Source organism: Podarcis bocagei (genome assembly GCF_964188305.1).
Source record: "Podarcis bocagei genome assembly, chromosome: 15".
NCBI classification, from domain to species: Eukaryota; Metazoa; Chordata; class Lepidosauria; order Squamata; family Lacertidae; genus Podarcis; species Podarcis bocagei.
The window spans coordinates 18,920,722-18,990,946 of record NC_138141.1 but is presented as its reverse complement, the minus strand read 5'-3'; the positions used below and the strand labels follow the sequence as shown (position 1 = coordinate 18,990,946).

Genomic DNA, 70,225 nt, shown 5'->3' with positions numbered 1-70,225 from the left:
CCACATGTCTGAAGCAGCACAGGAAGACAGTCCTGAAACCAAGCTGACCAAATGTTTCTCTGCAAGGAGGGAGGAGGTGAAAAAAACCTTCCTTCAGGCTTACTAGCTGCTTTGCTTCTCAGTATTCTCTGGTTGGCCTTTGTTATTTCCTCCTACCAATAGGGAACCCACGTAAGGACTCTATACAAACTCTTGGATACCCCATAAGGGGAAAAGGGCAGATTTTGTTTACAACAAAAGCTACCTCTATCCCCTGGCACAGCGCCTGCTTCTCTGTGACATGAAAAAACCCCACACACCATGAACACCCTGCTTAGAGGAGCTTCAGGGAGCGTCCCCTAAGAAGAATTTACTAACCAGCGGCAGAGTTTGGGCTATCAGATTTCAGTGGTACCCTGTGCCAGGAGCGGAGGAAAAGGGGTGTGGTGGGGGCAGACCGCCCTGGGTGTCTTCGCTGAGGGAGGTGACATTTAGTGCGTTGCCTGCCTGCGACTCCCAAGCCTACCCCAAGCCATCGGGGGAAAGGGGGGAGCTACGCCGCTTTGCATTCCCCCCCTTCATTTTGGCAGCTAGGGGATGCTTGGGGAGTCGTGAGTGTGCGGTGTGCTGAATGTCCTCCATGGGCGGCTTGCTCCACCCCCGGCTGCAGGGCACGCACACTGCTCTGTGCACCCGAGCAGCTATTCTGCACCTGGGAGTGCACCCTCTGCACAGACACCCCACTTGGGAGCCATGTGCAATGCAAATATTCAGGCCCCACTACCTCCTGAGGGCCTTGTCCCTGCCTCTCTCCACCTGGCCCAGGGTAGGGCCTGATAGGCTTCATAAGGACTGCTGCCGGTGCTGCTGCCCAGCAAGGACTGGGGTATTTAGGGGGAAGGTTTTGTTTTGTTATTGATATTAATTTTTTGTATCTTTATTTTCATGTGGAAATTGTTCGGTTTGGTTAGGTAGTTTTTGATGTGTTTTATTTATTTTTATGACTACTTTGCTATGTTTGTAACTATGTAAATCTTTTCATATTGTAAGCCGCCTTGAGCGTTGTTTTAACTGTGGAAAGGCGAAATACAAATAAAATGATGATGATTATGATTCTTGCCACCAGTCATGCTCCCCTAAATCCATCTCTGTAATAACATCTGGTTATCAGCTCTAGGAAGCAGAGGTGCCACCTTGTTAGGGCGATTCGGGGGCAATTATTATTATTATTATTATTATTATTATTATTATTATTATTATTTACACCCTGCCCATCTGGCTGGGTTTCCCCAGCCACTCTGGGCAGCTCCCAACAGAATATTAATAATAATGATAATAAAATGATAAAACATCAAACATTAAAAACTTCCCTGAACAGGGATGCCTTCAGATGTCTTCTAAAAGTCAAAGAGTTGTTTATTTCCTTGACATCTGATGGGAGGGCGTTACATAGGGTGGGTGCCACTACCGAGAAGGCCCTCTGCAATGTCGTACGCATGATGTCAGGACATCGGGAGGAGCTGGGGGTGGAGGCAAACATGGTGGCCACGCAGCTTCAACGGCCAGCAGCTCCTCCTTTTCCTTCTGTTGGCACTGCCACTAGCGAGAGGCTGCTTTGACACCTCTCCCTCCACAGCAGCAGGAGGAGGGGAAGGAAGTGGCTACTGGAGCCACGATACAGTTGTCTCCATGTTTTGCCTCCGTGCCTTCTGGCCTGGGCCTTACCACAAAATTATAGCTGGGGGGGTCAAAAGGGCTGGCACCCCTGCTAGGAAGTATCCCAGCAAAGCAAAGAGGCTTATTTTTATTTGGTGTTTTGTGGGAGTCTGCACTTCTCACCTTAACTCTAGCTCACCCAACAGCGCAGAAGTGCAGCATAAAGAAAGGCATACTTCTAAGGAACAAGTTACCGTATTTTTCGCCCTATAGGACGCACTATTTCCCCTCCCAAAATGAAGGGGAAATGTGTGTGCGTCTTATGGGGCGAATGCAGGCTTTCGCTGAAGCCTGGAGAGCAAGAGGGGTCGGTGCGCACCGCCCCCTCTTGCTCTCCAGGCTTCAGGAGAGCCCCGTCGCCAGCCCCGCAAACTCGGGGGACAGCGGGAGAGGCGCAGCGCGCCTCTCCCACTGTCCCCTGACTTGGCTAGAAGGCTGGCGGGGGGGGGGGGGAGAGAAGCCTGCTCCTCCCCGTCGCCAGCCCCGCAAACTCGGGGGACAGCGGGAGAGGCGCAGCGCTGTCCCCCAACTTGGCTAGAAGGCTGGTGGAGGGCTTTCCCCTCCTCCAGCCCCGCAAGCTCCCAGAGCAATGCCAAAGCTGCACGCAGCTTCCACATGGCTCTGGGTCCCGTTCTGGGGGCTGGGGGAGGGGGAAGCTCCGCTTCCCCCTCCTCCAGCCCCGCAAGCTCCCTGAGCGATGCCAAAGCTACACGCAGCTTTGGCATCGCTCTGGGTCCTGTTCTGGGGGCTGGGGGAGGGGGAAGCTTCGCTTTCCCCGCCCTCAGCCCCACAAGCTCCCAGAGCGATGCTAAAGCTGCCAAAGCCCGAGCTTCCCCAGCCCCGTGCCTGGGGGGGGGGAATAATTTCCCCCCCTTTATTTCCCCCCCCAAAAAATCTAGGTGCGTCCTATGGGCCGGTGCGTCCTATAGGGCGAAAAATACGGTAGGTCTGGGATTTCCCAGACATATCTGGGATTGTCCGTTGGAAATAGCATCCAGGGAGAATTTCTGAAAATCAGTAAAAAATGTCCAGGAAAACCCAGGGGTATGGTGACCCACGTCAGAAGTTCCCATGTCCAGATTTTCCAATTTTTTAAATAGGGTAACACTAAGGACAGGTGAATGGGACGCAGGTGGTGCTGTGGGTTAAACCACAGAGCCTAGGGCTTGCTGATCAGAAGGTCGGCGGTTCAAATCCCTGCGATGGGGTGAGCGCCGCAACCCTAGAGTCATCTGCGACTGGACCTAACGGTCAGGGGTCCCTGTACCTTAAGAACAGGTGAGCCCCCAAAATGTATCAAAACCACTCCTTTTGCAATGGCAACTTAGTAAGGAAATGCCTTGCTCCTACACAACAGGCTGCCCCAGATTGACAGCCCAGCAGAACTCTGACCAGTAGGGTAGCCAGACCTCCACAGCAAGCAGGTGTCAGCAAAAATGATGACGAAGAAATGGGAAGAGCTGGTGACCATGGCAACAGCAAGGCCAGCTGAAAGCACAAGGAGGGCCACTCGAGCTGACACAATGACATTGAAAATCATAGTTCGCTACCACAAACTAGAGAAGTTGATCCAATCCTTCAGGGCTCTTACTGGGCTCTTATGGTGGCACCATGCAGTTGTTCTGGGAAGCAGGCCCTGTCCCAGATCCTGGGTGTGGGGGAGATTGGGCAACACCCATCACTTGCTGGTTAAGGGCAGGAGCTGTTTGTTTGCTGCCCATCCATGGCAATGGTGCGTGCTGAATGCACCTAGCTCCCTGCCCTGTGTGGGTGAAGCAGCAAGTCCTGTAAAAGCCCTGGGAACCTAGCACTTGCCCCAATATGCCAAATGGTGGCGCAGGACACATTGGCAAGAAGCTATAAAGGGGAAGCACAGATCCCCCACAGAACACCAGAAGGAGCCAAGTGACCATTGACCCACACAGCACAGTGCAGATATCAAGAAACAGGACACCAACTTGGGGTGGGGCCGTAGCTTGGTGGCAGAAGGCCTACTTTGCACGCAGAAAGTCTCATGCTTGATCCTTGGCATCTCCATTTGAAAGGATGGAAGGCAGCATGTGATGAGGAAGAGAGCAATAAGGATGGCATGGGGGAGGACAACGTAAATCCCCTCTTTGTCAGACATCTATTGCGAGTGCAAAACACTGATTTGAGCATTTCCTTCTGGACGGTACAAAAGCTATTAGAGGAAACATGCAAAACTGCATTATTTTAAACACAAAAATCTTTGTATTTATGTATTGCCTTTAAGGAAGCCTGAGGAGGAAAGGAAACCCGTATCAGTAAATACAGCTAATTAGCAGTGATACTGATGTGGACTGGAATAGCTCTGTTTTCATCTGTTGAATGTGGGAGGGTATGCAATGTTTGGCTGCTGATCCGCTGATTTACTTTATCTGTCCTGATTTGATTGTATGGATCTAGAAATGTTCCTTACGGCTTTAAGTTGTTGATTGTCCTCCGCCCTGGGATCATTTGCAGCGAAGAGAGTATTTGGCAGAGCTCCTCAGCCAAGCATGTGGGGGCTGTCAGATCTGCCTTGGGACAACACAGTCCGCGTGGGAGAAAAACATTGCCTAAATTTTTGGAAGAGCACATCTCTCTCCCTTTCCGACGCTCTCCCTCATGAATCCACTTTGTTTAAAAGAACCATATGCTGTTAAGCCATTTTGGAGCTGTGTGAAAAGCTTTTGTATTTACTGTATTATTCTTATTAGTAAGCTGGTGTACGGGATGTGGGTAGCGCTGTGGGTTAAACCACAGAGCCTAGGACTTGCTGATCAGAAGGTTGGCGGTTCAAATCCCCGCAATGGGGTGAGCTCCCATTGCTCAGTCCCTGCTCCTGCCAACCTAGCAGTTCAAAAGCACTTCAAAGTGGAAGTAGATAAATAGGTACCGCTCCAGCGGGAAGGTAAATGGCGTTTCTGTGCGCTGCTCTGGTTCGCCAGAAGCAGCTTAGTCATGCTGGCCACATGACTGGAAGCTGTACGCCGGCTCCCTCGGCCAGTAAAGCGAGATGAGCACCGCAACCCCAGAGTCGGTCACGACTGGACCTAATAGTCAGGGGTCCCTTTACCTTTACCATTAAGCTGGTGTACATGGTTTGCCCACTCCTCAATTAATCCCCACAGCAACCCTTTGAGGTAGGTTAGGCTGAGAGTGAGTGACTTGCTCAAGGTCACCCAGGGAGCTTCATGGCAGAGTGGGGATTCGAACCCAGGTCTCCCAGTCCTAGTCTGACACTCCTTAACGGCTACACCACACTGGCTCTCTATTTATGACCACATTTGATCGTTGTTAATAGAAAGCAGAAGCGGAACTTGCAAAGCTGCCTTGCATAGAGTCGATGGAGCCATCTAACTCAGTATCACCAACTATACAGCAGTCTTCATCAGCCTGGTGCCCTCCAGACTCTCTTGGTTGCTGGATTGATGGAGTTGTAGTCCAAAACACCAGGAGGGCACCAAGGCTGGTTGAGACTGACTAGCTAACAGTGCTCCATGGTTTCAACAGGAATCTTCCCCAGCCCTTCCCAGAGATGCTCCTGGGATCCATGGCAAGCAATGCCATTGCTCTACCAGTGAGTTGCAGCCCTTCCCAACAGTACCTGACAGATCACAGGCTGTCTGCAGCCTTAGGGATAAGCTAGTCCTAGGGATATGCAGAGGTTCTCTTTTCTAAGCCACCAGGACTGCATCTGTGAGCATCTGTTAAGCTGGAGTGATTTCCCACCCCCGCCCCCCTTCCTAATGAAATAGTTAGCATCTGTATTGAATTTGAAACTGTTCCTGATGGGTGCAGTTGTTTCAACGGTTTTTATGCACGCAATTGTTTTGTGCATCTTTTAATTGTATTGTGAAATCGCTTCCAGCCCTCCAGTCTCCTAAAAGTTGCAAAATGGATTCCCAAGTGGCAGTTTGTAAACTCTTTCTCCTGGTTCCGATTTTCTCATTTGCAGCAGACACACAAGACAGTTCCATAAGCCAAGAACAGTGTGTGTGTGTTTGGCATGCGGGCAGGGAGAGTACTTTTGTTTTTCAAACCCTGCCAGAGTCAATCTTTTCTCCAGATGCTCTCATGGCCCATGCATCTGTGGGGTTTAAGAAACACCCTGCACCCCACCCCTGGCCAGTGGATTAGGGCAAAGCATTAAACATTTACAATTTGATTAGAGATCGATCAATCTTTTTCCAAACTGCAAAGCTGTGTCTTAGAATCATAGAATGCTGGAACTGTAGTGTTGGAAGGGAACCTTGAAGTCATCTAGTCTGACCCCCTGCAACTAAGGAATCTCAACTAAAGCATCCATGGCAGTTGGTGACCCAACCTCTGCTTAAAAAACATCCAAGGAAGCAGAGTTCACCACCTCTCATGGGAGTCTGTTCCACTGCCAAACAGCTCTTGCCATCAGAAAGTTATTTCTGATGTTTAGTTGGAATCTCCCTTCTTGTAAGGTGAAGCCACGAGTTCGAGTCCTACCCTCCAGAGCAGGAGAAAACAAGCTTGTTCCCTCTTCCATGTGACAGCCCTTGAGATACCTGAAGATGACTATCATATCTCTTCTTGGTCTCAGGGGGAGTGTTACCTCAACCAGCACAGACTGAATCCCTCTTCCCTGTTCTGCCTTCTGACTGACCAACAGCAGCTCTGTCTTGTATGGATTACCGTAAGTTTCCATTTGCTCACTCACATCTAGTCCATCACTGATGACAAACACCAGTTTAGAACCAAGGCAGCTTCTGTGGATTCAGGTGGGGAGGAGAAACAGAGCTGGGTGTCATCAGCATATTGATGACACCCAACCCTGAAGCTCTGGACAACCTCTCCCAGTAGTTTCATGCAGTTGATAAATAGCATAGGGAACAGAACAGAACCCTGAGAGACCCCACAGCCAATGTCCATGGTGTCAAACAGGAGCCCCCCCCCTTTCTGGGTTCACTCCTCCAGGAAGGAACAGAACCACTGTAGCAGAATGCCTCCAAGTCCCATCCCACCAGCGTGGTCCAGAAGGATACCATGGTTGATGGTACTGAAAGCTGCTAATAGAAATGTGTGTTGTTCCCAACAGCCAAGATTGGCATCTTCCATCCCTGCACCAAACTTTTGCAGAGAATTAAAAAGGGGGGGGGGAGGACAGATAAAATCTACTAGCAATTCCAAAAATCATGAATGTCTTTAATTTTCAAAGCAATCTACTATGCTGCTTTGCGTCTTTGACAAATATTTTCATGCCTACCAACACCAAAAGCCCTCCACAACATCCAGACACAAACCACCCCACACTCAAAAGCGCAAAGCCCTTTTACAAATCCATTCTCCAGGGCAGTTAGAAATCTGTGATCAAAAGTTTCATGTTGAGGAAATTGTTGGAATTTTTAGTGGAGGAAGACACTGTGCATAAAGTACGCACAAGCATACTAAACATTCACACATGTGCACATATAAATGCAAACATCCCTCCTCTGCCCAATGGATGTTTTAAAGAGCTGAATGTTCAGCATTCTCTTCTGCAGAGTGAGGCAAAGAACCCCAAAGTAGACTTACCTGGAGAGAGAAGACGAGAGCTGCGATTCCAAGCGGCAGACAGCAACACAGCAGGTTGAAGATAGAAAGGGCAAGGTACGAATTAACATTTCTCTGGGATGCTTCCATCTTCAGAGGTGATCTTGTCTTGAAGAGTTCTCTCTGCTGCTGGGCTTTGACCAAAAAGACTGACGCCAGCAAAAGCTTGACTTCAGTCTTATCCCACGCTGGGGGAGTAGCCACTGGGAATGAACACCCGCCTGATGCTCCCAAGCTCAGAGACCAGTGCAGGACTTAGAAACAGCTCTTTAAAAAGCAAGGAAATCAAAATTGCACAATGAACGCAGTTATATCTGGGGAGGAAGAGAGCAGGGAGGGGTGACTGGGAGGGTCTGGCAGTAAGCTGAGGCCAACCCATGGGCTGGGAAAGCAGAACCCTTCTGAACTGGCATCCCAGAGAGTTTCGCTTGGTTTAATTTACATCAGGTTCCCCCAAAATCCTGGGGAATTTATCCTTCTGAGTATTTGGTCAACAATTCCTCCAACCTGGGGAATTGTGGTTATCCTACCAGCCAGCCCTCAGGTCTGTGGCTGCCGTTGCTGAATGCCAGGTCAGCTCCGAATAAGACCTCCAAAATCCATGTTCTCACCCCCATCTGTGCCCAGCTGGGTACTCAGGGCAGCATCAGGGCAGACTGGAGGATCAGGGACGGGGAGTTGCTGTAGTCTACAGAGATTCCGTCTCTCTCTCCAGGTTCTCTTTCCAGTTGTGGGGGGAATCTAGAGTATGTATTCCTGACACTGGGCAATCAGAACAGATGAGAGATTCCTCTGGTTTACTGCCCACCTCACTGCCCAGCAGTCTCCCTGGCTGAAATGACAGAGCTGGTCTCAGAGGCAGTGTTAAGGACTCCCAAGCTGCTGGTTTGGGGGACTTCAGCATGCATACCGAGGCGACTGTCTCTGGGGTGGCTCAGGACTTCATGGCTGCCATGACAACCATGCAGCTGTCCCAACGTGTCATTGGCCCAACTTATGTGGCAGGCCACACTCTGGACCTTGTTTTCTCAACTGGGCAGGAAGAGGGTGGTTTGGGTGGCATGTATATCTTTGGTATGGGAAAACCAAAGTACATAAGGGATTCTGAACCATGCTGTAAGAAAATCAATTTATACTATATGGGAAAAATCTAAAAATCTTTAGAAGGTGGTTATCATCATTAGAAGCAATATCAGTTAAAAAAAAAAAAGGAAGGTGAATGGGCAACTTACAAAGAGCTATTAACCGAAATAGGAAACCAATTGAAGGTGAAAAAAATTGAGGATATAAGACATTTATTAACAGATTAGTTACAATACCACCTACTAAATGGTTTAGGTTGGTCAAAGGAGTGGGTTTCAGTAAAGAACTGTCAAGGTTTGAAAAGGATTTGTGGGGAAATAATGAGAAACTATTGTTTTAAAAAATGTACAAACTGTTGTTGGAATGGGAAAGCTGTTCCACCCTCTGGTGGGGCGGTGTTGTGGTCAGGCCATGTGGCCTCCACACACAGCGGGGGCTGGCAAAACTCCGCGTCATGGCCCCCAGCTGGCCAATCCGGTCGACCAGGGGGCATGGATTATCCATTTTAAACAGCTGCGCGGCCAAGGGGATCTCCCTTCTTGTACCGGCTTCCACAGATCTACTAGGCTTCAACAGATCTACCGACCATCTGTTTTGTTTTGCTATACTTGGGGTCTACTGACTGTGAGAGCAGTTGCTTGTCTCATTTGGCTTTCATTGTGATCTTCTTCGGGGTCCTTTACCCACAATCTGTGTACACAACAGTTGGACTGTACACTTGTCCAGTTATTCACACGTAAGGTTCAATGAGTGTACAGTCTGGTACATAATACAGTCATACCTTGGGTTACAGACGCTTCATGTTGCGTGTTTTCGGGTTACGGACGCGCCAAAACCCCGAAGTACCGGAACGGGTTACTTCCGGGTTTCGGTGCTTGCGCATGTGCAGAAGCACTAAATTGCACTTTGCGCATGCGCAGAAGCACTGAATCGCAACCCGTGCATGTGCAGATGCGGTGCTGCGGGTTGCGGGCGCTGTGGGTTGCAAACATGCCTCCCACACGGACCACGTTCACAACCCGAGTGTCCACAATAGTTGAGCTATGCAAAGCAACAAGTGCACACTCAAAGAAACAGTTGCACATGTGTAGAGACAGCTTGTACCAATCTTCAGTGCAATGTGTGAACATGCACTGTGGAGTAGGACTTGCTGTGGGAGAGGGTCTTGTTCGAAGAGCTGGCACTGGGATGTGGATGAAAGCCTCCCACAGGCTAGCTGTGACCCACATTTGTTCCACTCCTGCCCTTCTAGTGCATGGTTGCATTCCTGATTTGGGGGACCTGTAATGTACATCTGATCTTCAGTGTCAGCATTATGACTTCCAGTGTCTTTAAGAGGCTCGTCTTCCGGTCACAACCAAACACTGCTGTGGTCTTTTTCACGGCCGCATCACAGCTGCTCATGCAAGATAGTGCTGCTCCTTTTCTCTGGAACAGGAAAGATTGTTTTACCCCATTGGTAAGGGGCCCACTTGGCCTCTGAGACTGCCAAGTGGGTTGCTTACCAATGGGGCTTGGAAATCCGCTTTTCATCACAGGAACCCTTTTCTATTTTATTTCCAACGTGTGGGGCTTTCCTTCCTATGTTGTTGTTGTTTAGTCGTTTAGTCGTTTAGTCGTTTAGTCGTGTCTGACTCTTCGTGACCCCATGGACCAGAGCACGCCAGGCACTCCTGTCTTCCACTGCCTCCCGCAGTTTGCTCAAACTCATGCTGGTAGCTTCGAGAACACTATCCAACCATCTTGTCCTCTGTCATCCCCTTTTCCTTGTGCCCTCCATCTTTCCCAACATCAGGGTCTTTTCCAGGGAGTCTTCTCTTCCCATGAGGTGGCCAAAGTATTGGAGCCTCAGCTTCAGGATCTGTCCTTCCAGTGAGCACTCAGGGCTGATTTCCTTAAGAATGGATAGGTTTGATCTTCTTGCAGTCCATGGGACTTCCTTCCTATACTCCTGTCTAATTCTCTAGACTGCATTGTCTCCCTTCACCTTCCCACACGGCATACAGTGGTATCTTGGGTTAAGAACTTAATTCGTTCTGGAGGTCTGTTCTTAACCTGAAACTGTTCTTAACCTGAAGCACCACTTTAGCTAATGGGGCCTCCTGCTGCCGCTGCACCGCCACTGCACAATTTCTGTTCTCATCCTGAAGCAAAGTTCTTAACCCGAGGTAATATTTCTGGGTTAGCGGAGTCTGCAACCTGAAGAGTATGTAACCCGAGGTACCACTGTATTTCCTTAGTTGCTCCTTGCTGGGGGTTACCCCCGGAATTAAGCACATTCTTCTCTGGCTGATCAGACCCAGACCATTCTTCTTCCTAGCTTCCCTGTCGTGTTCATCTCAAAACATCTATTCCCTTCTACTCGCAAGTTTCCTAGGGCCTCTCTCCCAACACTCCTGCATCTTGCCTTTTAGGTAGAGACTTGGCTTTTTATTGCTTGACAGCTGCTGCCGTCCAGCTTCCTCTGCCCTAGCTCACTAGTGATTTAATTTGTTTTCTGCTGGGAGAGGAATGTCAGGGGAGGCAGATGGAGCCACCTGTTTTCCTTCTGTCTCCTTGGGCCTTTTCGAAAGATGATTTATTGCTTGTTCTCCGTCACCACCAGCTGGCAATGAAACGCAATTGCAGCACCAGCCTCTCAAGTGTGTACAGGTGCTGAAGTTTCTTGGGGATAGTGTGTCTTTAATTAAAAGCTTCTTCCTTCCAGGTTCTGCTCCTTTTACTGCCTCCTAGCAGCTTGGCTAAGGCCAGGCACACCTTCGATGTCCTCAGGGCTCTCTGCTTCTACCTAGACAGAACAGTGGTATTCAGGAAATCAGAAGCTCTGCTTGTTTTGTTTGGGGGTGTCGCACTGGGATGGAAAGTATCCACCTCTGCTGTTTCCAAGTGGCTTAAGGAGACTATTGCCTAGGCCAGACATGGCCAAACTTGGCCCTCCAGATGTTTTGGGCAAACAGCCCTGTGAACCTCAGATGAACAGTGGTATAGAAACATCATCATCATCATCATCATTATTATTATTATTAAATTTCCCTTTGGTTTTTCTTTTCTTTTTCTTAAAAACACAAACTCAAATCTAAAACACTAATTGAATCCTGAAACCCAGCACACCAGGGAGATTATCATTCTCTTATTGTTACCCACATTTTACTATCATTACCTGCAGTGTTTTTCTTCTAAGAAAAAAAGGTGCCGGTACAAGACAAGCTCTGTTTATGACCAAAGGAAACCCCTCTGATTGGGTACCTTACACAAGCATGAAGGAGCTGCAGGATTTTTTTTGGGGGGGTAGTGATGGTGTCTAGAAAAAAACACTCCAAATAATAAGGATTTATGAAATTATGCATTGCATGAGCAAAGTAGAGAGAATGCTGAAAGCGGGTGTAATAAAGCAACCAAACACAAACCTTTGTAATCCTAGGCTACCCTGTTCCAGGAATAAGCAATTCCAGTTGCTGGCTTTCTCTGAAAGCTGAGGCTGGAAATAGACAAGAGGCAACCAAGGTTATCCTCTCTACAGGGTGCCCCCTTGACCAGGGTGCTCCCTTGGAAAGAAGCAGGGACAGAAGTGAAGTGTCAGCGATCGGGATGGGACTATGATTAGCATCTTTACGAAGAGAGAAGGTAGGCACTGGTGGAGGGCCCAGCTAGATGTGATGCTAAATGTGTGCTTGCATGTGATAGTGGTTGGTCTGCAAACACACACACTCTCTCACACACACACTTGCCAGTGCAGATACAGTGGTAGCTTGGGTTATAGAAGCTTCAGGTTACAGACTCTGCTAACCCAGAAATAGTACCTCGAGTTAAGAACTTTGCTTCAGGATGAGAACAGCAGCAGGAGGCCCCATTAGCTAAAGTGGTACCTCAGGTTAAGAACGGTTTCCGGTTAAGAACAGACCTCCAGAACGAATTACAGTGGTGCCTCGCAAGACGAAAATAATTCGTTCCGCGAGTCTTTTCGTCTTGCGATGTTTTTCGTCTTGCGAAGCACGGTCCGTCGCAACTGCGCCTCTTCAAGCAGCTTTAAAAAAAAAGAGCAAGACGTTTTCGTCTTGCAAAGCAAGCCCATAGGGAAATTCGTCTAGCGAAGCAACGCAAAACCGAAAAACCCTTTCGTCTAGCGACTTTTTCGTCTTGCGAGGCATTCGTCTTGCGGGGCACCACTGTAAGTTCTTAACCTGAGGTACCACTTTATCAGGGTGGAGGGTTTGTGCATGCCCATTTGATATTGTTTTAGGGGGTCACCACTCATTTATGAAGACTGTGCAAACACAACAGTTCTGACTGGAGAAAATTACTGCAGATATTGAAGGACACAGCGCCCCAGTCATGGGGATATAGGATATGAAATACACCAACCTTCATTTTGAGCTGCAGAGACATAAAAGCTTTGGTTGTATTTTAAGTTTTCAGACTGAACAGTGTTTCAAACTTTTGAACAGTAGTTAAGTCACTTATGCATTCACTGTGTTCCTGTTTTGCAAAACCATCCACTGCTCCCACCACCAATGGTCACCAGGCAGGAGTCCTGCTGTAGGAAGGGAAGGAAGAGAAGGGCTGAAGGCTGAACCACTCTGTCAGTGCAGCTAAGAAACTGGCAATGTTTGGCTCCTTCTGTCCTTGAACTTTTCTGAGTCCATCGGAATAACTTATTTTAATCATGCACCTGTACCTGATTATTTCCATCTCTCTCCCAGTGCCTTTCCCTTGCGTCTCATCTTTTTAGATCGTAAGCCCTAAGGGCAGGCACTTTCTTATGATAATCCACATGGCCAAGTTTTGTGCCCACAGTGAGGAATGAGTCCTTGCTGTAGCAAGTGGAATCTACAGTCACATCAGGGACTCACACAGAAACACAGTGTGGACTTAACTGAGGCAAGTAATTCTCATGCACATCCAATTAGGGCTGCCATATGTCCGGAATTTCCTAGACACATACGGCATTCACCCGTCAAAAATAGTGTCCAGGTTGAATTTCCAAAAACCAGGTAAAATATCCAGAAAAACCCAGGCGTATGAAGGAAGTGGTGCATTTTTGGACAAATTTCCTTAAAAAATAGCTCAAAAAGTACAACTTTGGCAAAAGAAAAAAAAGGTCAACTTTGCTTCCCTCTCCACCCCCCCCCCCAAAAAAAAGCTGAACAACTTTTATTTCCGGATTTTCACGTTTTGAAACAACGGAGCGGGACAGTGCAGACTGTGGTCGAAGCGCTCCTGGTTTGCAGCCTTGGAACTGCTTGTCTCGCAGTGGGCGGAGACTTCGCTTTTCACCGCGAAAAGGGGTAAGAAGAGCGGTCAATCTCTCGATTTGTCCCTTCTCGCTTGCCGTCGCCTTTTAGGTATCTTAGAAATGACTTGTGCTTTCCCTTCTGCGCGAGTATTCGGCTTTTAGTGGGTTTGATACGCCGCAGAAGCACGTTCGCATTTAATGCTGACCGTTATATATTAGCAATAATTAAGGGATACCCAATCACAGTCCCGAGAGTATTGCGCTTGCGCAGTTGAGCCGTCGAGGGCACAATTCTGGGCACCGAGGAAGGTTCAGAGCCGCTCATGCGCAGTGAGACCAACAGTCTGTCACGCCCAAGGTCCGGATCGGCGCCTGCGCACTCGAGAGGCCCGCGGGCCTGAATTGCAGCGACCGCGCGGGCGGCTCTCCTCCCTTTGGCTGGGCCGGACGCGCGCGCCTGCGCAGTTCAGCAGCCGGCTGCGAGCTGAGGAGATGGGAGCGGCGGCGGCCGAGGCGGACCGGACCCTCTTCGTGGGGAACCTCGACCCCAAAGTCACCGAGGAGCTGCTCTTCGAGCTCTTCCACCAGGTAACGGGGCGGGCAGGCCACCTTGACTCGGCCTCGGAGAGGGGCCGGGGCTCAGAGCGGCCTACTTCGCAGGGGGCGCCGGCCTTGTTGTATGTGTGGGGAGGGGGGGCGTTTCCCTTTGCCTGCGTTTTAATGCGCCGGCCCTCTGCACATGCCCAGGAGCTATAGAAGAGCGCGGGCTGCCCTGAAAGAAGACTGGCATCTCTTTGGTGTCGCTGCGAGCGAAATCGGATCTGGGAAGGGAGACGGGGAGGCATTGGCTTTGTTTGGGTTTCGCCTGCCTCGCTTTCCTTTACCTTTGAACGGGTTTCCGTTTCGCTTGGCTTCGTTCAGAAGCCCTTGCAAGGCGAAAAGCCCCTCGGGGTGCTCCCCTTCCCTCCGTTTCCCTCTTAAAACAAGGCAAGGTGCGAATTCTTCTAAAGGTAAAACGCTGGCGGCAAACAGGTCTGATCGTTAGCTGTTTTCCTGCCCGAAAAATGGGAACTTCGGGGTGGATGGGTGAGATCGGCAAGATTTAAAAATAAGTATCAGAATATTAAAACAACAAAAACAAGCAGCTTGCAGAATTGACAACAAAAGCACCAAAATGAACAGAAATGCGGTTTTGATCTGGGCGCCCTGGGTTGTCAGAAGAGGGCAACTTCAGTGGTAATCCAGGAGGTGCATAAACAGGAAAGGTAGACTGGGGATGGTTTAGCTCTATATTTCATTTTTTTTTCATAAATTTTTTATTGGTTTTACAGAATTTTTATAAGACAAACAAACACTTAAAAAACAAACATACACGCATAATTCCATAACATATTTTCATAAACCTCTTTTCTTGGACTTCCCCATACCTCCCCTTTCTGCATCCCAATATCGAAACTTTTATGGCAACTTCCAATTATTACTTTCCAATCTCTATCCTCTTAATCCTCTCTGTGATCTGATCTTATATCCCTGTATCCCTTTGTTTCTAAAACCACAACACTTTAACATTCATTAAGTTTATAATAGTCTTTAAGGTAACTTTTAAATTTTTTCCATTCTTCTTCCACCGTCTCTTTTCGTTGATCACGGATTCTGCCTGTCATCTCGGCCAGTGTCATATAGTCCATCACTTTCATCTGCCATTCTTCCAGAGTAGGTAGATCTTGTGTCTTCCAATACTTTGCGATGAGTATTCTTGCTGCTGTTGTAGCATACATAAAGAAAGTTCTATCCTTCTTTGGCACCAGTTGGCCGACCATGCCCAAGAGAAAGGCCTCTGGATTTTTAGGAAAAGTACACTTAAGTACCTTTTTCATTTCATTGTAGATCATTTCCCAGAAAGCCTTAATCTTCGGGCACGTCCACCAAAGGTGATAGAAGGTACCTTCAGTCTCTTTACATTTCCAACACTTGTTATCGGGCAAATGATAAATTTTTGCCAGCTTGACTGGGGTCATGTACCACCTGTACACCATTTTCAAAATGTTTTCCTTTAAGGCATTACATGCCGTAAATTTGATACCGGTGTTCCATAACCATTCCCAGTCATCTGACATGATGTTGTGACCGACATCCTGTGCCCACTTAATCATAGCTGATTTGACTGTTTCATCCTGTGTGTTCCATTTCAGCAACAAGTTGTACATTCTAGATAAGTTCTTAGTACTGGGTTCTAACAATTCAGTTTCTAATTTTGATTTTTCCACCTGGAAACCAATTTTCCTGTCCTGTTTAAAAAACTCCATTATTTGGTGATATTGAAACCAATTTTGTACTTTATGTTTCAATTTCTCATGACTTTGTAATTTAAAGTTATCTCCATCCTGTTCCAAAATTTCCCAATACTTCGGCCATCCGACCTCCATATTGAGTTTCTTCACTGCCTTGGCCTCCACTGGTGACACCCATCTAGGGGTTTTACTTTCCAACAAATCTTTATATCTTATCCAAACATTGAACAATGCTTTTCTAACAATGTGATTTTTGAAGGTGCTATTGACTTTGTCATAACATAAATATGCATGCCAACCAAAAGCATTGTTGAAACCTTCCAGATCCAAAATGTCCGTGTTCTCGAGGAGCATCCATTCTTTCAGCCAGCAAAAAGCTGCTGCCTCATAATACAATTTTAAGTCCGGCAGGGCAAACCCCCCTCTTTCTTTAGCGTCTGTCAATATTTTAAATTTAATTCTGGGCTTTTTGCCCTGCCAGACAAATTTCGATATATCTTTCTGCCACCTCTTGAAACATTCCATCTTATCGAGAATCTGCAAGGTCTGAAACAAAAATAGCATTCTAGGCAATACATTCATTTTAATCACTGCGATTCGGCCTAGCATTGACAATTTCAAATTTGACCATATTTCTAAATCTTTTTTAATTTCTAACCAACATTTTTCATAGTTATCCTTATACAAATTCACATTTTTTGATGTCAAGTAAACCCCTAGGTATTTCACCTTCTTAACCACTGTCAACCCTGTCTCCTCATGAAATTTCTCCTTTTCCATATCTGTTAAATTTTTCGCTAAAACTTTGGTTTTTTGCTTATTCAGTTTAAATCCAGCTACCTGGCCAAACTGTAGTATTGTTTCTAAAACCTTTTTCGTACTAGTGTTTGGCTCTTGCAAAGTCAATACTAGGTCATCTGCAAATGCTCTTAACTTATAATGTTTAGCTCCGACCTGCACACCTTTAATCTGTTGGTCATCCCTTATCATATTCAGCAATACCTCCAGAACTGAGATAAAAAGTAGTGGGGAAATTGGGCACCCCTGTCGAGTTCCTTTTTCTATCTTAAGTTCCTCAGTCACTACATTGTTCACAATCAGTTTAGCTCTTTGTTCAGAATATATTGCAGCCATACCATTCTCAAAACCTTGACCTACCCCCATCCCATGAAGATTCTTTATCATAAAACTCCAAGAGATATTGTCAAAGGCTTTCTCTGCATCCACAAAAATCAATACTGCTTTGGTGTTTATATTCACCTCTAGCTTTTCCAAAATGTCTATTACATTCCTTACATTGTCTGCCAGGTGTCTTTTGGGGAGAAAGCCTGCTTGGTCCTTATGTATCTTCTCCATCAAAACTCTTTTAAATCTTTTTGCCAAAATGTCTGCAAAAATTTTGTAATCCACATTGAGTAGTGATATTGGGCGGTAGTTTTTAAGTTGAGTCTTTTCAGTCTCTGACTTTGGTATGAGTGAAATATATGCTTCTTTCCACGACTCCGGAGCCCTTTTTCCCTCAAGAATCTCGTTGCAGACTTCCTTTAGTGGTTGAATCAACCATTCCTTCAGTGATTTGTAGTATCTAGAAGTCAAACCATCTGGTCCTGGAGATTTGCCCAGTTGCATATTCTGAATGGCAGCCTCTATCTCTTGTTCTGATATTCTCTGGTTCAGATCCATCTTACTTTGCTGAGAGATTTTTTGTAATCCATATTTATCAAGGAATTTATCTATGTCTTCTTCATTTTGTGGACCTTGAGTATAAAGCTTTTTAAAATAGCTCAAAAAGCAATTTCTAATTTCATTAGGTCTTGAAATATTCTTTCCATCCACTTCTAGGCTTGTAACTGTATTTAGTTTCTGCCTTTTCTTCAATTGCCATGCCAGAAGTTTCCCACATTTATTTGCTGATTCAAATGTCTTTTGTTTCATTTGCTTTATCTTCCATTCCATCTCTTGATTCGTCAGTTCCATATATTGTGTTTGGTGTAACTTAATCTCTCTTAAAATCTCCTGGGAGTTTGGTTTCATTCTTAGTTTTTTCTCTCCTTCCTTTATCTTTTCCAAAATCTTTTCTTTTTTCTCATTTTGTTTTTTCCTCTTTATTGAATTTTGTTGAATCAAGAAACCTCTCATCACCGCTTTGCTTGCGTCCCAGATCACTCTTTTCTCCACATCGGCCCCCAAATTTATTTCAAAGTAGTCTTTTAATGTTTTTTGGGCCTTCATGTGGATCTCCTTATCTCGAAAGAGGGTGTCATTCATTCTCCATCTAAATTGACCAGCTACAGTAAGCTTCATCTCCATCCTCACGGCGTTATGGTCGGAGCAAGTTTTTGGGCAGATTTCCACCTTCTTAATCTTTGGAGCCATACCACTAGTAATCCAGATTTGGTCAATTCTGGTCCAGGTCATCATCGCTTGAGAGAAAAAGGTTCCCTCTCTCTCCAGAGGGTTCCTTGTTCTCCATATATCTATCAGGTCCATATTTGGTTTAGCTCTATATTTCAAGGGAAGCATAATGTTTCAGGAACTGGAAATTCGTCCTATAGCACCACCGTGGATGTACCAGTCCTGAAAACTGATTTAGTTTTGGGGATGTCTCATCCCCTGAGCAAAATGCCAAGGGTGGTGGTCTTGAGGGGGAGAAAGAAATGGGGAATGTGTTGTAATAATGGGTTGCCTCTGTCATGTTTGCCCAGGCTGTCTAAGGGTACTTAAGGTTACAACCAGGAGGCAAAATGTGTAGATTGTGAGCAACTCTGCCTTGAAACAGTCATAGAGCTGACCTGAGGAGAAGCTATCCTAGACCTAATTCTAAGAGGTAGTGGATCCCTTGTTTCAAGATGCAAGTTAATAATGGATCTGTAGAAAGACATTGTGAGGCTGACTTGAAAGGAATGCTTCAATGCTCCTTGCTTACGTAAAATCAGCATGGCTGAAAGGTGAATGAGTTTTCCTCTGCTTTTTGGGGTGCATGCTTATGAGTGGAAGGAGGTTCACAGTGCATGTTAACTTTCTGTTCCATGCTGGCATGTGGCTGAATCCATTACTTTTGGTTTCTTCCCTGGAGAATATTGAGTACCAACCAAAGTCTTTATTTTTGTTTCATTTACATTTCTCTTCTGCAATTCTTCCATCATGGAACCCAAGTTGGTGTCCCTGTGGCCATCTTGTACACCCACCCAGACCTGATGGCTCTGGATTCACATGGGGGCATGTACTTTTCTATCTTCATAGCACCTACCTGAAGTGATGCCTAGAGACCAGCAGTAAACTGATCATTACCTAGTTTGAACCACCTTCACCTGCCTGGTGAATCTAGAACTATGTCCTACTCTGCAGTCCTTTGGAGAGTAAAAATGTAAAATGCCAACTATTAAGAAAGTTGTTTTAGAACCTGCCTGACAATACATATATTTCATTTAATTGGTAACACCCTACACTGTACTTGAATGCAAATACAGGTTTACCTTAGAATGCAGATGCATGCAACTAAATAACCTTCAAGGGAAAGTTGCTCCATTTTTTAATTTTAATGTTTTGTTTTGTTTTTTGGTTTGCAGGCAGGTCCAGTCATTAAAGTAAAGATTCCGAAGGACAGGGATGGGAAACCAAAGCAGTTTGCATTTGTGAATTTCAAACATGAAGAATCTGTCCCCTATGGCATGGATCTACTTAATGGGATCAAACTTTTTGGGAGACCTCTCAAAATTCAGTTTCGATCAGGTATCCACAAAACCGTTAAAACAGCCTAGGTCATCTAGGCAAAATTGAAGGGGGTTCATATTCCTTTTATGCTTAAAATTCTGATGTGTAAAACTTTTTATTCTGGGTGCATTTTTTGTGTTGAATTATATATCAGATTAAAATTTCACTGAGCCTGTAAACCACTCTTGTGTTCATAGTGTTGCTGCATATTTGTATGCTATCTTGAGGAGCCAACTCATTTGAAGGGGGCTTTCTGTCAGTTTTTGGAAGACAATCTGTTAGAATCTTTTTTAAAAGGAACTTTAAAAGATGTTGAAATGCACTTCTCAAAAGAGTTTCAGTTGTTTGGGGACAAACCATCTGTTTTTAGAAGGGATGTCCTACTCTAGCTTTGTATAATCTTTAGCCTTCCATATGTTGCTGAACTGCAAATCCCATCCTCACTGACAATTGGCTATGCTAGCTGGGGCTGATGGGAGTTGTAGTTTAACAATATCCGGAGGGCCACACATTCTACACATCTGCTGTACCCTTTTCAGTTGAGAACAGATCTGTGTGTATTCTGAGCTCCTATGATCACAGAGGAATGCACTTTGCTCGTGTCTAGAAGCATTATTTTATCAATTCAGATTATTTCTGAAATGAGCCCCGGCACTCAAGCTGGTTCTAGAGTGGAGCCTTGGAATTGCTTTAAAAAAAAAATTAATAAAGGAAATGAAAACAGTATTTGGTGCTTATTTGGACTGTTTGAAGTAGTGTCCAAAGTTTTTCACTTTAGGAAAGCTGAGTTTCATCTGCAGTTAACTTAAGTTTAGTGTCCTTAGCATTGCATCTTGATTGCATCTTCACCACTGGGTATTCCAGTAGGTTGCAACACTTGTTTTGGAAATCTGTTTGTATGTCTTAATGGTTCTCTAGTGTGATACTCCAGAGCCCATTAAGTAATGTGCCATGTTTTCAATCTGTTAGCATCTTGCGTCGGCTTAACCTTTCTCAATGTAAATGACTTGTTTTAGTTACACTTCAAACACGTCCTTTTACCTTTAGGGAGCAGTCATGCATCTCAAGATAACAATTCACCTTATTCTCAACCTGGATATGCTAATGGAAGCCCCTCCAGTATACAACAACTGCCAACAACAACTGCCAGTAGCAGGTAAGTTCTTAATGTTAAGCCAGACTTCCCCCAACCTGGTGTCGTCCAAATATTTTGGACTACAACCCTGAGTCTGAAAGATCTCAAGGGCACCAGTTTTAGGAAGCCTGTGGTAAATCATTTAAGTACATTTAGAATTGCAGCTTATTAGGGAGTGAACCCCATTGAACTTGGTGGGACTTGCTTCTGATTAATTGTGCGTACGATTGTGTTATTAGCATTCATTACCATATGGTAAATTCTGTGACTGCTTTCCAAAGTGGGCATAATACAATAGCCTATGTCTGAGCTTCCCTTTCTACCTTTATGTTTATTATTTGTCTTTAAGTGGGAAAGAATAATATGAACTGAATTCTAGCACTGAGAAAAGATATTACTATTATTAGCTTTTCTTTCTAGAGCAACTACAAAAATCAAATGGTATTGAGAACTTTGATGTGGCACATCAGGAATTTTGTTTCTAAAGCAACAGATGGACAAGCAAATTAGTTTCCATTAGGGAAAGCTGTGAGTCTTTTCAGAATTTTCTAAATTGAGATGCAGAGTAGATTAAAGAAGCTGTTACTAGAAACCTCCTGAGGCTTGCGATCCGTGTTTCTGTATTGCTTTGACAAGTGTGTCAGTTATAAAAATGAAGATGAACTGAAAACAGATTGCTCAGTTATACTCTGCTTAGAAAAATATATATTCAATAACAGTTTACGATGATGGATCAAAGGAAAACTGTATGATGTAGTGGTTAGATTAGAAGTGTTCTGCTGCAACCAGGGAGACCCAGGTTCAAATCTCCCACTCAGTCACAAACTGGGTGACCTTGAGCCAATCACAATCTCTGCCATTCAGCCTAGCTTATTTCACAACCTTGTTTTGAGGCTAGGAGAACAAATAACTGTCTATGTCTATGAGAATGAGTAGGATAGAAATATAGCTATAATCATAAAGCTGCTAATGCCAGTGTTTACCTGGTACTTTGCTTCCTGGTTATTTTCATGATACAGTGGTGCCTCGCAAGACGAAATTAATTCGTTCTGCAAGTCTCTTCGTCTTGCGGTTTTTTCGTCTTGCGATGCACGGTTTCCCATAGGAATGCATTGAAATTCAATTAATGCGTTCCTAGGGAAACCGCCTTCAGACCAGGTCCGGGGACAGTCTGTCCCCGGACCTCTTCTGAAGGCTGGGGGGGGGGGGGACAAGGGCTTTTCTTCCCACCCCCAGCATTTTAAAAAACCCTGGGACAGCGGAGGACTTCTCCGCTGTCCGGGCGATCTTAAAATGCTGGCGGGCGGCATTTTAAAATCGCCCCGGACAGCGGAGGACTTCTCCGCTGTCCGGGGCGATTTAAAAGCCCCTGGGAAGGCAGGCAGGGGGGACAAAGACTTTTGCCCCCCGCCAGCCTTCAGAAGAGGTCCTGGACCTCTTCTGAAGGCGGGCGGGGGGCAAAAGTCTTTGCTCCCCCCCGCCTGCCTTCAAAAGGTGTCCCCGCGGCGGCGGGAGGTGTCCCCTGCCCCCCGCCCGGCTTCGGAGCACCGGGAGAAGCGATCTCCCCGCAGCCCCTTGCTGCAAAAGACGTCCGGGGGCAGCGGGGAAGAAGCGCTTCGCTTCCCGCTGCCCCCGGACCTCTTTTGAAGCAAGGGGCTGCGGGGAGATAGCGATCTCCCTGCAGCCCCTTGCTGCAAAAGACGTCCAGGGGAAGCGGGGAAGAAACGCTTCGCTTCCCGCTGCCCCCGGACCTCTTTTGAAGCAAGGGGCTGCGGGGAGATAGCGATCTCCCTGCAGCCCCTTGCTGCAAAAGACGTCCGGGGGAAGCGGGGAAGAAGTGCTTCGCTTCCCGCTGCCCCCGGACCTCTTTTGAAGCAAGGGGCTGCGGGGAGATAGCGATCTCCCTGCAGCCCCTTGCTGCAAAAGACGTCCGGGGGAAGCGGGGAAGAAGCGCTTCGCTTCCCGCTGCCCCCGGACCTCTTTTGAAGCAAGGGGCTGCAGGGAGATCGCTATCTCCCTGCAGCCCCTTGCTTCAAAAGAGAAGACCCGCTGTCCCCGGGGCAAGCTTCGTTTTGCGAAGCAAGCCCATAGGGAAATTCGTCTTGCGAGGCAACTCGAAAACGAAAAAACCTTTCGTTTTGCGAGTTTTTCGTCTCGCGAGGCGTTCGTTTTGCGGGGTACCACTGTACCTGTTTTTCCCCACCCCTGGGAAAACCATTCACAAACACCTATAGTAGAATCATAGAATTGGACGGGACCCTGAGGGTCATCTAGTCCAACCCCCTGCAATGTAGGAATCTCATCCAAAACATCCATGGCAGATGGCCATCCAACCTCTGCTTAGAAACCTCCAGTGAAGAAGAGTCTACCACCTTATGAGGGAGTCCTTTCCACTGTTGAAGAGCTCCAACCATCAGAAAGTTTAGTGACAGAATCACAGAATTGTGATTCTGGTTTGGCTCCTACCCTCCAGAGCAGGAGAAAACAAGTGTGCTCCATGTGACAGCCTTTCAGATATTTGAAGACGGCTATCCTATCTCTTCACTGTCTCCTCTTTTCAGGCTAAACATACCCAAAGCCCTCCATAAGGCTTGGTTTCCAGACCCTTGATCATCAGCATAACTTTCTTCAATTGAATACTGTTGACTGTGATTACTGTTAGTGCAGAATTCCATGATCTGAGACTTCTTCTGGGCAATTGACTTCTGGTTTTCACTTAGCAGGTATGAGAGGAATGTGGATAACATCTCAACAGAGTCGCCAACTGTGCAGAGGTCCTTCTCATCCCCAGATAACCTCCAGAGACAAGCGGTGGTGAGAGTTCTTTGTTTGGCTGCTAACAGGAAATAGGCAGGAAAGGGTTTGCAAATGAGTGGAGCGGTGCATGCCTCAGACAAAAAAGCTGAGTGGTTAACAATAACAACACTTTGAATTCCACTCAGAAAAGTACTGGAAGCCAATGTAGATCTGGAGTTATATTGTTCCTGTGGCTGTTCTCATTCACCAGACTGGCAGCCACACACTGTGGCTGTCTAGATGTTGCTGGACTACACCTCTCAACCTGAGAGATGTTCTTAGAACCAGCCTTGTTCTTTCTAATGTAAACAGTTTTAACTGATTTGTATTTTTACACGGCCACTCTGGGACCTTATGGTGAAGGGCAAGTAAGGAATTGAACAAATCATCATCATCACCCCTGACTATTGGTATTGGCCATGCCTCTTCTTAACAGAAGTGCTTTCTGTTTCCAGATGAATAATATGTGGCAGCAGTCGCAGTACAGTGGCAGGCACAACTCCTTGCACCCAGAGCCATCCGGATTTGCTTCGCCAGGGCACCACCCGAGTTACTCATTCACCCAGTCGTCAGCTTCATCCATGCAGTGGCGCTCAGAGACAAGTGCAGCCCAGCGCAAGAACAGAGTGAGCTCCCATCCGTATCCTACTGAAAGCAGGCATTATAGCAGCCGGGAACCTCAGCGCCCCAGCGACTATGGCTCAGAGCATCATTTCAGGGGCATTCGGGAGGAATATGGTCACGATGACAGGCACTATGGAGGCTGGAGTCACGATTACGATAACCGGAGGGAGAACTACCGAGATGGCAAATGGCGCCCCTCCCGCCACTAGCAAGTATTCAGAGCAGATTTTGCATACCTTTCCTTGGCGAAATGGAGTGGCTCTTTCCTTTTTAAGAAATCGTTTTTTTACAGAGAGCTTGCAACGAGTAACTGCACGAGTTGCTTTTTAAAAATTGTTTTATAAAAATCACCTGCAGTATGTATTTCGTGAGAAGTGGCTTCGTTTCAATTGTATTAACTTTCTCTCAGGGTTTAGGAAAAAAAAGAGAAGGTGCCACGCTTTTAAACAAGCAAAAGAGAAATCAATGTAGTTAATTTTGTAAGGGGGGAAAAAAGGTGCCGCTTTGGTTGTATTTTAAAATTAACATTGGTATTTTTGTAGAGTGTTAATGAGAAATGAAGAGAGCCCCTGAGGTGGTTCTGGTAGTAAGTAATCCCACAGAAAAAATGAATGCCGCAGAGTAGAAGGCTCAATGGCACATGGAAATATTGGTAACAGTGTTTTTCTACTGGAATAAATGTTGCTTTTAAATACTTGTATTAAGAAAACATGCAGCCTGTTCAGATATTCAGAGTGAAACAAATTTGCTGGATGACTTGATGATTTGTATTGAATGGTGTGTTAATTTTTCCAGCTGCTTTCATTGAGAGTCCTTTGATTTTTATATTACAAGCAAGAGAGCCCACAGTATCGTAAAAAGACTTTCCCAACAATTTAAGCGATTAAAGCCTCTCAGGAAATCATTGCATGCCTCTGTCCATTCCCTTTCTATAGTTGACATAATTTTTAAAAACCTCATTGAATAGAAAGTTTAGACATTACAATTGATATTTAATACAAAGGAGAAATGAAGGTAAGTATTTATGAACTTCTTGTCCATGGGCGTCGTCTGGCCAAGTGCTTTATTTCATCCAGCCTGCAGCATTGGTTCATCTTTAAAATTAAATTAAATAAAGTCAGTGTTTTGGAGGAGGGGCCATTGGCCTACAGTGTTTGGCTGGTCTTGCCCAGAAGTGCAGCTGCTAGCCTCCACTTGCAAGTACAGCTAAATTTGGAATAAAAAGGTAAAGGTACCCCTGCCCGTTACGGGCTAGTCTTGACAGACTCTGGGGTTTGTGCACCCATCTCACTCTATAGGCCGTGGGCCAGCGCTGTCCGGAGACACTTCCGGGTCACGTGGCCAGCGTGACAAAGCTGCATCTGGCGAGCCAGCGCAGCACACGGAACGCCGTTTACCTTCCCGCTGGTAAGCGGTACCTATTTATCTACTTGCACCCAGGGGTGCTTTCGAACTGCTAGGTTGGCAGGCGCTGGGACCGAGCAGCGGGAGCGCACCCCGCCGCGGGGATTCGAACCGCCGACCTTTCTATCGGCAAGCCCTAGGCGCTGAGGCTTTTACCCACAGCGCCACCCGCGTCCCAAAATTTGGAATAGCTTTTAACTAATCATAAATCTGAGATGAGCTTTTTCAATAGGGTGGATTTTTTGTGACATCCATCCTTCTGAAGTTTGTGCATTTGAAATGCCATCAATGTCTTTAACTATGATTCCCCCTATACTGAAACATGGTGGGACTTTTGAAATGGGAACTTTTGGTGCCATTTTTAAAAAGATCCTGCAGCTAAATGGTTTCCAGTAGCTTCCGTTTATGTTCACAGTGCTTCCGTTTGAACATTAGTAATCTCTGTAGCAACTGGAGTGCAGCAAGCCTACAACGTGTGCACATTTTACTCGTGCACATTCAGGTTTACGTGCTTGTCAAAAGAAATAATAATAAAAAAGCGGCGGGGAGCAGGCGTCCAGAAAAAAAGACTTTGGTAATCGCACCTGCCTTTGTACCCAATGTCTTTTGACTATACACAATTTTGGCTTTAGGAACAATCCCTGGAACATAACTCCCATGTTAAGTTGCAATGTATAAATGCATTGTCTGGACAGTGTCAAATTGTTTCTTTAAAAAAACAAAACTTGTCTGCTCTGCACAGCAAAGTATTTTATTTTGAAAAGTATTCATACCCTCGTCATTTTCAGCTGCAACAAAATTGACAAGGGGGCAATTGCAGCAGCGGTAAAATGTGGATTACCTTAATTTTTCTGTCACTTCTCTTGAAATACACATACACACACTTTTTCTTTTACTCTAATCCAAATCAATTGTGGTTTCTTGAATCCCTGTTGTTCTTCCGTGCTGTTTGGGTTTATATCGGGGGGGGGGCTAGAGGAGGGAGATGCTTGTGACCCTCTATCTGCATGCCTAAATGGGACATCTTTTAAAAAATATAATATTTTTGTCAAATATACACTAATATAAAAGTATTCATTGTTACCTTTTGGCTTACATATTTATGGCATTGTTGCAAAAACAAGCACCCATCTTAAAAAAAAAAGTTTACATAATTCAGAACTCCCTCAAGCAATACTGTTAATAGTATTTTTAAAAAACGCACTTGGTTAGCTATATTTTTATTTTCTCTAAAATAAATTCTTGTTCTTTCAAAATATTGTGTGCAAGCAAATTTTCCTAAGAACTAAATTTTACAGCTGGTGTTCTCTCTTTACAGGTAGTTGTTATATTTGCATCCAAAAGTGATTTTTTTTGTTTATCTTCTCATTGGAAAGTTTGTATTAGAGAGAGTGGCCTTTGATGCTTTCAGAGTGACTGAATGTGTGAAAATGCCCAGCAAGCTTTTGTATTGACGGGCTCAGCCTGCATCTTAAATAGGACACATTTCTTAAGTTGTTACACCAGATGCTTAGCCATCAGTCTTCACACTGTATTTTTTTAGACAGATTGTACACATGCTGTCCACACATCAGCCATGTGCTGTGCCTCTTCAACCTGCTTTGTATTCACAGAGGTAGTTGTAATCTCCTTTTTTCCCGTTACACCTGGTGCGGGGCAGGGGAATGTATATCAAAGTTGATTGACTAACATTACTAGCATAGGTCAGAGCAAGACATCCAGTGATGTTTCTTGGCAGGAGGACTATTCCATTAAAGCAGAGGGTTTGCTGCCAGTGACTTGTCTGGAGTAAGTGGGGTTCTCTTTCATTCACAAGCAGGCAAAACCTCAAAGATTGCAATCCTAACCATGTAAATGCAGAAGTAAGTTCTATTAAATTGAATCGGGTCTCCTCGCAAGTAAGTGGCGTTAGGATGGCAGCCTCAGGGTTTTAAAAACCAGAAGGCAACCTTGATTTTCCCCCTGTTCCTTGTTATTCCCTAACCCAGCCTTTTGGAACCTGGTGCCATCCAGATACTTTGGACTGCAACTCCCATTAGTCTTGATCAGCACGCCAGGTTACAGATCGCAGCCCAAGTCTATAAATTTTTAAAAATGCATTTTTTAAAAGTGCTTTGTCTCTCTTTTGGTGGGGAGTGGAACATATTATGAGGCCAACTAGGACTTAAAAACAAAAGGAAATCTAGACTTTCTCTGGTTTTCAAGAGGACACAAGGGGGGCGGCTGCAGAGGGTTGTTTCTTATATTGCAATGATAAATGCATGTTCCATCACCATGTCTGCATGTTCCAGTTCTAGCTTTGTATTCTGTGACCCTAACGTGTGTTTGGGTTGGTGCAAACACATTGCATACTGTAACACTCCTAATGTGTAAGGCATTTCGCGTGTGCAGGATGCAAATGCAATGTGTAAAGAAGCTTTGAGGCGCAAAGTTGTCATGTAATGATGTTTCGTTAAATAGCATTGCCATCTTCAAATATAGAATGTAATTTTTCATACCTGCATACTGCTTCTGTGGACAGCCATAATAATGCTCAAGTACAGTGGATTTAGGTCATGTGGTCAGATGAGGGCTTCCATCTTAAACCTTCCTGGGTCTAGGTAAGTGCTTCACAAAGTTCATTCTTTAAAAGAATCCCTGAAATGCAGAAGGTGACACAGGAGCCAATGAGAAGGATTTTTCTTTCTGTTCTAAGTACCACTATGTCAGACACAAAATTGTCCATGCGCCAGTGTTGTTTCTTGGTGTGGCTTTGAACTAACCCAATGCACGGGACACTGGTTTGTCTCCCTTTAAAACTCCTTTTTTTTGTCTCTGATGGAGGGGCCATCTTTGGTATCATGATTTGGGCCATCATGATACATGCTTTGCATGCAGAAGGACTGAAAGCAACAATCTCTGGCATTTTCTTCAGTTAGGGCTGGGAATGCCTCCCACCTGAAACCTGCCTGTGAGTGTTGATAACACTGATGGGTCTCTTACCCCCCCCCCCCCACACTTTGAGGCATTATTTTAACTTTTATTTCCTGTCTATTCCTGAGTTAATTGTGGTATTCACATATTTTTTTCATCCTTTTACTCAGTTACTTCCAAGCTTGAGGGGGGGCGGCGGGAATCCTGCTCCCTGCATATTTGGTTTTTTAAGAAAGAAAAAGATTACGAGTCTCAAGAAGGGGCCCTGGATTTTCCTTTATTGCACAGACCACATATTGTGTGTTTTTAAAATAACACGTGTTAACTTTCGGCTCAGTGCTTTCACTAAAAACGGCTAGTATTTGCTTTATTAATATGGTAAGAAAATGCAGCTTTGTATTGGGGAAGGGGGAAAAACGCAAGCCCAGCTGACCCTTTTACTGGGCCAGCCTCCCGTTTTGGAGGATTGGGGCACGAACCCGCATTACAGTGTGGGAACCGATCGCCTCCGCCGCCGGAGCCTCATCTTTCAAACTACAACCCCCAGCATGCCAAGCGAGGCACTAGGCGCGCAGGGACGCTCTCACTCCCGCTGTCGCCACGCAAAACTACAAATCCCAGGAGGCTGCGCGGCAGTCCCTTATGGCCTAGCGGGCGGGGCTGTAGCGGGGCCTGCTGGGATTTGTAGTCTGCGGCTTCTCCGGCTTCTCCAGATGATGCGCGCTGGCGGAAGGGCTTGGCGGCTTTTCGGCGCGCCGGCAAGGAGGCGGTGGCTGTCGGGGCGCTGCCTGAGCGGGTTGCGAGCCATGGCAGGAGCCGGAGGGGCAGCGGAGCCCGGCATGGGGCAGAGAATGGTCTGGGTGGACCTGGAGGTGAGGCGCCTAGCCCGTAACGAGGCCTCTGCGAAGGGGCATCCCATAATATCCTGTCCGTTTCGTCCCCCGAGACGCTTGCACCATGTGGAGTGCAATGCGGGGGCTCCATCCCGTAGTATCCTGCTCTCTGGCATTGGGTGCGGTATGGGGGGGGAGTGTAAAAAAGGGCGCTCCATCCCATAATATGCCCCCTTCCCCGCGGCAAGTGCGGTTTAGCTCCTTTTGAGGAGGATCCATCCCGTGATTCCCCGCTGCCCCAGAACATTGCCTTCGAAGAAGTATGAAACAGTTATACAAATAGCTACTATCCCATAATATGCCCCCATGAGATTTAGTTCAGAAAATTTATCATTTATCTTAAAAAATCATTGTAAACAGTTAAAATCGTTATTAGGATCGGAATAACACTTGTAGTTTAATGGTGAATTTTGGATATAATGGAGATATAAAACAGTTAGATTATTATAGAAGATGCAGGGGCAAATGATTTATAATAGGATCCAGAAAGGGGAAGGAGGGAAGTCCAGGAGGTTCTTTGGAATCTTGTTTTTATGATGTATGCTGGATATGTGATTGCAAAACTTTAATTTGAATATATATATATATATATATATATATGAATGAGAGATTTGGTTCAGGATCATATCATATATATGAATCATATATATATGGTTCAATATCAATGTGTAAGGAGAGGGCGGGGCTGCGTCCCGCAAAATCCCTCTACCCCTTGAGACAGCTGGGGGTGAATACTTGAAGATTGCAATCCCATAGTATCATAGTATCCATTTTCTAATCTCTGTTCATGTAGAAAGACCTACACCATGTAAGGCAACGTTCTCAAGAGATGTGCCTGTTGGGTTATTTGCAAAGGAGCTGCAGCCCATAATATCCCCGCAAGAGATACTGGTGCAGTGTAGGTGCAGGATTCATCCTCCTTCCCCAAAAGAGACAGGTGCAATGTAAGTGTATGCCTGTGTACGAGCAAGATTGGACTCTCTTAGAATATCCTTTGAGGAGATGTGTATCCTACGGGGGTCGCATCGCATAATGCCTCCCACCCCCCCGACTCATGTACTACAGGACATGTGCAGGAGATTGGTGCCCATCCTATTATTCCTGGGAGCCTTGGTGTGTGCCCCCATCCCATATTATCCCCCACGATACATAGGCACTGTAGGTGGATGTGTGTGAGAGAAGGAAGGAGACCATTCACCCTTTAAGTGTTTTTTCTAGGAAATGTAGAAAGCTTGGTTTGTGGGGGAAGAAGCAGCCTAATTTCACAGGAAATGAGATCTTGGGAGCAGAAAATCAAATTTGGTCACCCTAGGGCAGCTGGGACCCTTGGTAGGTTGGAAAGGAGTGTTCTAACATATATCTTAGTGATGTATGGAAGTGAGAGCTGGACCATAAAGAAGGCTGATCGCCGAAGAATTGATGCTTTTGAATTATGGTGCTGGAGGAGACTCTTGATAGTCCCATGGACTGCAAGAAGATCAAACGTATCCATTCTTAAGGAAATCAGCCCTGAGTGCTCACTGGAAGGACAGATCCTGAAGCTGAGGCTCCAATACTTTGGCCACCTCATGAGAAGATAAGACTCCCTGGAAAAGACCCTGATGTTGGGAAAGATGGAGGGCACAAGGAGAAGGGGACGACAGAGGATGAGATGGTTGGACAGTGTTCTCGAAGCTGCAAACATGAGTCTGGCCAAACTGCGGGAGGCAGTGGAAGACAGGAGTGCCTGGCGTGCTCTGGTCCAGGGGGTCACGAAGAGTCAGACACGACTAAGCGATTAAACAACAACAACATATATCTGCATTAGCAGTGCAGGAATTTGCAAGGGATCTAGGGCAGCCTTCACCAGCAGGGTGCCCTCAAGTAGGCCCACTGGAGCCTGATGGAAGTTGCAATCCAAACCATCTATAGGGCACCAGGCTGACAAAGCCTATCCTAGGACAAGCTGCATCCTTGTGCTATGAGGAAATGAGGTTTCAAGTTCACAATTTTATTTGAAGGGGCTATGTTGGCTCCATGTGTGACCAGACTGAGGATCAGTTCTGTGCAACCAGCAGTGGCAGACAAGATGTCATTTCTTATTGTTGGCTTCCAGAAGCCACTGAATATGGAGGCCATTTATCGCTCTTTAATAGTCATCGAGAAGCCTATTTATTACAAATGCGCCCACACTTTAAAAAGATTGACCTCCTCCCCTGGGCCTCTTGCAGCAAAGCAATTCACAATCCTAGATTTTATCAGCTTGTATAGGCTTGAGGTCCTAAAACAATTGACACTTAATAATAATAATATTTTTAAAATGTATATCCCGCCCATCTTGCTGGGTTTCCCCAGCCACTCTGGGTGGCTTACAACATGTATAAAAACACAACAAAGTATCAAACATAAAAAAAAATATCCTCTGCGAGCAACAAACCAACCAATAAATCAATAGAAACCAACAGCAATAGCAATAATAAACAGTTTACAGTTATACCTAATTTAGAATAACCACCAACCCGAACTAAACATTTAACCACTTGGCTTAAGTGAGCAGGAAGAACATCACTGCTATGGCCTGACATTAAAGAAATAAAGAAATAAACTGCGCTCCAGGGCAATTTTCTGAGTTGATTTCCTAGCTCTTTGTGAGGCAGACACATTTGTTCAAACCTTCAGTGGGTCTTCCCTCACCCCCCATTTTCTGGCTGCTGCGAATGCTTTTTTAACCTACCAGCATCAGAATATTTAAGATATAGTCCAGGGAAAGGATTAAGGTTTGTTAAAATGCACTTTTGCTAGCACAGAGTGAAACAGAAAGCAATGCGGGGGCTCCATTGTATTGTGTGTTTTGTTCTCTTTTTTCTTTTTATTGACTTGTATTGTTTAATTCCTTTTTTGTTTCTCTTTTTTCTTTTTCTCCCTCTGTAATTTTAAATTCTCAATAAATATCATTTTTAAAAATAAAAAAAGAAAGCTCTTCCTGACATCTTACACTTGTTAACATTTTGACTTTGATATAGATGACGGGGCTCGACATTGAAAAAGACCAGATCATTGAGATGGCCTGTCTCATAACAGATTCAGACTTGAACATCTTGGCTGAGGTATGTTGGTTGCTGATTTTGGGGGCTGGTGCCTGCTAAATGCCAGCTAGCACAGAAATAACAAAAATACTGGAGAAACCCGTTAAAAAAACCACCCTCCTGAAATAGCATTGTTGGGTATATTCAGTGCAGACTACCAAGGGTTATTATATGAACATGTAATTGGTTACTTATTAGTGGTAAGAAGAATATTGATAGCTAGAAAATGGAAGGAAACAAAGGGTTTAAATGTGCAAAAATGGTATAATGTAATTTGGGACAGCCATTTCTGAAAAACTGGTACAAAAAACTTCTTTGGCAGTCTGATGGCCATTGAGCCAGTATTTGAACAAATACTTTACAGGACAAACTGCATTCCATGATATCTGTTTGTGTTAATATTCTCCTTCATACTGACATTAGTAACTTTCTGTTTTTCTCCATATTAGTGTTTGTGTTAACTGTACTATTTTTGTTTACATCTGAACTATGCCTTTGGGATGGAGGAAAGGGGGGAAGAGAGGATTTTAAGTTTGTAGTCCTTTTTTTTCTTTTCAATATGTATTTTTTAAATGCCAGCTGGTTAGCTAATTGCTGTGAGTGGCCAACTAGTCACTCATAATTTCCACTGACTTCTTTGCCACATAGCTGGCTGATGAAAAGCCCCTTTTATGCATGCAATTTCCAAATGTTTTTAGCGAGGGAAGTGAATGCCAACTGAATATTGCGAACTCGAAAGGTGACCAAATTACGGCTGCTTCCTGTTTCCATCAAGTCTAAAAGTTCATCAGGTTTTACCTGGTGCAAACTGTCACCATTACACTTGAGAGTAAAAATGAATCTGATTGCGCTACAAGTTTACATCCCTTTGTGTTCAAACAAAGGTGATTATTTCTATTCATAATACATACTGCTGTTTGAACAGTTCCACTTATATTGCTACCACACACACCCCATCCCTTCCTTCCTGAACTGTTGTCCTTTAGCAGCTCTTGTTTTGGACTGTTTTGAAGAGAGAGGTGGAGCTGCAGGGCCGTTCCATTGACTCTTAAAAAAGCCAGCCACTTTTGACTCCTCTAGCAGGTCATTATAAAAATCCTATAACTTAAGAAGAAGTGACTGAGTTTGCTTTTTCCTCTTCCCTCTCAATTCCACTTCCTTCTGTGTCATGTCTGGCTAAATCAGGCATAGGCAAACTTGGCCTTCCGGATGTTTTGGGACTTCAACTCCCATCATCCCTAGCTAACAGGACCGGTGGTCAGGGATGATGGGAATTGTAGTCTCAAAGCATCTGGAGGGCCAAGTTTGCCTATGCCTGGGTTAGATTGTCAGCCTGTGGGTAGTGGCTATCACATCACTGATATATGTGAGAGAAATCCTGGGAACCCTTATTGGCTAAGAATCAGGATAAAATGCTAGTATTACTACATTAATAATTGCAGCAGCAGCAACAAATGAGCATCAATGATGTAACAGTCTGATCTGATTCCCCATTGTTTTCTCCTATTTTGCTGACAGGGTCCCAACCTGATAATAAACCAGCCAGATGAGCTGCTGGACAGCATGTCAGAATGGTGCAAAGAGCATCACGGCAAGGTAGAGGCCTGCTTCTTCATCACTCACACTCCCTTGAGAAGACCTCCTTTGTCTTTTTACAGTTCCACATGCACAGAACCTTATCTTGACCGTGCCATGTTCCCTGCCGTCTACATGAAGCACTTCTTTGAAAAGGATGGCTGGAGGTTTATCTCATCTGTGCAAAACGGGCCAGCTTCACAGTGTGTCCTTAGCATGGCATTAGAGTTTCCCATGTCCATTATGAAGACTTTTTAACATTAAACCTTTTTTTGTTGCGCTGAAATTGCCGCATCCTTTGGCTGGGGTTTGGGAGTGGGTAGACCGCTTCCTTGTTTACCAGCAGTTCCTGCAAGGGAATGAGATCAGTGACTTGTCTTGGCCACATTCATCAATGGCTACTAGTCTTGATGGCTGTATGAGTCTTCCAGATCCAGTTTCAGCCTCCCTCTGAATATTAGTAGTGGAGTGTCAATGCACCATGCCCTGTTTTCTGGGGCATCTGGGCTGATGTCTGTAGGAAACAGAGGGCTGGATTAAATGGTTATTCTGGCCTGGTCTAGTAGTGCAAATCCTCCACTATCCATTAAGATGTTGTTTTCTCAGTAGTGTGCTGCCAAACCTTCCTGTGGCTGTTAAGGGGGTTGTTTTCTTTCTGTTTTTATGGTATAATATATTGATACTTATGTTCTAAATGTGTTGTAATTGGCTTGGAGGCCTTTGAGTAAGAAGTGACCACAGGTTTAATAAAAACTAATAACAGTATTGATTCTTGCATGACATCTTAACTGCCTGGCTCTTTTTAAGGCACGGGCAACATGATGTAATTTTGGCTTCTCTCTTTCTTCCAGTCTGGCCTTACAAAGGCAGTACAGGAGAGCAAAATCTCGCTGCGTCAAGCAGAGTACGAATTTCTGTCTTTTGTCCGTCAACAGACACCTCCAGGACTCTGCCCACTTGCCGGTAGGAGGTTTTAACGTTTATGAAAGATAGGCATTTTTATTGATTTGTACCATCCCTTTCCATTCAAAGGGCCTGAGGCAGCTAATGGATCAAAACAAAGAAAATGCAAACCGTATATATATAAAAAACCATTATGAATCACTCTTAACATCAGCAAATCATAATTTGTTGTATGCAACTAACTTCAGCTATTCAAATTAATGGGCCCCAGTCATCTAGGTCTATTAATTTTAGACCTAATGTCTGCTCTGAGTATGTGTAACATTGGGTGCAACCTTATGTGGTTAATCAAAGCCAGTTTGAGAATCAGCAATAGACCATCTCTCCAAAATATCATTTGGTATAAAAAGTTTAACTGAGAGAAGGGAAAGTGACATCTGTGCCTTTATGGGAAGGGAGTTCTAGAGACTGAGATTCAGATGGTTTAATCCCTGACTCCCCTCCTTCTTTCTTCTGAAAGTATATGCGGGGACAGTGCATCTTATGATGTTGATTGTAGAGCCTGGGAAGGTTCAGGTGGGAAAATGCAGCAGCTTCAGATTTGTTGGAATTAGTGTGAGTGGAAAGCGGGGCAAATTCAGCACCCAATTGCCCCATTTTATGTCACCTTCCTGGACATTTGGCCAAGTGCCTTCTTTGGTTAGGCTGTAGCAGTACTGCAGATAAAATCTAGTGGTGTTGGGTGGATGTCTTGATTCTGTCAAAGGCAGATTCATGTGTTCATATAAAAATAAAATAATTGGGCCAATAGTTGAGTATGGTCACCTACACTCTAGCCTCCACTTTTGTGAAGCCTGTCTCTAGTCTCAGAGTGGCATCAGAGACACATTTTCGGACTTGAAGGGCTGATCTTAAAAATTTAGATTGTACAAGTGGTGCAAAGTCAGAGAAGGGGCCCAGCTGGGCACCATAGAAAAGTTGTGCTATAGAGAAGTTGTGCTAGCCATAGTCTTTTATATACTAACCTTTTATGCTCTTCCACATCCGTTTAATGCTCCTAATCCTTCTTTTAGATTATTTTAGCTTCTTTCATACAGTCATACCTCATGTTACGTCTGCTTCATGTTGCGTTCTTTCAGGTTATGTCCCGCGGCGACCTGGAAGTACCGGAAAGGGTTACTTCTGGGTTTCGCCACTCGTGCATGCGCAGACGTGCTAAATGGCATCACACGCATGCGCAGAAGCGGCGAATTGCAACCCGCAAGTGCGCAGATGTGCCGCTGCGGGTTGCGGTCTTTTCATGTTGCGAACGGGTCTCCGGAACGGATCCCGTTCGCAACCAGAGGTACCACTGTATTTACCGTATATTTATATTTTAGATTATTTAGCTTCTATTATATATAATTTCTGTTTTAATACTTTTTAGCTTTCTAAAACATTTTATAGATTTTAAATGACTGTACCCCACGCTACGTATGCTGGTCTACGGCTGTAATAAAAATTTCAGATTGAGATTTGGGGGTGGGTAGGATTTCTGGGTGTCTTCGCCACCTGTCTGAGAATTCCGTGTTGAGTGCATGAACAGAATCTGTGCCTTTCCACCCTTTTCAGGAAACTCGGTTCATGCGGACAAGAAATTCCTCGACAAGCACATGCCCCAGTTCATGAAACACCTTCACTACAGGATCATTGATGTGAGCACCATCAAAGAACTGTGCAGGTCAATACCCACTACATCATTTGGCAGAGCTTGGGTATGTGGGTGGCTCCTCGGGCAGCGAATGGCATGCCACAGACTTTGAGGAAATCTTGCGGGTCTTACTTGTAATAGGTGACCACCAAGATGCCTACAGTCAGCAGTAGATGCAGCTTTCTGAAAGATTCAGATTCTACAGCTGCAAAATATATTTGCATTTATTTTTTATTTATTTGATAGCTCAGTTGGCAGAGCATGAGACACTTAATCTCAGTGCTGTGACTTCAAGCTTCACGTTGGGCAGAAGATTCCTGCATTGCAGGGGGTTGGACTAGAACAGGGGTCAGCAAACTTTTTCAGCAGGGGGCCGGTCCACTGTCCCCCAGACCTTGTAGGGGGCCAGACTATATTTGGGGGGGGGAAAGAAGAATGAATTCTTATGCCCCACAAATAACCCAGAGATGCATTTTAAATAAAAGCACACATTCTACTCATGTAAAAACACACTGATTCCCGGACCGTCCACTGTCTGGATTTTGAAGGCGATTGAGCCGGATCTGGCCCCCGGGCCTTAGTTTGCCTACCCATGGACTAGAAGACCCTCAAGGAACTTTCTCAGTCTGCAATTCTATGATTCTATGAACATGAGGTTTTGATCTATAGTAAAATTATTGAGTAACATGGAACTTTGGGAAGTGGAAAATATTTCTCTGCAGTGTAATAACTAGGTTCCGTGAGTTTTAGAAAATTAAAGCTGGAATTCTCGCAGTCCTGATTTTTGCATGAGATTGTTTCAAATTTGGTGCGCCTGTGGCTTCTGGTGATTTTATATTTGGAGGCAGCTCTGGAGTCCTGCATTTGTGGGTGTTCTTCCCTATGGCATCCACCACATTTGGTAGATAATTTAGATTTTGGATCATGGGGACTTGTTTTGTGTGTGCAGACGCTGGTACCCAGAAGACTACGAGTTTGCTCCAAAGAAGGCTGCGTCTCATAGGTAATTGTTTGGCTTTGAAGAGTGATTGTTTTGTGTGTGTCAGATTATATCACCAGGCATCAACAATGAGGTTATGCAGTGTGGTAAGGACAGCGCAGTGGGGGAGGAGCCATTGATAAAAGTTATTTCAAGTCTGCAGATACTAATCTGGAAAGGGACATTTGCCCCGCATCCAAATGGAGAAGGGTTGGAGCTCAAGGGCAGAACAGGTGCTGTGCATGCAGAAGGTACCAGGCTCAATCACGGTCATTTCCACATTGTGCATGGAGGGACTTGAATGTGACACCTGAAAGTGCTGCTGCCAGCCAGTGTAGACCAGGGATAGCCAATGTGTTGCCTTCTACAAGTTGCTGGATTCCTCTACCATCATCCCAGACCATTAGCATGACTAATGGTCAGGGATGATGGGAGTTGTAGTCCAGCTATACTGGGTGGACAAGAAGTTGCTTACCCCGACCTTGATGGCCCATCAGGCTTGACTCACATATAGGGCAGCTTCCTGTGTGCCGTTTCCTTTTCTCATCCGTTAACTGTACTGTTAAGAACCTTTCCCTGTCCATCTCAGAACTTGCCTCTTGGTCATTACTCAGCAAGATGAACATGCTGTTATTATCTACCTTCTTTCATTGTGCTGGATCATAGTAATTCAGCCCGCAAGTTTATCGCCAAGATGGGTAGCATGTTTTGTATTAGAAGAACATTTCCTCCTTTATTTACATTATTTCCCTAGGAGAAAGTGTGTGTTACAGAGCAGTTCAGAAGTGGCAAGGGTGGAGAACCAAGAGGGAATAAGATGCCAAATCCAAAGTTTTGTTGGTCGCAGGGCAGAAGGCATGTGTGTAATGGCATTTTTGCTCTCCTGCCTCCAACCAGCTTTGAATCTCTCCTTCAGTTCCGCTTCTATAGGGTTCCATAGCACATAGAAATACACAACCTGTTTGCAGCATTTTGGGGGACACTGTAAAGTCATACCTTTTTCAGCTTCTTTTAAAATTAGCCTGCCCTTGCGTTTGGAGGTGAGTTTGTATGGTGCAGCCTTCTTTTAAAGGAATGTTAACATTTCCTGAATTCCCTTTAGAGCCCTGGATGACATCAGGGAGAGTATCAAAGAGCTTCAGTTTTACAGAAATAGCATCTTCAAGAGGAAAACGGACGAGAAGAAAAGAAAACTAGTGGAAAATGGTGACAATGAAAAGCTGGCCAGTTGATCTTGCAGCCTGGTTCTTTAGCAAAAGCACAAGGCACCAGAAGTGTCTCCGCCTGCCGTTTCAGTTCACTGTTGGTTAAGGAAGAGGCTGCTTTCTGTTACTTTGCTTCCTCAAGATTGTTAACAGTTACTGACTACCACATGTGACAGGTCGTTGACATCTGAATTGCAGGCCAGTGCCTTGAACCAACTGCAGCCATTTGGTTCATGCGTACAGAGTACCTTTTGTAGTTAAAGAACCCCAATTTGGTTCTAGGCACCCTCTTTTATTATGCAATAAAGCCAGCCTTGCTGAAAGATGCTTGCCTCTTTTCTAGACTTAAGCATTTCTGCTTTTCTTTTCTTATTTTGTGTGTGTGTGTGCATTTGGGGGCTGCTAGCAGGATTCAGACTGAGTGGCACTGGAGTAGTGCCTTTATTCTGACAGCCCCTTGGAATCTCGCTGTGGCACTTGTCCCATTTTGGAGCTCGGAAGCAGAAGCCGAAAGATCGTGGCTAGTTCAAGGTCACCTAAGCAGCCCAAGGCAAGGTGCTGTTCACTGTGTCTCCCCCTCGGCATGTGACATATCGCTTGTCTTTCCAGCTTGATGATTTCAGGCTTAAAAGTTTGCAGGCACCTTGGTGTAGGCATCTGGTATAGGCACTTAGGTCAGAATCCAAGGAGACAATTTTTAGCCATGCCCAAGACTTCAATATGATGCATCTATTCACCTCCTCAGTAGTAGCACCCACCCATCAGAAGTCAAACAGATAAGCATCTATTTGATTTTTAGAAGGGAAGTTTTTAATTGATGATGTTTTACAGATGTAGGTTTTAACAGATGTAAGTTAAAAGCATATTAATTTGATTCACAACCACATGATCTGTTGGGTGGACATTGCTTGTGCCGTAGGCAACTGTCATTTCCCAGGCATCAACAAAACCCACTTTTAGATCCCAAAAAATGTCCCTTAGTGCAAGGTATTGGGCATAGCCATGGAAGTCACCAAATCTCTCCTGGTCAATGTCTATCTCCCGGGTGTTCTCTGCTTTGATGATGACCTTTGTATCTGGGCTCCTCAGGAGAAGGCGCTGGATGGCTCCCCGGATGTTGATCATCCTTTGAATGAAGAGCTTGATGGGGAAGGGACGGAAGTGCTGGCCCAAGGAGATGACAACCACTGTGTCTCTGTCGCCTGCCACGTTGTCAATCTCTCGAGCGACGTAGCTGTGGTCTTTTGTGGTATATTCGTGGACCGTAATGATGGGGTGGCCATGTTTTTTCCATTGGACTTGGATGTTCCTGCCCGTGTCAATAGAAAGCAGATTCCGGAGCTTTCCAATCCCATAGGTATCAAAAGGTTTTAGGGCTAGCAACAAAATAAAGACATAGGATCAGTGCAAGTTGATACTAGGGAGATAAAGCCGTATGCACAACCGATTACCACAGGTGAGTGGGTGCCATTTTGTCATGGAGAGCTGTTCTCATATGCCAAGACACTTTTGATAATGAAAAAATAACAGCCATGATCTGTAAGGATTAATGCTGGACTTTCAACTCCCAGAAGCCCTATTCAGTATGGGCAGTAGCCAAAGATGATGGGAATTGAAGTCTAACATCTGGAAGGCCACAGAGTAGCCACCCCCGGATTAACAGCAGATGGATGCTTGAGGCAGATGGCTGTGGTTGGTGAGCTGAAGGCCTCATGGAAAGTATCTCGACTAACACAAAGCCCACTAACTGCCTAGTCTGCCTTGTTACGTTGGGTGTGAGAAACTTTCAATCCTCCAGATGTTTCTGAACTACAATTTCCATCATTCCTGGCTATTGACTAAGTCTTCTGGGGGTGATGGGAATTATAGTTCAGCAACATCTAAAGGGGCTAAGGTTCCCCACAAATTTTTGCTGCCTTTTCGCCTAGTGAGGAACAAACTGCTCGCCATCTGTGTGAGATTCCCCATGAGACATAATTGCTTTCCTTTGGAGCACATGTTAAATCTCACCTGAAGTCCTTAAACTGAGCATAATTCCAAAATGTGTTGTCACTAGTCTTGCCTTGCCCCCAAATGACTCACTCGGCTCTTGCATGATGGGTGAGTCCAGGGCACCCTTGCATTATTACCCTCAGTATTCCAAAAATGGGGGTACTGGACCTTCGGGAGCAACCATTCAATTCCACAGAGGCTTGAACCACCTTGGAAAATCTGTTAAGTGTTAATTTGTCCCCACTGTAAAGTTATAAGGATTATCTAAGCCTATATTTGCTTCCAGCCTGGATTTCTCATTAGCTGGGGAACTCTCCCCTGCCTAGGTCCCATTGACTCCAAGTCTGGGCATTGTTCTTTCCAGGCATGAACCAACTCTGTGACAAGCAGTCGCAAAGCAGCAGCCCCAAATCTGTAGAACCGCTTTCCTCAAAGAGCCAGTGGTACTTTACTGGTGCAGGCTTTCTCAACCTCAGCCCTCCTGATGTTTTTGGCCTACAACTCCCATGATCCCTAACTGGTAGGACCAGTAGTCAGAGATGATGGGAATTGTAGTCTCAAAACATCTGGAGGGCCGAGGTTGAGGAAGCCTGGGTTAGAGTGTCGGATTAGGACCTGTGAGACCAGGGTTCAAATCCTGAAGCTCCCTAGGTGACGTTAGGCCATTCACTACCTCACAGGGTTGTTGTGGAGGATTAAATGAGGAGGGGAAGAACTCTGCATGCCTCAAGCCCCTTGGAGGAAAAAGGTGGGAAATAAATGCAGTAAATAAAAATGGAGAATGGAAAACCAATATTTGTGAGAGACAGCATCTGCCTGCTGGCAGGAGCTGTTTCTGGGAAGGATCTGGAGTAACAGGAGGCGGCAACATCGAGTCTGTGTCTGAGCAAATGGTGGTGGGTGCTCTGCCAGCTTTGCAGGGAACCTACTGTCCACAGTGTTTTCCAGATGTTCTAGCCATTGCCGCACCGTTGAGTCTCCCATGAAATAAACCCGCTTTTTTTCCAAGCAAGTGTTAATCTCATCCGCAGTCCCCATGCTGGACGTTCTGCAAAAGACGGGGTGCCACTGGTCCTTCCACACAAAGCCAATGAGGAATGCGGAGCTCATCCCGATGGTGCACTTCTGGCTTGGCGCCATCTTGCTCCCTGGTAAACAATGAGAACAAAAACAGCTGAGTGGATGGTTGCATCCGCTGGTAGGTTTTGGTGCATTAAGCTTGCTGAGAGGGGTTTCCATAGAGTTTAGATGGATAGAGAAAGGGACCTCCAGACTCCCAGAGCATCCCTGTACTTTTATCTCTATGCTGACTTCTCTCCATCCTTTGAAGTTTAGGCGAATACATCTCAGGTGGCATCCTGTTCTCAATTCCCTCCTCCTCTCTGCTCACACTTGCTCTGGACCTTGAGACGAGAGGTGATCTTGGATCTACCTTCTGAGAACAAAGGGGCAAGTGTGGCTCCTTTGTTTCTCCAACTCATTAGTTAGCTAGGACTAGAGAACTCTTTCCTATCCAGAATGTACTTCCCTTAATAAACATAAGCTTTCTTGTGCTCTGCCAAGTCTGAATACCTTTCAGCTCAAGGTGTGCTGTGCTTCAAGCAAGTATTCATTTAACAAAAGCTAGCTTCTGCTGTTGCATCAAACTCTATATGCAAACAGCATCAAACAGCTGTTCTTCCTGGTTTTGATCAAAACCACATACAGTGGTACCTCAGGTTAAGTACTTAATTCGTTCCGGAGGTCCGTTCTTAACCTGAAACTGTTCTTAACTTGAAGCACCACTTTAGCTAATGGGGCCTCCTGCTGCCGCCGCGCCGCCAGAGCACAATTTCTGTTCTCGTCCTGAAGCAAAGTTCTTAACTTGAGGTACTATTTCTGGGTTAGCGGAGTCTGTAACCTGAAGCGTCTGTAACCCAAAGTACCACTGTACCACAATCTATGGAAAAAGAAAACTTCCCCAAATTGTTATTTCTAAAGCCAATCAACAGGGGGAGCCTGCTGCAACATAGGAAGATGTCTTCTACTGAGTCAGGCCATGGTCATTCTAGCTCAGTATTGTATACACTGACTGGCAGCAGCTCTTCTGGGTTCCAGGCAAGGACTGTCTCCCAGCTCTACCTGGAGATGCCAGGAACTGGACCTGGCCCTTTCTGCAGCTCATAACTTGTAAAACTACCTGTGCAAGAGAAGCTTGTGGGTGGGTGTGGGTGTCTAAGACCTGCGGACCTTGGCTTCCTGCAGAGGTGTAGAAGGACAGAGTGCTCAACTTCTGCTTATCAACCCTTGTTTCCTTTCCTTTGACACATGTTTCTGAGGGCAGATCTACACACATGGTTTTTCACTTTAAGGAAGGGTTAAGGAAGGGTTTTGATAACACATATGGACACATGACTTCTTACTTTTAACGTTCACAATGCGATATTAAAAGACTTCCGGGTTGGCGCGAACAGCTAATGGCGGATTCCCTCCAAGCTCCGGAGGGAATCGGCTCTGCTGGGGACGGGTCTTGCCGCGACGGCGACGCGGGGACCCTTAAAAACCTCAGGCGCGGATGCCTGAGGACCTGGTGACTCGGTGGGCACCTTAAGCGCCCTCCCCGACCCATGAAGAGCCTTTTTAAAGGCTGCGGAGAGGGTACGGAGAGTGGCGTGGTGCTGGGAGTAGACCGCTACCCCAGCGGAGCCGTGTGCCATGGCTGAAGAGCGCTGACTTTCTTCCTCAAATTTGGACCCAAAAAAGAAGCAACCCGTGGAACCTGGACTTTAAAAATATCGATCCGTAAATTTGGCACGACCGGGGTGTGTGTTAAAGGGAAGTCCGCACCCCCCTCTCCTGCAGACGATTTAAAGCAACGGCAGGAAAACTAAGTTGGAGAGCCTACCCTTTTGGGGTGAGTTTTAAAAAGACAGCAACTTTCACGATTGGATGAAAGAAGTGTGGAGCTGGAGTGTAAGAGTGGTGTTTTAGAACTTTTTCTTTTGCCGCTTGTAATCCCCCCTCCCGGGCCCGGGAGAGTCCTGTTTCTCAGCCTGTTGAAGAGGAAAGGAGTTTGACAGCTGTCAAAAGCTGTCAAACGGGCGACTTAAAGTGAAAGAGTTTGTTACCTAAGATCTCTCTGGACAAAAATCGATACAAATTAACCAAAGTGTTTGGATACAAAGAAATAAATCAAGAGGAAAAGGATTGTTGGGAAAAGGTTATTGTAACTAGATTCCCCCTAGGGGGAAGTCTGAGAAATTACAATGGCTGTGGATGGAAACTTACTAGCTGAGCTAGAAAAAACATTCTATCTTGTGGGAATTCTACAAGAGCAGAGCCTTGCTATGAATAAACAACTTATGACCTTGACTGCTGGAACAAGCAGCTCTGCTGAAAATATGGAGGACTTGAGTGAGAAAAAATCTGCAGCCGAGCGGAAAGAGATAAAGCAAGAAGGAAATGAGACTAAACAAACACAGGAGAAAGTACAGATGGAAGGTACAAATCAGAAGCCCAGACAAATGGATTATAAACAAGAAGACCCTTGGATTATGTGGAGTATAAATCTGCAAAAGATCCGCAAGATGAAGGAGAAGGCCCCTGGAATACTGGGAATCCAAGAATTTAAAAGAAAGAAGAAATATGACTGGGGCCTTCATCCTTATTTTCATTTTGACTCTTATCTTCATCTCTATTCTGATTTGGAATATGAAGGATTGGTGGGAATTTTGCAGCAGTTGGTCTCAAGTGCTTTTGTGGGAAGAAAATCTGGCCTGACTGGGATAGAACTCCTTCGAGATCCGAAGACCAACATGAAGGATTACCAACAAAACCAGCGGAGAGGAACTGAAAGAGATTTGAAGGCCTCGGATGTGAGGAATCCAGGCTAAGAACTGATATTTTGGACCTGTATTTGGGAAGGGACGGAAACCAGGGATGGGAGGAGGGGAAAATAGAATTTAAAAAAAAAAAAACACTTATGATATTGGGGTTTAGTTAATATCTTTTATGTCTTATAAAAAATGGGAAATCGGTGGAAGAGACTTTCGAGTCCAACTTAGGAAAGAACTTAATTTTTTTATAAAAGATCTAATATTAAAATGGTAAGAAGACAAAATAATAATTTGCTGATATAACTATGGGAAGTGGGATGCAGGAAGTGGGGTGGGGGGAAGTCAACGACCAAGGTTAAGAAAGTAAGATATTTGAAATTGTACGTGTTCTTGTCTTTGTCTTTTATGTGTGTGTTGTGTTGTTATAAAAATTTGAAAAACCAATAAAAATTTTATTAAAAAAAACACACAATGCGATATTAAAATGAGACACAAAGGGCTCTGCAGAGCAACCAGCAGTAGCGAGACAGCATTTGGAACAAAAAAAGGTAAAAAACACTTTAATTTACAAGTATGCCCTGTGACGTTTTAGAACAACGTATCTAATATTGTTCTAATAATGCTAAACAGGACTGTGTAGATCCAGCCTAAGTTGAACATTTCCCTCTATGGATTTTTATAGGAACCAGGTAAGTCTGTGTGAAAGCATCACTTATTTGGTACTAAAGGAAAAAAGAAAAAGACTTCAGTTCACTTATCCCTTGTTTTTATTTCCTTGAGCAACAGAAATTTCTTTGCAGTGTCAAATATGAGAGATACAATGCTGTCACAAGGCTATGTTTGTATAACATACAAGACCATGTAACACCGGTCCTGAAAGACCTACATTGGCTCCCAGTATGTTTCCAAGCACAATTCAAAGTGTTGGTGCTGACCTCTAAAGCCCTAAATGGCCTCAGTCCTGTATACCTGAAGGAGCGTCTCCACCCCCATTGTTCTGCCCAGACACTGAGGTCCAGCGCAGAGGGCCTTCTGGTAGTTCCCTCACTGCGAAAAGTGAGGTTACAGTGAACCAGACAGAGGGCCTTCTCAGTAGTGGCGCCCACCCTGTGGAATGCCATCCCATCAGATGTTAAGGAAATAAACAACTACCTGTCATTTAGAAGACATCTGAAGGCAGCCCTGTTTAGGGTAAGGTTACCAGACGTCCTCGTTTCCCGGGGACAGTCCCTGGATTTACAAATCAGTCCCCATACAAAATCCATTGAAGTTGAAAAGTGTCCCCGGATTCATTGAAAAAAAATCTGGTAACCTTAGTTTAGGAAAGTTTTTAATGTGTGACATTTTAATGTATTTTTCATCTTTGTTGGAAGCCGCCCAGAGTGGAAGCAGCCAGATGGGCGGGGTACAAATTTATATTACTATTATTATTATTATTATTATTAATAATAATAATAATAATATATTATAGCAAGGCAAGTTCACAGCACTCCGGAAAAATATTTATAGTGCAATTGTTCTATGGGGCTAAGCATGTCACGTGTTAACAGATGCTTTCGCAGTGAGTTATGCACCTGCTGCAAGTTAAACACTTCTCTTTGACTCCAGGGGGCCGTGGGTGTTTGGGCACCCACAAAAATATAATTGTGGGTGCTTGGTACCCACAAAGTCAGTGAGAAAGGCTGGCAGGCGGCAGCTGTGCTGCCTCTGGGAGAGAAGAAGTTCAGCTCTCTCCTCTGCAGCCAGCCAGTGAAGCACCTTTTTCTGAGGGAGCAGGCCTGGACATCAGAGCTCCTCCCTGTGGAAAAGAGTGCCTTGCTGGCTGCAGGGAGGAGGAGGAGGAAGAGAAGCCGCCGCTGCCACCGAAATGCGGGCAAGCAACATCACACACAGAGACACACCTGTACATGGTGCGTGTGACATCACACTCACTATGTGCAGGTGTGTGTGTGATGTGACATGACCATGTTGCATTGGTGGGCACCCACAATACTGAGGGTGAGTTGGCACCCCTGCACCAGGCAGCTTTCCTCAGACTGAAGGAATGGGTTTCTGTGCAGTCAGTTTAAAACTGACTCAACCCTCCCCCCTTTTCTTGTTTCTCCAAGAGAGCACTCTAAAATGCATAAAACTTAAGCAGTTGAGCAAATGCATAACAAGGACACAGCTGTATAAACAAACTCTCTCCTTTATCAGCTGCGGCAAGGGATGACCCTGACTGTACCAATAGAACAGAGAAGACACGTCTGTGCCTTATCTTATGTCCTGACCACAAAAGACGCACAGACCTAAGTCTGGGAACAATGCCAGAGTGTGTTCTCGGAGATGACGACCTCTTCCTCCAAGATAAGAGTAGGAAGTGGAAGATCCTTTTATGGTCAGAAGTACAGGAAAGAATACCCTTTTATGGTTAAGAATACCAGAGCAAGAACATATGTGATGTCAACCTGCGTACATAGGCTGACGTGGTTGGATTCCTGGGGAAGGAGGGAGAGGGTGCCTGGAGGATATATATACTGCATGCAATCTCTGATTTCTTTGGACTTGCTGTGGACTCACCATACAAGTGCCTTCTGCTATCCGGAGAGCAGAATAAACTCTTTCTTTGAACCAACCTTGGTGTCATTTGACTTCCTTCCTCCTGTCCCGGAGCAATGCAGACCCAATCGGTTAATTCCAATAAGGCTACAAGACCTAGTGCCTTAGCAGATGTTGCTGCACTGCAACTTCCATTAGTCCCATCCAGCAAGGCCAATGGTCAGTTGCTCAGAAGCAGACAAAACCAGCTTTACTTTCTCATCAAATTTTGTATCATTTGTGGAGTGCAAGCAACAGCAAATAGCAGTTGCATTCATTGGATTGATTTCTGTTCCAGACATGGGATGAATCTGTGAATATTGTGGGATTTTTTTGTTGTGGGTGCGGGTAGACAGAGGATGTTTGGGGTACCAACTCATCCTTGGACCTAAGTGCTTAGTAAGTTTAATTGACTTCTCCACACCCAGACCTGAACTGAATTCGTTCTCCAGGTGATCAAATGTCAAGAGGACTTAGGGATATAAATCAGTGTGACTGCCCTCCCCCATCCTCATTAAGTTTCCTGATAGACTGGAACTTTGTACTTTCTCTGTCTCCAACCATCTCTTCCCTAAACTAACAGATGTATGTTAAAAACATAATGATTTGGTTCCAGATCACATGGTCAGGTGGATGGACGTCATAAATGGCGTAAGCAATGTTCATGTCCCAGGCATCTATGAAACCAACATTGAGACCTTGGAAGATGTCCATTACAGCAAGGTTTTGGGGGTAGCCATTGACATCACCCAACCGCTCCATGTCTGTGTCCATCTCCCGGGTGTTCTCTGTCCTGATGATGACTCTTGTTTCTGGGCTTCTCAGAAGTAGGCGGTGGATGGCTCGGCGGATGTTAAGCAGCCTCCTCACAAAAAGATCCATAGGGAAAGGGCGGAAGTGCTGGCCCAGAGTGATGGCAATGACCGTGTCTTTGTCCCCAGCCAGCCTGTCAATTTCATTGGTGATGTAATTGCCGTCCTTCACGGAGAAAAGTTTCCTAGAGACAAAAGGGTTCCCGTGTCTTTTCCACTGAATGAAAGTGCTCCTCTCCAGATCCAAAGCTACGTGCGTTTTGAATGGCCCAGCACTGTGGCGATCAAAGAGCTTCAATGCTAGCAAACAATAAAAGGAAGAGAGTTTGAAAGAGGGAAAGGGGGTCAACCAGCTCTTGCACCTAAAAAAGGGAATCAGGCATCCTACTACAGTGGTACCTCGGGTTAAATACTTAATTCGTTCTGGAGGTCCGTTCTTAACCTGAAACTGTTCTTAACCTGAAGCACCACTTTAGCTAATGGGGCCTCCCACTGCTGCTGCGCCACCAAAGCATGATTTCTGTTATCATCCTGAAGCAAAGTTCTTAACCTGAAGTGCTATTTCTGGGTTAGCAGAGTCTGTAACCTGAAGTGTATGTAACCCGAGGTACCACTGTATTTGAAAAGTGGTGTTACTTGGTAGCATTGATGTGGACCCAACTTTTAATGGCAGTTTTGGATCCTCAATGGGGAGAGCACTTTTAGTCTTCTTCATTCATTGTAGCTAAGTCTGTGTTTAATGTGTACCAGAGAAAGAGCATGTGGGCTCTGGACTCTGCAGATCAAGTCCATGGGGAGGGTTTAAAAGTTGGCCACAACTTCATAGAATCGTAGAGTTGGAAGGGACCCTGAGGATCATCTAGGCCAGACATGGCCAAACTTGGCCCTCCGGCTGTTTTGGGACTACAACTCCCATCATCCCTAGCTAACAGGACCTATTGGACAGGGGTGATGGGAATTGTAGTCCCAAAACAGCTGGAGGCCCAAGTTTGGCCATGCCTGAATTCTAGTCCAACCCCCTGCAATGCAGGAAAATGCAGTTGTCCCATACAGGCATAAAACCTGCAACCATGGTGTTATCATGCGCTAATTAACTGAGCTATCCATTAATTGCATGCTGTAAATTACCAACTGCAACCAATGTGTATGCGAATGGGAATGGGATGCAAAGCTGAAGCCAAAAGTGAAGGGTGCTCAGAGCAAATCTGAAGGCAACCCACATACCAGGAGAACGTACTTGCCACCTTTTCAGTAAGGTAATAGATCCATTGCCTTAACGTTGAATCCCCCATGAGATAAATCTTCTTCTTCTTCAGGCATTCCTGGATTCGATCCAGAGTGCTAAAATCAGATACGGAGCAAAACTGTGGGTGCCAAACCTCCTGCAAGGCATAGCCGCTGGGAACGGGCAAGCTCATCCCAATCATGCATTTGTCTCTTGCCATCATCGTCGCACTTCCTAACAGAAACAGATGAGGGATATTTGGTGGTGAACATGGAGAGAGCTGGGTTTCTGGAGCTTCAGTTTCCTTGTGTGGGATTTAAGCATCTTTGGAATATGGTCACCACCAGTTTGAGTTCCAAAGGACCATTCAATATCACTGAAGAACTATGTGAGAGACTGAGTTCTGAGATACTGCTTAGATTAGGGACTCCTGTGGATTTCCCTCTTCCTCCAAAGCCTTGTTCTTTTTAGATGCACTGCACATAGGACTTCGATGGGTCTACTCTGAGTAACACTAGCACTAAATACAGCCCAGAGTCTTCCGAGTCAGACTATTGGTCCATCTACGCCCTTATTGCCTAAACTAGCTGGTAGCAGCTTTCCAGAATTTCATACTGGAGTTTTCCCTGGTTCTATCTGGACATGAAGCACAAATTGAATCTGGGACCTTCTGCATGCAAAGCCAATCCTCTGCCACTGAGCAGCAATCTCTCCAAAAGTGTTCAGCATGCTTGAAAGAAATAGTTCTGAGGAATGGGGCGAGTTTACATCAGATCTGGTGGCAAAGTGTCACTACAACTGGTGCTAAGCTGTGCACCATTCATCAAAGAAACCCGTGTTGGTTAAAAAGACAACTTACTGTTACAGGATAGGACACGGATCTCCCCAAAACTCTGTGATATCTCGATCCCGATGTTGTCCCTTCAAAGACAGAAGAGAATGGCAAATGAGTGCATAGGAAATAAGAATGCTTCTTTGCCTCTATTTGACCTTCTCTACACATGAGCCACAGGGCAGAAGTTTGGCAGTTCAAATCCCCACGACGGAGTGAGCTCCTGTTGCTCAGTCCCTGCTCCTGCCAACCTAGCAGTTTGAAAGCACGTCAAAGTGCAAGTAGATAAATAGGTACCGCTCCGGTGGGAAGGTAAAGGCGTTTCTGTGCACTGCTCTGGTTTGCCAGAAGTGGCTTAGTCATGCTGGCCACATGACCCGGAAGCTGTACGCCGGCTCCCTCGGCCAATAAAGCAAGATGAGCGCCGCAACCCCAGAGTCGGCCACGACTGGACCTAATAGTCAGGGGTCCCTTTACCTTTACCTTACACGTGCGTCACGCATGTGTTGGGATCATGCTGGCAAAAAGTGTGGATATGATGGAGGACTCTGTCCCATTGCCACCATTCAAGGGCGAGTCTGGTTGGCTTCTGCAGGTTATGGAGGGAGAGGGGTGGTCTTGTCTCATACATCAGACAGCAAAGCATCTTGGGTCAGCACTGGGTACCTATTGCTAGGTATAAGAAACAAGACCATCTTCTGGAGGAGACTGCTGCAGGAAATCTGGCAAGGGCACTTGCATAAGAATGAAATAATTGCAAGCAAATTTATGGGGAAGGGGGGTTGAAACAGCCAAAGGACTCCTTGGCGAACTTGTAGCATTTTGCAATTGTTGAAAGCTAGATTGGCCCTGGCAGATCCCAAATACTGTGTAGCTTCTTTTCTGGAAATGTTTCTGTTCCACACTATATTTGAGGGTCTCTAACTCAGGTGTGAAGTGACGCGGGGGGCGCTGTGGTCTGAACCACTGAGCCTCTTGGGCTTGCCGATCAGAAGGTCAGCGGTTCAAATCCCTACGACGGGGTGAGCTCCCATTGCTCGGTCCCAGTTCCTGCCAATCTAGCAGTTTGAAAGCATGCCAAAGAAAGCAGAAAAGTGCAAGTAGATAAATAGGTACCACTCCAGCAGGAAAGTAAATGGCGTTTCTGTGCACTGCTGCGGTTGCATCAGAAGTGGCTTAGTCATGCTGGCCACATGACCCGGAAAAACTGTCTGCAGACAAACGCCGGCTCACTCAACCAGTAAAGCGAGATGAGCACCGCAACCCCAAAGCCGTCTGCGACTGGACTTAACTGTCAGGGGTCCTTTACCTTTACCTTTTAACCCAGGTGTGGGAAAGAGAAACTGTAGCTCTCCAGATGTTGGTGGGCTCCAATTCACATCATCCCATTGGTCATGGTAGCTGGGACTGATGGGAGTTGGAGTCCAACAACATCTGGAGGGCCACAGAGTTCCCTCTGCTTTAACCCAAAGAGAGAGAAGTTAATGGTGCAGATGACTCATGTACCGAGATGTGATAAAGCTTCTAGGTTTCTCTCCCAGTTTTGTTTGGACTTCTACCTCTGTGATTCCCAGACTGCTCCAAGGTCCTCACAAAAGGGACCGACCTACCCCTTTTCCACCAATATTTATATTCAGCTGCCAAATGAGTTCTAATAAATCTTCCCACATTCACAACCAGTGTGTTGCTGTCCAAGCTATAGGTCTGATATAGAATTGCAAACACCTCCTAAAAAGGCTCTGCTCCAAGGATGTGAGGTAGGTGATGGGCTTGTTGTCAGTCGTCAGGAGAACAAATGCTTCACAGGGCACATTCTTTGGTTTTACGCAGTAGAAGGCTTCTTGGTCTCGTTCATCAAGATACTCGCATAGTTCCGCGTTTGTCTCTATGACAAAGCCACATTTGGTGCAGACACGTGATGTTCCATTTAAAAATGTGCCTATAAAAGCTATTTTGTCGTAGCCTTTTTTCCTTGCAGCCCACAGTGCTGAAACTCCTTCACTGGGGTGGATGAGCAAGATGGACACTCTGACATCGCCCTCCCAAAATAAAGTGAAATTGACCAGATATGTCCCATTTTTATAGTCTGTGATGTGCCCAGAAGCTCCAGCCCTAAGACTTGAAGAAAAGATCCTTGCTCGTAAGAAGTCTCCTCCATATTCCTTTCGCTTCCCCAAGTGGTTGTACAAATCCAGTCGAACTATCAAGGGATCTCCAATGCAATAAGAACCCTTTTGGTTTAATATGGTGGCCTTGCTGTTCCTGGCACTTGTGGTGGTCATTATATCTGTGAAAGTGATGCTGGGCATTATCTGGTCCAGTTTTGTAAGGATTTCCTTCACCTCCTGCTCTTTTTTCCACCATTGCACCCTAGTCCTGCACTGGGCTGCATTCTCTGCCTGACAAATCCTATTCCCCATGAATCTAAGGCAAAAGTCTACATTTGTTTCCAAAGCATCTTGAAAATCCTCTGGTTCCTTCATGTGATCTCCAAAGAGAGTGATCTTTAAAGAGAAACAAGAGAAGGCAAATGATAAGGAAACAGAATTCAGATTCTCTCTCTCTCTCTCTCTCTCTCTCTCTCTCTCTCTCTCTCACACACACACACACACACACACACACACACACACACACACACAGTGTCTGTGAAGTTCTCAAGAAGTGAGTCCTCTGTAATATCAACAGGGCATATATGAGCTGGGGTATCTAGGAACAAAGTGCCCTTCATACAAAGATGTCAGATTCAAATAAGACCCTTGGTCCATCTCCCCTTCCCTCTGACCAGCAGCAAGGAGAAGCTCTTTCCAGCTCTGCCGCTTGTGAGGTTGGGGGCTGAACAGGTGACTCCCTGGTCCTGAATGGGGTAATTGTGCCCCTGAATGACCAAGTGCAGCCTGGGAGCCATTTTGGACTCACAGCTGTCCATGGAGGCGCAGGTCAGTTCTGTGTCCAGGGCAGCTGTCTACCAGCTCCACCTGGTATGCAGGCTGAGACCCTACCTTCCCGCGGACTATCTCACCAGAGTGGTGCATGTTCTGGTTATCTCCCGCTTGGACTACTGCTATCCGCTCTATGTGGGGCTATCTTTGAAGGCGACTCAGAAACTGCAACAAATCCAGAATGCGGCAGCTAGACTGGTGATTGGGAGTAGCCACTGAAACCATATAACACCGGTCCTGAAAGACCAACATTGGCTCCCAGTACATTTCCAAGCATAATTCAAAGTGTTGGTGCTGACCTTTAAAGTCCTAAATGGCCTCGGCCTAGTATACCTGAAGGAGCGTCTCCACCCCCACCATTCAGCCTCGACACCTCCTGGCAGTTCCCTCACTGTGAGAAGTGAAGTTACAGGGAACCAGGAAGAGGGCCTTCTCAGCAGAGGTGCTCTCCCTGTGGAATACCCTCCCATCAGATGTCAAGGAGATAACTATATAACCTTTACAAGGCATTTGAAGGCAGCCCCCTATAGGGAAATTTTTAATGTTTTCTTATGTTCTTATATATGTTGGAAGCTGCCCAGAGTGGCTGGGGCAACCCACTCAAATGGGTGGGGTACAAATAATAAAGTTGTTGTTGTTGTTGTTATGAACATAGGATTTCTTTCACACACAGAAATGCTCTGTCTGCAACTTACACCCCCTCCCCTACCTTGAACACCCTCCTGTACAGAGTATAGCTCAGGATGAGGAAGCCTGCCAAGCCCAATGTCAGAAGGAATCCTTTCCTGCTGATAGTGATGAAGAACATCATGACGATTGCCTGCAGGGAAATGGAGAACACACTCACTAAGGTGCCTCAGATCTCGTGAAATCCTCCTTGCATATAGTTGTGGGGTGAGCAGGGTGTCTACGTAAGCAAAGCAAGCCGTGCGGATGAAGCTGCCAAGTGAAACAGTTTCAAGGGAATGCTTCCACAAGCTGTCCTAAGCCCAGGAAGCGTGCACTTCATTTCGGGAGGAAAGGGGTGGTTGCTGAGTTAGTGTTTGGCAGCAAAGCAACAGGTCACTTGGTCAGGAGCCCAAGTCCAGCTAGCAAGAGACAGCAAGGAGAAGGAAACCTCAAATTTTGGGGGCTTCCTTGGGACTGGTGGCAGCATAACCCAGACCTTTGGATGACCCCCAGCAGGGAATAGTAACTGTTGGAAAAGGAACAGCTAATCACTTATCTGTGATTTCCTGCTTTGCAAGGGTTAGACTAGATCATCATCATCATTTTTAATTTGTATACAATGGTACCTTGGGTTAAGTACTTAATTCATTCCGGAGGTCCGTTCTTAACCTGAAGCACCATTTTAGCTAATGGGGCCTCCTGCTGCTGCTGCACCGCCAGAGCACGATTTCTGTTCTCATCCTGAATCAAAGTTCTTAACCTGAAGCACTATTTCTGGGTTAGCAGAGTCTGTAACCTGAAGCCTATGTAACCTGAGGTACCACTGTACTGTCTTTCTATCTTACAATACTCAAGGCGGTTTACAAGCTGAAGAAACAAAAAATGTACATCTTATAACAATCTAATGCAATACAAAAATGTGATAATAAAACATAACTTTAAAATAGGCAACCTACATCAAAAAAGTAACATTCAACAGTCATTAGAATAGTGTATAATAATATCAACATATAAAAGTTAAACAGAAATCCACTCAACAGTTACAATAAATAACATCTAAACTAAAATCAGTAAAACAATAGCAAGCCACAGTACCTAAAATAATACAATACACATTGAGAAGCAGAGACTAGTGGGTAGAGCAAGGCAGGTGGAAGGAGGCCTTGCCTGATGGAGGGGAGAGACTAGATGGCCCCTGGGTACCTTCCAACTCTGCAATTTTGTGATCTATCCTTCTCTATCCAGCTACACCCAGCTTTGGGTGAGAGAACACTGTAGACTTTTGGTGTGTTTGCAATGTTCGGCTAATTCAATACGTTCAAGGTTGATAAAGTGGAGTCAGCTGTGCTCCTGGAAACATGACTCAGCTAACTCAGATTCTCAGAAACTAAGATCACTTCCAGCTGGAGTGTATATTGAGCAATGGTGCTTATTCGTTTTCACAGAATTTGTTGGGAAGTTACGTCTGTGGGAGAGCATCTCCTGCAAGTTCCATGGATCTCCGAAGCCTGTTCTGCAGTAACCTGTCCCTGTTCTGTGGAATAGCCTTCCTGTTGAGCTATGACAGGAGCACACTATCTGCACTTTCTGAAACAATTGTACATTTTTGTTCTGACAGGCTTTCCTAGCTGGAAAAATGGGTCTTTGTCATGAGTGTCGATTCGGAATGGTTTCAGCTTTGTTCTAAAAGTACTTATTGAATTTAATTGTTTTTATTGTACATCACCTTGAGATGGTTGTATAGAAAGTGATTAATAAATCAATAATAAACAATATAAAAAATCAACGTCATGTGGTTGTTATCCTGCATTTTCCACTGCGAGTTTCCATCATTTTTCTTATGTCAAAAAGTCAGGCATGTTCTTGTTCTTTAGTGGATTTTTTATTTTATTTTTTGCACACAATTGCAGCACTGTCATTCTATTAATCACCATTTACCTGGTATTTGGGGAGGGCAGGTAGGGTTGTTTTTTTTGCAGTGGGTTATGAAGATGCACTCTTATTGCATGTGGGAGATATGATGCTGACCTAGGATTTCTTGGTGGTGGCTCCTTGTTTATGGGATGCCCTCCTTAGTGAGATGTGTCTGTCTCCCTCATAATTATCTTTCTGGATTGACTTAGAAATGTTCCTATTCACTAAGGAACTTGATGACAGAAATATACTGTCCCTGACATCCCTGAAAACTATTAACTGAGAGGGTATGTGGCTGTTTTACGTGTGTCTATAATGTTCCTAATGCTTTTTCAATGTTTGTAGATTTTAAAAATGGCTTTAATTAGTCTTATATTAAAAGTATCTGTGGTGTATCCACCGCTTACCACCAATTAATAGTGTGGTGGACTCACCCTACTAACTGCTTCCCCAATTAAATATAGCACACACAACTCACTGTATGCCCATTGCACAGTTTTACAATTTACCACAGGCTTTCGTGTGTGGGACCTGCATAAGGGAAAACTTAATGCCTCAGACAAGAGTTGATCAAACAAACAGGAAAAGTCTTATTAAACAAAAAGGCGGCGCAGAAGTGGTCCTCCAGTTGCGAATTCCTTAGGATGTGGCCAGACCTCCAGAACAGATCCCGTTCGCAACCGGAGGTACCACTGTATTGACAAACTGGTGCAGAAGAGGGAAATCAAGATGACAGAAGTCCTGGAAACCATGCCATACGAGAGATGGTTGAGGGAGCTAGGTCTGCTTAGCCTGGAGAAGACCAAGAGGTGATATGATGGCTATCTTCAATGACCTGAAGGGTTGGCACATGGAAGATGGAGCAAGCTTGTTCTCTTCTGTTCCAGAGGATAGGACCAGAACCAACTGGATTCAAATTGCAAGAAAAGAGACTGTGACTAAACATGAGGAAGACCTTTCTCATGCTAAGAGCAATGGAACGGACTCCCTCTGAAGGTGGTGGACTTTTATTGGAGTAATGGAACGGACTCCCTCTGAAGGTGGTGGACTGTTATTGGAGGTTTCCATGCAGAGGTTGGATGACCACCTGCAAGGGAATCTTTAGCTGAGATTCCTGCATTGCAGGGGGTTGGACTAGATGACCCATGGTGTATCCAAGTATACAGTTCTATGATTCTCATCTCTCTCTCTCTCTCTCTCTCTCTTTCTCCATACTATGGAAGTAAGAAAGCATTGTTTCCCATTCTGCCCTGTATTCATCGCATGCAGCACTTCCTCCATGCAGCTGCAGTTCATCTTCTGGCAAAAATCAACTCTCTGTTCTTTATGGCAAAATGATGCTATTCATGTCCTAAGCCACATCATTAATTACATAGATTTATCTTGTCATTATATTATCATTTCAATGCAAATGAAATGCAATACAAATGCGGGGACAATGACACAATGTCTTACATATCATTTGTGGACTGAAAGCAACGACGACAGTGAATACTGCTTGTATTCTCTGGATTGATTTATGTTCCAGGTATGGGACAAAGAAGTGAACACTGGCAATTTCCGTTCCCATTTCTCTTTTCGCTGGAATTCTCTGCTCTCCCTACTTCATGCCCTATCCTTCACAGAACGCTCCCAAGTTTGATGCTTCAGACATCTGTGATGTTATCCTCTGAATTTTTATTAATTTACAAAGCCCTGAACAACTTAGGTCCAGGATACCTCAGGGATCTCCTAGAACCTTATATCCCAGGTTGATCACGGAGATCATACTCAGGAGGCATGTCGTTGGTCGTTTCCCAAGTGGGCAAGACTCATTTGACAACAAGGAACTGAGCCTTTAGTGTTATTGGCCCTGCTTGTGAAATACTCTGCCAATAGATATTCAGCAGGTGCCTTCTGTTTCAACTTTTAAATGCCTACTAATTCCCCCCCCCCCCTATTCTGCCAGGCTTATGCAGGCAATTAAGAATGCACGCAGAACTCTTCTTATTGTGCTTTGCTTTATTATGCTTTGCAGATATTGCTCCTTTCAAGGACATGGGTGCAGCTGCAGGCAGCCTGGCTGCTTCTAGAGTAGGCATAGGCAACCTTGGCCCTCCAGATGTTTTTGGACTACAGCTCCCATGATCCCTAGCTAACAGGACCAGTGATCAGGGATAGTGGGAATTGCAGTCCCAAAACATCTGGAGGGCCGAGTTTGCCTATGCCTGTTCTAGGGGAAGGAAGCCCTCCTGCCGCTGTCTCTCTTCTGGTCAAGGGAGTGGAGCTGGCTAGGGCTAGAGTCTGGATTAAAGCGCGCGTGCACACACACACACACACACACAGACACACACAGACACACACACACACACACACACACTTTACAGTGTATGTATAACTGTTGTAAACTGCTCTGAACACTGGGTTATAAATATTTTCAGAAATATAGTAAATAAGCAAACTTTAACAAAGGAGCAGATTGTCCTGCTCGCTTCCACCCCTGTCCTCACCTACCCCATAAACATCTGCTCTAAAGTTCTCCAGAGAGCCCCTTCATGGTGGATGCGAATGGTGCTTTCATTCCCAGAAAGAAAGTGAAATATTGTCACACACTCACCACTTCTGAGGGGCAGGGACCCTGCTCTCTAAGGTCTTGCCTGTGGTTGAAGCATTCTAGAAAGTGATGGTGCCTTGCCTTTGTGATAAATACTTTGTAGGTATGCACACAATGGGGCAAGGAGACTCTTCAAAGCAGAGAGTGTGGTCAGCTGCTATCAGTTCTGCTTCAGATTCACAGACAACTGGCTCCAGTGCTCGACCCCAGCATTGGCTCCAGTCAAAATCTTACCTTTTCTTGTCTCCCAGTCTTTCCCTTGAACTGTCACTTTCTCCTTGCTCCTTTGCCTGTCTTCTTCAAGACACTACTGAGAGATCCCCAGCTGATAGGACTCCACCTCTTAATGCAATTCTCCCAGGTGAAGCATTAATCCAATTGTCCCCAGCTATTAACCGCAATTCACCTAACAAAAGGGTTGTCAGCCAGGTGCCATAACAATGCACACCTCTCATAAATCTTTCCTGGGCTCCTGAGCAGATGCAGCAAACATGTCCTGGCTCTGAACTCTTTGAACTCTGATTGGACTTGAAGCAGCATCAGCAGATGAAATTAAAATGTGATGTTAGGTTAATAGCTCAGCCTCACCACAAGGCTCAGGGATCAGGGAGCCATAGACCTTGACCACATCTTCTTCCAAAGAGACATCTTGATGGCTGGTGTTCAGCAGCATATGGCCTCTGATACTGGTGGCAATATATATTCATTATGACTAGTGAGGCATCTGATGAAGACCTGCATTTTTAAAATGAGCTTAAAAATATATATTTGTAAATGTTTGTATCTCTCATTCTCTCATGCCAGGCATAAAGCAGCTGGCAGCTGTTCAAGGGCCCCTGTTTAAGCAAGTGCCTCAGGGTTGTAAAAGGAAATTACAGGCTAGGAGCAAAAGGTCACACTGACTATACAAATTACAGAATACAATCAAGCTGCAAAGACACAATTAAGAATTGGTAAATAGTAAGAATTATTGTGCCTCCCATTAAAACTTGAGCCACATTTTCATAAGGTTAAAAGGGCAAATAGAAACAGCAGCTGGACTAGGGAAAGAGGCTGCTCTCTGAAGCTGCTTTGAAGCTTCAGAGAACTTAGTAAAAGCTAAATTCTCTAAGTTCTCTAAGTTCCTTTTCTTCTAAAAATCTATATATGTTATGTATGAAATATATTGGCTTAAATGTAATTATGCAAAGGATTTAGAAAGTAAGAAATGTTAGATTCTTATGTTAGATTCTTATTTCATTGATGGTGTGTGAGAAGGTGAACCCAAGATCTCTGTTTAAGATAAAATTAGAACAATTAGCCATCTGTTTTGCAGTGAATAGGGCAATAGGGCAATAGGCCAAAGATAATCTGATAATTAAGGTGCCTGGTCGAGGTAAATGTAAGATATATGGCTACTTGTTTGCCATTTATAGATAGAAGGAAATATAGCTCTTTGTCTCCCATAAAAGGTAATAGGAAATGGGTGTATCTTTTATGATTGGTTCTAGCAAACAGTCAATAGGAATTTCAACCAGGCTGATTGGACAGAGACAGTCAAAGGAGGAGCAAGGGGGCTGGGCTGAGGGAATATAAGTGCTGGCCATCAGGGCTGGAGGGGCAGAGCATTGGTAACCATATACCACTGTGTCTCTCATTTATTTGTCTGACAAATAAATTATTATTTTAATTTCTCTATTGCTGCGTTGAATATTTCATTCCAGCTAAGCGTTAACCACAAGCAGGGTGCTACACTAGTAGGTGTGGATAGCCTTATCTTTCTAATTCCCCTTTCAAGTTGTCAGAGCTGGTGGCTATCACTACATATTGTGGTAGGAAGTTCCATAGTTTAACAAAGCGCCACGTAACCAAGAAATAGTGCTCGAGTTTCACTTCCTCTTCCTTCCCAATCATTTTTTCCTTTTGTGTCATATAATTCTTTGTATAAAGATATAGCGGTCTGAACAGACAAATGGTTTCCTTCCCCTGTAAAGATGTTGAGTAACTCAGCACTGCCATTTTTATTTTATCACTTAACACTGCTTTTGTGCTTATTTTCAATACATTCTGGCTCTAATTGAATTGTCACTGTTCTCCCTGCATTTCATTTTCCTCTGATCCCAGTTGCTTACAATCCCCCTCCTTACAACCTTGTGTGCATGCATGTGTGCATGAATGCTGGAAGAATCAGGACAGATAAAAGAAAGTACTTCTTCATGCAGTGCATTGCTGGAACTTGGCTACTAGCCATGATAATAATAATATATAATAATAATTTGTTATTTATACCCTGCCCATCTGGCTGGGTTTCCCCAGACACTCTGGGCGGCTTCCAACCAAATATTAAAAACAATACAGCGTCAGACATTAAAAACTTCCCTAAACAGGGCCGCCTTCAGTTGTCTTTTAAAAGCAAAAGAGACATCATGATGTAGATTCCAGAAGAGCAGCTGTTAAGCTTGGAAACTCTGGAGCACGCCAGTTTGGGTCGGTTTTCTTGGATAGTTGGCAACTTAGGCAGCTATGTCAGGGTGAGTTCACACGTGCACATCAATTCACTGCAAGGTCAAGGGACAAATTCTCTGTTGAAGGGGTAATCACAGATGAAATGCCATTGATAGGACTTCCATATCACACACATCACCTCAACTCCAGTCCTTTTCAGTGGATTTACTGCACTCATTCAGCTGAGAGTGACTAGGGGAGGGGTTAACCCATATTGCACATATTGCATGTGTGAATGTGCTTTGAGTCCTGGGCTCAATAATAATCTATTTTTTTACCTCTAAGATCCATGATGGGAGTGATAGGATATGAAATGTCCACCTGACAAATTTCACAATTGGGGTTGACATATGTCCTCTTTTCCCAGAACACATCCTCTTTTTCATGGGTAGAGTCATCATATTGATCCTTGGTTAAAAGTAGAAGTCAGCAAATGTGTCCCCTTTTTTGCTCTTCAAAATATGGGAACAATAACTCAAGCAACCTTTTTTTAAAAAAAATGCATCAAAGATACCAGCTACCCATTTGAAATGTTTTACAGGGTTTTTATATGTGCTGGAAGCTGCCCAGAGGAGCTGGAGAAACCCAGCCAAATGGGCAGGGTGTTGTTGTTGTTGTTATTATTATTATTATTATTATTATTATTATTATTATTATTAAACAAATCATCATAAGAGGACATTTTTTGATACACTCACAGTGCAATCTATGCATGGCTACCCATTGAGTTCATGGGACTTACTCCCAGGTAAGTGGGCATAGGACTGAAGCCCAAATGCTTTCTTCATTTCCAAAACCTTGCAAAGTGCTCTTGTTGTTGAATCTCTGCGGCTGACCCTGAAATTACCACCCTAAAGCAAGCACACAAAAACCTTCAAAAGAGGGCACTCAGTATGAAATTGTTGAACAAGAGTCTTGAATCCATTAAGATTCCAATCAAAACCATGGATTTATCCCCTGCTACCAATGTTGAATTATCATAGCAAAGCTAAGATGATTGTGTTATCGCCAAACCACTGATGTTGAGAATCCTCGCTGTGTTTATCTTGTATACATATATGCTTTGCATATAAATATCGCAGACGTCCATGCACCTCTTGCATTACATACCATTTTGGTCTGATGATTTTCATTCCACTGTCTCCTTCTGTCTGTTGAGGATAACATAGGGCTGCCATATGTCTGGATTTTCCTGGATATTAGTGGGTTTTCAAAGGTGGAATTGATGTCCGGGGAGAATTTCCGAAAGGTGCGCTTTGCCATGGATCTTTGACAAGTCAATAGGAAAATCACTTTTTGGGGGGCATTTTTGTGTGTGTGTAGCTCAATAACTTTTGGGGTGTCTTGGTTTTTACTTTTTGAAATATTGCAACCCTAGGATAACAGTCTGTGTGCCATCTGATATGGCCTGCAGTCCATGATGTCACAATAAATCTGTTCAATTGTGGCACTGAAAGCAACACAGAAAAATGTGGCATCCTAAGGATTAACAGGACTTTCCCCTCCTGGAATTCTGGAAGGGTAGACTTCGCCTTCTGCAGCAAAACTAACACTGAGTGCCTCCAGACAGCCAATATTTTGTGGGAGGAATTCAAATGCATAACAAAACTTTAGGTTTGCACATCTGAAGTAAATTAAAGCATTCTGTTGTAGATCAAGAGATGACTTCCGGTTCCGGTCGCGCCCAGCGAAGAAGCACGGGAAACCTGCTCCCGGTTTTCTGGGCTCTGCAGAGGATTGGGGAGACGTCAGGGCGAAGCGCACCCCAAAACCCTAAGGGGGGTACCCTTAGGGGAAGGAGCCCCAGCAGCGCGGAAGCGGTCGCACCGTTCTCCTGAGTCTGGTACGAGGAGTTAGCGAGGACCGCGAGCGCGAATTGGGGCTGTGACGACTCTGCAGAGCGACGCCCTGAGCTCCAGCGGGAAGAAGCGACGGGCCGCCTTAAGAAAGGAACGGGACCCTCCAGCGTTTTTTTAAGGCGTTTTTGTTTACTTTTATACAAAACGCTGTGTGCAAGGCGAAAGCTACTTGTGAAGCTGGGTGGTTCCTGGAGGTGTTAGGATTGCCTTTGGGAGTTCGTACGGTGGAGGATATAAAATGGCGCAGCGGAAAGTCGATGACGTAAGGAGTTTTTGGAAAGTTTGTTTGAGTAAGAATAACCTGTTATGAGGACTAAAGAAAGGACAGCAGTGGATATTAAGGATTAACTGGACCCTGGTGTGTTTTTCAGCTTGTTTTTTGGGGTTGTTTTTGCGGTTTTACGGCTTTGCGGTCTGTTTGTCTAAGACCTGGGGCGACTAATTGCCTAAGGCACCATTGGAAGGAGTTTAAGGACGACTCGGGAGGAAGGACGGTGGCAGGCAGAGGAGGAGACGGTGATAGTGGGTACAGGAGGCTTAGGGCGAGAGGACCTTAAAGTCTCTGTAACTGTGGTTATATCCTGCTTTTGCGGCCTCGCTTCCCTTCCCCGCATTTGTCCCCCACCCTCTCTGGAAGGATATCTCTGGGTGGCTGGAGCTGGACAAGGGATTTTAAAAACAAAAGAAGGTGATATGGTGCCTAACTGGTGATTCATAAATTGATTGGGATACCAGCTGCTGTATCTGGAATCCGAACCTTTCTGGATACTGACTACAATCCGGACCATAATTATAATTTGAACTATATTTATATCTATAACTATAAAAGTGGACTAAACAGGATTAAACATCTTCAAGTTTATTTGCTGGACTACTAAACTTCTGCCATTTCGAAACAAAGCGGGCTGGGGAACTGGACTGGTAAGGAGTGAAGTAAGAGACTCACAGAAGTGGGGAAGGCTTGATTTCATGCCCCCCCCCTCAAACCCTCTTGCTGGACTATATAAACTGCTATGTTGAACTGTGTATAGGACCTCTACCTGGGTGTTCTGAAGTTTAAGTTTGGACCTCTACTTGAGGCAGTTGCCTGACCTGGTTTGGAATTGGTCCTTTTCCCCTCTTTTCTCTTTTTTTCTTTCTCTCTTACCATTGACAATTTTTTGTTCTTAATTGTGTGTAATTGGAAGGTTGAAAAGGGTAGGAAACAGGGGTGGGGCTGAAGGTAGAAGCGAATCTCTAGGTGGTGATAAGAGGAAATGATGGGAAAGGATGGAAAAGATTCGAAGAAAGGGGGTGGGACCCCGGGAGAAAGAAAAATGTCGAGACAGGAGGAAATCAAAGACCTAGATAATTTGTGGGCCAGAATAAAAGAGGAATTTAAGCAAAATGCAATATATATGGAAAACAAATTGGGAGAGATACAGGAGAGGATTGATAGGAAAATAGAAGGAGCAGTTGGTGAACTCTCTACCAAAATTCAAGATCTTTCCGCAAAGTCCAAAATGATTGAGGAATCTAATAAAAAGCTGCAGAAAGAGATGAGGGAACAAAAAAAGGAGACAATGAAGGTAAAAGAAGAGCTGGGGGAGCTGAGTAATTCCCAAGAGAAGATCTGGGATAACCTAGCCATGGCAGACATGAGGTTAAAACAACTCCATCTTAAATTCAGGGGAGTAATGGAGGACAGAAATGAGGATATAAGAGGGAAGATGATTAAAGAACTTTCCAATTGGCTAGGTTTAAAGGAGGAGGAGATGGCTTCCACCGTAGATAACGTATTTAGAATGACTAAGCCTAAACATCTGAAAGCAAGCAAATTCCTGGGGGACTGCCTGGTGATTTTCAATTCTTTGGAAATGAAAAATATAATCTTAAGAAAGAGCTATAATAATAGATTAAGAATTGATGGAAGACCTATTATTATTTATAAAGAGATACCAGTGAGGCTGCTTCGCAAAAGAGAAGGCTATAAACAAGTGGCAGCAGTACTGAAGAGAAACGGGGTCCCATTCCGATGGGAATTCCCAGAGGGGATTAGCTTTTTTTATAAAGAGAAAAAGTTTAGGTTGTTGGACATACAGGAGGCGGATAAGTTTTTTAGAAGATATGAAAAAGATTTGGGAAAGGTAGAGAATAGAGCGAGGAATAGAGAGGAAGAGGAGGAAGGGGAATTAAGGGGCAGACAGGAGGAAAGGGGGGGAGTAAGGGAGGGGGTAGGAGATTCAGAGGAAGATGATGATGAGGCCGTAGTGGGAGAGGAGACGGCTGAAGAGGGGGAGGCCTCAGGAAACAAAGGCGTTTAGACTATAGCCCGCAAGTCCGGTTGAAGGTTCAGAAACAGACAAAGGTAAATAATAACACACACATTAAAATTTTTATCCTGGAATGTAAATGGGTTGAACGATAAGGTTAAAAGGAATAAAGTTGAAAAAGCTGTGAAAAATAAAAAGTATGATGTAATTTGCTTTCAGGAAACTCATATCGCTAAGAAGCATAAACACATCCTGGGGAATAAAAGGTTAGGAGTAGACTTTATAAATTCTGATGAGAAAAAAAAAAGAGGAGTAGTAATATATGTTAAAGAGAAGTGGGAACCGACCCTGATATGTAAAGATGAGGATGGAAGAATTCTAGGGGTTCAATTAAATTTCCGGGGGGAGAAAATCAATGTTGTGACGGTATATGCACCGAATTCAAACAGAGCAGAGTTTTTTGAGAAGCTTGAAAGCATGTTATTAGAACTGGAAGTCCACAAACTAGTCCTGCTTGGGGATATGAATGGTGTCCCGATACTGGATTTGGACAGGAGTGATAAGAAGGGAAAACAGGCCAGGGGGAAATTGCCGAAATCTTTTGATGATATGGAAGGAAATTTTGATTTAATTGATATTTGGAGGCACAAAAACCCCTCCCTTAAACAGTTTACCCACTATTCCGAACCCCACAAGAGCTGGGGTAGAATTGACCAGATTTGGATAACAAGAACACTTTCGATGAGGGTGAAGAGCTGTAAAATTTATCCCAGGACAATATCTGACCACTGTGCCCTAGATATGGAAATAAAAAATGAAGTGAAGGGACAATATAGGTGGAGAATGTGTGAGAACCTATTTGATAACGAAGAGGTGAGGGAAAAAATTAAAGGCACCCTAAAAGAATATCTAGTTTTAAACCTGAACAAAGAAACCCCTATAGACGTGGTCTGGGACGCCAGCAAGGCGGTGCTGAGGGGCTGCCTAATACAGCAAAACAGTTATAGAAAAAAAGTAAGGGATCGTAAGAAAGAGGACATTCTCTCTCAATTGAGAAATTATGAGAGAAAATTGGTTATAAACCCAACAGATGATGATGCCATTCGAGCCTCTAGGGTGCTTCAATCCCAATATTCGGCAATATTAAATCAAGAGATAGAGTGGAAAATTAAATTCGCAAAGCAAAGATATTTCGAATCGGCAAATAAAATGGGGAAGCTATTGGCTTGGCAGTTAAGAAAAAGAAAGAAACAAAATGTGATAAATAAAATAATAATAGAGGATAACATCATAGAAGACCCAGAGGAGATAGAAAATAGGTTTACCCAATTTTTTGAAAAGTTGTATGAAGGAGGAAGAGAAAATAGGGTTGAAATTAAGAACTATTTGGATCATATTGAGAGGAGTTATATAACTGAGGAGGATAGGATACATCTGAACAAGGAGATCACAGTAAATGAGATAAAGGAAGCCATTGGCAGGATGAAGATGGGGAAGGCCCCGGGCCCAGATGGCTTATCTGCAAAATATTATAAAACATTAGGGGAGTACCTAGCCCCAGTGCTTAAAGATGTGATCAATAATATTCTCCAGGGAGGGAAGATCCCGGAGTCGTGGAAAACGGCTTATATAACTTTGATCCCAAAATCAGAGAAAGGAAAAACAGATGTAAAAAATTATAGACCAATCTCTTTGCTTAATAACGATTATAAGATCTATGCTGATATTATGGCCGGAAGACTTAAGAAGCTCCTAATAAAGTACATACACAAAGATCAAGCAGGATTTCTTCCTAACAGACACCAGAAGGAAAACGTTCGCCATATAGTAGATATCATTGAATATTTGGATATGAGAATAGACGTCCCCGCAGCACTGATCTTTATAGATGCCGAAAAGGCTTTTGATAATGTCTCATGGGAATTCTTATTACAATGTCTGGAGAAGGCAGGGATTGAAGGTCCCTACATGAATGGTATAAGGGCAATATATTCAGAGCAGCAGGCCAGGCTGATTATAAATGAAAATTTGACTAAACCCTTCAAGATTAAGAAAGGCACAAGGCAAGGCTGCCCTTTGTCCCCCTTGTTATTTATAATGATATTAGAAGTAATTGCAAATAGAATAAGAGAGGAAGTAAATGTGAGGGGGATAAAAATTGGAAAGAAGGAATTTAAGCTTAAAGCCTACGCCGATGACTTGGTCCTGTCCATGGAGAACCCAGTGGACAGTACAAGTAGGGTAATAGAACTCCTAGAGGAATTTGGTAGACTGTCGGGCTTTAAATTAAATAGGAAAAAAACGAAAATTCTAACTAAGAATATGACAGAACAGGATAAAATCCAATTAGAAGAAAAAAGTGGTATTAAAATCGTGAATAAAGTCAAATATTTGGGAATTTGGCTCTCACCAAAAAACATAAACTTGGTTGAGGACAATTATAGCAAGGCCTGGCAGGATATCAAAAAAGACATGGACACCTGGCACAGATTGAAACTATCATGGACAGGGAGAATGTCTGCAATTAAGATGTGCATCCTTCCGAGACTACTATTCCTATTCCAAAATATTCCGATCATTAAAGGTACCTCCTTCTTTAAGAACTGGCAAAAAACTCTGACCAAGTACATCTGGCAGGGAAAGAGAGCCAGAATAAAGTTTAAATACTTGACAGATTCAAGAGAGAGATGCGGTTTTGCAGCCCCGAATATTAGGTTATATTATGAAGCATCCTGCTTATGCTGGATAAAGGAGTGGGCCACCCTCCAAAATACAGATTTATTAGACCTGGAGGGCTTTAATATAAGATTTGGGTGGCACGCCTACCTTTGGCAAGAGAAAGGAGAAGCTCATAGAGGCTTCTCCAACCATGTAATTAGAGGCCCATTACTAGAGGTGTGGAAAAGGTATAAAAAAGTGATCGAAGAAGGTATTCCAGGGTGGCTGTCACCAACTGATATTATTAGAAGTAAGAGAATAAACATGATTGATGAAAGATGCACATATGAAGATCTTTTAGTGAAGACAGATGCAGGATGGAAGATGAAGCCCTATGAGCAGTTGAAAGATAGAATAAAAGAGTGGCTGCTCTACCATCAGATTAATGCTTTATGGGCTGAGCACAAGAGAGTGGGTATTAGTGGAAAAAAATCAAGGTTTCAGGTGGAAATTTTGGAGAGTAATGAAAAACTTCTCTCCAAAATGTACAAACACCTTTTGGAGTGGGACACTAAGGAGGACCTGATGAAGGGAGCGTTGGTAAAATGGGAAAAAGACCTGGGACATAATATAGAGTTTAAAAACTGGCAGATACTGTGGACAAAAGGTGTAAAATTCACAGCATGCGTAGCATTACGTGAAAACTTAGAGAAAATGGTATACCGCTGGTATCTGACCCCAGTAAAGTTAAGAAAAATGTATAATAATGTTGATAACACCTGTTGGAGGTGTAGGGACAGGGTCGGGACCTTTTTCCATCTTTGGTGGACCTGTGAGGTGGTGAAGGAATTCTGGAAGCAAATACATGACGAATTGAAAAAAATTTTGAGATATAATTTTCTTAAAACCCCTGAGTTATTTCTTTTAGGAATGATTGGTAAAGAAATAAAGAAAATAGATCAAACCCTTGTTCAATATGCTATGGCAGCGGCAAGAATTCTAATTGCACAAAAATGGAAATCTTCTGATATGCCCACGGTCGGAGAGTGGCAATTGAGGTTATATCAATATATTGAACTAGCAAGACTAACCCAAAAAATAAGACAAAATAACACAGTTAAATTTAAAGACGAATGGAACAAATTTTTAATTTATTTCGAAAGCAGCCAGGGATTAAATAATTTATCAATCGACGATAATTAAAAGCATCGACGTATAGTGTTTTAGTAATACTGCGAATTAATGTAAGATTATGAATTTCCAAAACCAGACGGACGGAAGTTTTGTATTTGTAATATTGGTTGTTATTTGTTTCTTCTTTCTTTTCTCTCTGTTCTTTTTATTCCCTTTTTCTTTGTCTTTTTTTCTTCTTTTCCTGTTTCTTCTTATGACGGAAATTTTTGTACGTGTATATATTTGAATAATGATGTAAGGAGTATATCTTTTTCTAAATAAAGAAATATATGAAAAAAAAAAAATAAAGCATTCTGTTGTAACAAATTCTGGGCTTTTTGCAGCTAGGAAAGTGATGGAATACATGGAATTGGCAGAAATGACTGGCAGAATCCGAGATCAGGGAGAAGAGGTGGTGGAAGAAGACTGGAAGAAATTTAAAGACTACTTGCAGAAATACTGTAAAATTAATGAATGTTAAAGGGATGTTGGATTGAAAATAAGCGGTATTGGTAAAAAGATTAACAAGAATATGTGAATACGGATTGATAATGGTTTTAAATATATAGTTATAATAGGTTAAGATATTGAGTAAAGATAAATGATAGAGGGTAAGGATTTGCTGAATTAACTATGTGAACTGGAATACAAAAAAGGGGTGTGTGAGGAGGTCAGGAAACAAGTAAATGAAATATAAGACATGAAAATATTGATTTCTTTTTAAATTTTTTCTTACTTTTTATGTGTTTTGTCTTTGTATTTTTGTATCTCTTTTTCTTTTATTATTGTTATTCTTTTTTATTTCTTATTTTTAATCTTGTAACTTTTTATTGTCTGTAAAATTTCAATAAATATCTTTTTTAAAAAAATAAAAGTGTGGGATGAATGAATAAATAAATAAATAAGCAGAAAGATGTGTAAACAACCCACAAGCCAATCAGGATGAATGCTCATTGACATATAACCACTCTGTAAACAAATGAGAACAAATCCTCAATAAACACCTGACAGTAAAGAGCTAACCATTGTGTAGGGCTTGTGAGAGCAAATCAGAATGTATAAAACAGGTTGTGTGGAGAAGCCCAAGGAGTGTGTAGCGCCTTAAAAGATGAATGTTTCTGGCAACATGACCCCTTTGGAATGGTTACTGATGAAGTCAAAGCATTGTGGGTAGCAGGCAGGTGGAAATATTTGCTCACCTTTGTTCTCTTTGATGTAAAGGATGGGCAGTTAATCTCTGTGACAGCCACCTGAAATGACCTGCCAACCTTGCTAAATGGAGGCCCAGTCTGTTTTTCTTCCCTCTGCTTTGTGCCTAGCAAAGGATCCCTCGATGGGCCACTTAGCACTGGGGGGAAAGACGTAAATAACTGCTGGCTCCTAGATTTTTTAAAAAAGAGGAGGGGAGGAACAGTCATTCTGTTTCTTTGGTGCAACTTGAAATCTTATTTGTATAGCAAAGTTAAGATAAAGGATTCCTGGATGGTTAAGTCCAGTCAGACTTGGCTTTGGGGTGCGGCACTCATCTCACTTCAGGTCGGGGGAGCCAGCGTTTGTCCACTGGCAGCTTTCCGGATCATGTGGCCAGCATGACTAAACCACTTCTGGTGCGACAGGTCACTTTGCCGAGTGCCAGAGTGCACGGAAATGCCATTTACCTTCCTGCCA

The 70,225-nt window shown here is 44.4% G+C and overlaps 3 protein-coding genes and 1 long non-coding RNA gene across 5 annotated transcripts in view; 2 read left to right on the top strand and 2 right to left on the bottom strand.

The window, feature by feature from the left end:
- LOC308574683 overlaps window positions 1–8,190 on the bottom strand; it is a 9,408-nt gene extending 1,218 nt beyond the window's left edge. The window contains exon 1 of the long non-coding RNA XR_014002532.1: window positions 7,243–8,190. This is a non-coding gene — a long non-coding RNA (uncharacterized lncRNA). The remainder of the gene's footprint in view (window positions 1–7,242) is intronic.
- A 5,790-nt stretch (window positions 8,191–13,980) lies between these two features.
- On the top strand, window positions 13,981–25,040 carry RBM7 (RNA binding motif protein 7). 2 transcript variants are annotated; one of them, XM_081172261.1, is made up of 5 exons: window positions 13,981–14,164; window positions 19,437–19,599; window positions 20,629–20,737; window positions 23,440–23,530; window positions 23,968–25,040. In XM_081172261.1, exons 1-5 carry the CDS (start codon window positions 14,069–14,071, stop codon window positions 24,343–24,345), a joined length of 837 nt encoding a protein of 278 aa, XP_081028387.1. In that variant the 5' UTR covers window positions 13,981–14,068; the 3' UTR covers window positions 24,346–25,040. The 2 variants fall into 2 exon arrangements, with proteins under 2 accessions (XP_081028387.1, XP_081028386.1); XM_081172260.1 differs by having other exon boundaries at window positions 23,437–23,530.
- A 4,111-nt stretch (window positions 25,041–29,151) lies between these two features.
- On the top strand, window positions 29,152–39,086 carry REXO2 (RNA exonuclease 2). Its single transcript, XM_081172720.1, has 7 exons — window positions 29,152–29,325; window positions 32,349–32,432; window positions 33,930–34,007; window positions 34,838–34,949; window positions 36,501–36,609; window positions 37,529–37,582; window positions 38,661–39,086. Exons 1-7 carry the CDS (start codon window positions 29,167–29,169, stop codon window positions 38,788–38,790), a joined length of 726 nt encoding a protein of 241 aa, XP_081028846.1. The 5' UTR covers window positions 29,152–29,166; the 3' UTR covers window positions 38,791–39,086.
- A 464-nt stretch (window positions 39,087–39,550) lies between these two features.
- Window positions 39,551–54,085, bottom strand: LOC308574568 (NXPE family member 2-like). The gene is made up of 8 exons (XM_081172524.1): window positions 54,073–54,085; window positions 53,665–53,775; window positions 51,742–52,520; window positions 50,044–50,105; window positions 49,197–49,418; window positions 47,846–48,259; window positions 41,685–41,903; window positions 39,551–40,139 (listed from the first exon to the last, which is right to left on the bottom strand). Exons 2-8 carry the CDS (start codon window positions 53,764–53,766, stop codon window positions 39,604–39,606), a joined length of 2,334 nt encoding a protein of 777 aa, XP_081028650.1. The 5' UTR covers window positions 53,767–53,775; window positions 54,073–54,085; the 3' UTR covers window positions 39,551–39,603.
- Window positions 54,086–70,225: the final 16,140 nt, after the last annotated feature.

What these genes read in the sequence shown, in the direction of transcription:
- LOC308574568 (XM_081172524.1), bottom strand. Translation starts at nt 53,766, where the DNA reads ATGATGTTCTTCATCACTATCAGCAGGAAAGGATTCCTTCTGACATTG. An exon ending in GAGCAGAGCCTTTTTAGGAG is followed by an intron (nt 50,106 to 51,741) that starts GTGTTTGCAATT and finishes CTGTCTTTGAAG; the next exon opens with GGACAACATCGGGATCGAGA. An exon ending in TGTAATGGACATCTTCCAAG is followed by an intron (nt 41,904 to 47,845) that starts GTCTCAATGTTG and finishes ATTGTTTACCAG; the next exon opens with GGAGCAAGATGGCGCCAAGC.
- RBM7 (XM_081172260.1), top strand. Translation starts at nt 14,069, where the DNA reads ATGGGAGCGGCGGCGGCCGAGGCGGACCGGACCCTCTTCGTGGGGAAC. An exon ending in TCTTCGAGCTCTTCCACCAG is followed by an intron (nt 14,165 to 19,436) that starts GTAACGGGGCGG and finishes TTTGGTTTGCAG; the next exon opens with GCAGGTCCAGTCATTAAAGT. An exon ending in CAAAATTCAGTTTCGATCAG is followed by an intron (nt 19,600 to 20,628) that starts GTATCCACAAAA and finishes TTTTACCTTTAG; the next exon opens with GGAGCAGTCATGCATCTCAA.
- REXO2 (XM_081172720.1), top strand. Translation starts at nt 29,167, where the DNA reads ATGATGCGCGCTGGCGGAAGGGCTTGGCGGCTTTTCGGCGCGCCGGCA. An exon ending in ACTTGAACATCTTGGCTGAG is followed by an intron (nt 32,433 to 33,929) that starts GTATGTTGGTTG and finishes TTTTGCTGACAG; the next exon opens with GGTCCCAACCTGATAATAAA. An exon ending in AGGACTCTGCCCACTTGCCG is followed by an intron (nt 34,950 to 36,500) that starts GTAGGAGGTTTT and finishes CACCCTTTTCAG; the next exon opens with GAAACTCGGTTCATGCGGAC.